Below are 72089 nucleotides of genomic sequence, written 5' to 3'. Positions count from 1 at the left end.
GCATACATTTTTTTCCAGAACCGTAAGTGGGTTCTATAATAAACACCAGGGTACCTAAAGTAGTTTCCTCATTCAGCCCATCCATCTCCCATTGTTCTACCACAAACCCCATGAAAATAAACCAGAAAAAAATGCTTCACACCCTGGTTGTCCAAAGGGCACTAGCATTTTACATTGAGAAGACAAAGTCCCAACGTTATTTCTTTCCATCATAAAATCATCTAAGGGGGACACCATATCCAAACAAAGGCTGTCCAAATGGCTCTCCAGCTGCATTGACCTATGTTATCACCATCAACAGCTACAGCCCCCACCAGGGACTTGCACATACTCCACAAGAGCACTCTGCCTCGATAGCCTTCCTCAGCAACATGCCCATGATGTACATCTGCAAAGCAGCCACCTGAGCATCAACCCCTATGTTCACACAGCATTACGCCATAGAGCAGCACTTGTAATCAGATGCTCTGTTTGGACTTATGGTTTTATCATCCCCCACAACTAGAACTCTGAAGCCCCTCCCTTCCACGGAGGGGCACTGCTGTACATTCACCTAAACTGGAGCGCCACAGGGACAACTCAAAGAAAAAGAAAAGGTTACTCACCCTATGCAGTAACTGGGGTGCTTCAAAATGATTGTCCCTCTGGGTGCTCCACTACCCTCTACTTCAGATTTTTTGCACCAGACCCTCTGTGGTAGAGAGGGAGCTGATGGGGGGTTTGTTCACACAGCGCTATGTAACTGCCAGACGTGGCATGAGACAGGGACAGTGAATCTGTGACCCAACCAGGCACTGCAACTGGAATTCTCTGATTACAATCCCAGGGGCACAGATTCACCTGAAGCAGAACACCTGCAGGGACAACCATCTCAAAGAACCTCAATTACTACAAGGGTGAGTAAGCTTCTCTTCATGCATAATTATTTTGCAGTGCAATATGCGGTGATGTGTAGGTTTATTATTAAGCATATGCACTAAAGTCCAAATCTAATGCCCAGCTCACTGCTTGAGTAGGGCTGGAGGCAAGTCATTTTCAATTATGAGTCCTTGACTGTGGGGACTATGCCCTAATTTGTGGACCTTCAGATCAAAGCTTGTAAAACCTATTTGTTCTTCCAGGCCTTTTCTGGGGATGCGTAAATAAATATATAGAATGGTGAAAGAAATTTAGCTGAAGAAAAACAGCATGTGTGAAGCTTTGTCAGAAGAGACTCTGGGAAGCTTTTAATTTTGGACATATGGTCTAATTAGCATTTGCAGTTACAAAGTTTCTGTGTGCATCCAGAGTACTGTTGGGTGCATTTAATCAACCAGAATAAATAAGGACCCTGACTCCATTGACTTCACCCCAGGATTTCTGCCCAGATTATTCTCCCTTCACATTGAGTAGTCCCTTAGTCCACAAGTAGGCCCACACTGTTACCAGCGAGTAAGAGTGACAGAATTGGGCAGTAAATACATATAGGTGACTCATCTTGTTCAAATATATGTCATATTCGTTTTCTGCAGTTTCTGTAGCCATGTTGGTCCCAGGATATTACAGAGACAAAGTGTGTGAGGTAATGTCTTTTATTGGACCAGCTTGTGTTGTTACGAAGAGCTCAAGAGCTGGTTTGTGTGTACTTGTATTTTTATGTAACCCATCATGTTCACTAAACAAATTATAATACTTGAAGGGAGTGGACGCCGTATAATTTCACACGTGTGATGTATGTTTTTGAGCTAATCAGTAAACAATTTAGGATAAACCCAAAATATAAGGAGAAAATCTGTATTGCTGAGAATTTGCTAACTGTGTTAGTAGACTGCCAACTTTTGGATTTTGGAGTACGAGTAATGGATCACATATGTCCTGTCAAATATATTATAGTAAATTTGCTATAGCTAACAATAACATCCCTAGCATTCTTGGTGAATGAAAGCAACACCGGTCACTATAAGAGCCTCAGTCAAGCTCATGTAAAGGTAGTGGAAGGATTCCCATTGACTTGAATAGCCTAGTGGACCCTTACCCTCCCCAGAGACATTCTACCATCACAATACTTGCAGTCTCTAAAGAATAAGAGATGCATGCAATTAAAGAGGATGTCCTGATATCCTCTTGAGAGATTTGAAAAAGACTATTCCTAGATCTAACTTAATAGATGGATTCTCCTTTTTTGTACGTACTATAGGAAAGAGACTATTTGATGCTCATACTAAAAAATGCCAGGCAAAATGCAGCAAGCACTGTTTTATCTCAGCGCAGTAGATGTGTGTACACAAACACAAAATGTAAATAACAGATTATTTTATGAAATATGCTGCACGGCTTGACAAATATGTAAACCCTTATTATGAATGATCTGTCCAATGCAAATATTTTGTATTAACAGCATAATGATTTTCCATCCCAACAAACTTGGTTTAATAAACTGCACAGCTCCCACCTCATTTACTCATCCACTCAACTGAAGTGAAGAAGAAAAATAATTGAAAGGCCAGGAGACTTTGAAAACACGCTTTATTGAATTTATTACAATTTTAAATAGAATGAAATTAAAAGAGTGCTATGTGCCTTGGTTTGGTTTTTGTTCACAACTACATCACATATATTCTCTTATGAAGATAACTCATATATAAGTGTACATTCGTTTTCCATTGTTGTTGTTTTTTTCCTGTCATAACTGTTGTCCTGAGAAGACAACAAGGTTGTCTCTTTTTCCTTGCCTCATGACAATTTGTCTCCAGAATCAGGTATCAAGACTTAAATACTCGTTGTGTCCTGAAAAGAATACGTGGCAAATTTTATTGCTCTGACCTTTTCAGTATTTGGTGTTTTGACTGACTGTCCATTCCAGTCACAGGTTGCTGAGGTTGTAAACACGAGAGGATAGGAATGGCAAGCGAATCAAATTACAGAATGCTAAAAAGGTCAGAGTAGTACCATTTATATTACCTTTCACAGAACAGATGAAGCAGAAAAAGTTATACCTCAGTCTCATGACAAAAATTGTAATGAATGCAGTAAACAGCACCAATTACAAATTCACTTTTTGTCAAATAGTTGTGCTAAGAAGAGGTACCTGTCCATATCTAATGTCTAATATCTAATGTCTACATCTCAGGCTGTAGGCCTATGGGTCTTCCAAAATGATGACTTTTGAAACCTGTTATTTTATCTGAATACCATTTAATTCCAAAATACATTTTAGTGAATTCTTTCAAAAAATATTCACAAACATTTGTTCAAATAAAAACAGTGAATTGGCATATCATTCCTCGCAACCATTTATATTTGCTTTCTATGAACATTCACATTAATGTTTTTTGTTTGTTTGTTTGTTTGCAATTCATAGTCAGCTGGCATAAATTATTGAAGCCCCAAGACTGCTCTAATTTATGCTGGGACAGGCATACATCAACCCACATTACTGGGGTTTTGTAACCAGCTTATGGTCCCCTATCATACCTAAGCTCTTCTACATTGAGTGGATTTTGATGCAGAAGAGAATCTGCCCCAAAAATATTTATATTAGCACATATTATATTTATATTCTTAATATATATAAAACTGTCTGCAGGTCTGCCCATGTGTAATGGGTTCTGTGCTTGCTACATAACATACTCACCTATCAACCACTGCCTACAGTTGTGAAATATATAGGATCACAGGAGTGAAACCTAATTCTCAAATCTTCTTTTTGACTTTAGCAAAGCTCTTTCTCCTTGTTAAAAGGGCAAATGAATAATCTGGGTATAGCACATACCAGTTTTAAATCTTTTGTATCGAGCACCAAAGCTGACCAGACAGCGTTAGAATTCTATTATGAACAGGCAGCAACGCAGCTCTCAGCAACACAGTTCCAGCAGTCATGCCTGCAACCGATTTTTCACTGATACAGATGACTGTGATACAGGACAACCATTTAGTACCTGGCACCCTTACTTCCTCAGGTATATGTAAAAGAACCACTGGGTCATCTGATTTCATCCCCTTTAGGAAAACAGCCAGATGCAGATTTGTGATCTATTAGCTTATTTTTCAAGGCCAAAGTGTTTGCTGGGGTTCAACTGAATTTGAAGAAAAGATTTGTAACAGGAAGGGAAGGATTTTATTTTATCCAAATCAGTTCTCTTCTCTTCCCTGTTTATTCTATCTCCTATTTGTCAACCATTTCTCTCAGAAGTTACTGTTAAGATATGCATGAAGGAAAAAACAGGCATTTACTATGGCATATTTAATTTGATTTGCAATGATCTAAAATAAGAATACCATGCCCTGGCAATCTTATATATATCATTGCTCTTCTGGCAAGAGTTGTTATAAGCACCCTAATGGTGATCTTGAATGAGAAAAGCACATTTTAACATGTTCAAGAATATACATATTCATTTGGATTGCATCAGTACCATTCTGCATATATCAAAACAATCAGTGAGGTTAAGTGAAAAAAGAGTTTTCTTTATTAAACAGTGCATTGCTTGAAGCATTAAAAATACACAGGTCAACAGAAAATATACCCTTATTATTACTATTTATTTAACATTTATGCTACAGCGATGTTTTCAACTGATGGGTCATGACCCCTGCGGTTGAGTGCTGACAAAAGAATCAGGGAGATCATCAGGAATTGACAATTTTATTACAACCAAAGCAAAGAAAATCTCCCTCCTACATGCCCTGCACATCTTTACCCTTTAAGGTCAAATAGTCTCTTGAAACACACTCACAAATAAATTATATAGGCTTAGCATTGTTATCACTGATCCGTATTTTACTCTTGCATTTCTAGTATAGGTAAAGGGATCATGAACGTTATTTACTTTGAATAAGGAGTCACCAATCTGCAAAGGCTGAGAAATGCTGCAATACAGTATCACCCAGAAGCGCTGAGATTAAACAAAGGATAAGGCGGTCTCTTCCTCAAAGAGTTTACAATGATGAAAGCACATCCATTCTGAACCTATTGCCCTCTCTTTCTGTCAGCCACATGGGCCCATGTTTTCTGCTTGCCTAGCTAGATCAACAGTGTTTCTATTTTCCCTTTTCCCACTGTCAGTGGTCCTCCCATGGTATCTTCTGGTCTCTTCAACCCACAATAATGGCATAATAACAAAGAAAAAATACATTGCCCAAGTGGGATAACACATGCCCTGCTTCCCCCAGCAATCATGGGCACAAGTATTTCAAGTGTAATTCATAGCTGTAGGGTTTTTTTAATCCATTTTTTTTTCTTTCTTCAGGGAAAAATGATACTAAAACCTTCTTTTTTCCTATTCTTTGCTTCATAGCATTTTTAATAAATAAAATACAGTAATATGTCATACAACCTTGCTAGGTTTTCTCATCTGTTTTCCATTCACAAAGAGAAAAACATGTACATTTCAGTCTAGATTACTTTTTATTTTAGATTAAAGAATACAAACAACAAAACAAAATAAAATCTCCAACCCTAACCCTAAGTAGCTTACTCTGTAAGATCTTCAATTTTGGACTGTCTCACAGACTGGCAGGCAGACAGTCCTTTAGCAGATGGGTGGGCAGATTTATTACAGCAAAATGAATCATAGCTACATGCACCAAATTTTCTATGACGCTTGGTCCATATTTTCAAAGCGAACATATGCAATTGTGTACATTCATTATATGCTCCTAAACTATGCATGCAAATACCAAATGTGCCTAACTGGCTACTTGCATGTGCTGATAACTGATTTACAGGTGGAGACTTGGGTATTAGCTTTCATAAATTAGGTAAGTGCAAGTTGATTTGCATGTGCCTAATTTTGGAAATCTGCCCACATAGTTATACAATTGACATATGAATGCGCTTTCTGCTTTAGTTGATGGTAGTGGCAAATTTGCTCCCCTGTTCATACTTTGATGCCTGGCTTAAAGGGGATCAGCAAAATGATTGTTTACAAAAGAAATAAAAGCACTTCAGGTAATCTTAACACAGGGTAAAATTCTCTCTCGATGCAGTACCATGAAATACCTTGCCCTTATAAACAGATAAATATCCTGAGGATTAACCTATGGGGTGTCATCCCACTATTTTAGTGTATAGTGGGGTGTTATACCACTGGGAACCTTCTGAAATGGGGGCTGGATATAAATTACACAGGTGCTGAAATGGCCCCATTTCACGTGGGATCTTCATCATCTATTACTAAAGTGTTTTTCATACATACTTTGTTTTTCACTTTGAACCCTGAAGCTGTTTCTACTCTATGTTGCTAGTCTGATCAGTTGTTAATTTTTCAGCTTGCACATGGGTCATAGCTATAACTAGAGTTGGCAGTATGTAAACATTTCTTCTCACTTTGGAAAGTGTAAGGAACTGGTGCTGCTGATGATTTCCAGAGTTCTCAGTGTATTAGCAAGTCTTAAAATCTTACAGTAACACTAAGTTTTACAGTGTTGCAAAGATGCCAGTGAGAACTTGTACCGCATGGGTCTGTAGTATGCACTATGATTGAAATTCACCTCTGAGCAGAGGGGTCCAACAAGAACTATATACAATTTAATCCCACTGAAATCCTTAAAGGAGAAATTGACCCTCTAATGCCCAGTAATTTGGCTGGGCAGTGTGAGATTGCATAGGGGAAAGGATAGAGCAATACTTCCTCTAGGCTAGTGGTTCCCAAACTTTAACAACCCACAAACCCCTTTCACTAAAATGTCAAATCTTGTGAACCCCCTCCTAAAAATGAATATGTCCAGGGATTTTCTCCCTTACCTCAGCATAAATTATAAAAGCATTGATCTTGGAAATATAACATTTGTTTTTATGACATGCTTATTACACACTATTAATAAGGGTGTTAAGATCTCACTTTTGTAGCTTGTATCACTTTTGATTAAACCTGTTATAAAACAAGGCTCCTATCAGAGGTGCCAGTAGAAAAAAGGGGTGCGGGGGCAAAGCCAGAAAAGTGGGGGGACCCACAGGGGCCACTGGAAAAAAAGGGCAGGGACCCATGGGGCGGCACGCTGATGTGGGGGCACCACATGACCTTTGTCGCCCCCCCCTTCCCCCCATACTGGCGCCTCTGGCTCCTATGTTTCATCAAGGAGTATCTGATATGAAACAGCATGAGGTATTTAAGAAGCCAACTGAAAGAGTTCCTCCTACACAAGCATTCAGGTCTTGAGCAGTCCAGGCAAACAACGCACGTTACAACAAAGCTTAAACTTGTTCTTCATAATAATTTAAAAACAACAGTAGCAGCCTATTTAATTTTAAAAACAGCAAAAAATATCCACCTCCCTTTCTATTTCGTAAAAGGAGTCTTGAAGTTTAAATCTCCTCAGTGTGATAGATATGCTTGCTTTGGTCTGCTTAGATCTTGGAAGTCCCCAAGGCTCCAGGCTGCTGGCCTGTGCTGCTCGGGGACCCTATGGACAGTTCTGTCTGCCATTAGGGAATTTTTTTCCGAGAACCCCCTGTAACATTTTGTGAACCCGACCCCCTGTTTGGGAACCACTGCTCTAGGCTGTGAAATTGCAGCAGAGATGTTGTGAAGTGGCTATTCCAGCCTAATTTCTGGACCAGCCACTGCAATCTTACAGACCCTGTCTTCTGGGAAGGACTAGATGTATGCGGGGTGGGGGGAGGGAGAGGGGGATGAAAACGAATCACTCAGGTTCTAAACACCTCCAGAGAGGCAACACTCCCCTGGGGATGCTCATGTATACTCATTCTAACTGGGTTTTCCTGAAACCAGCAGACAAAAAATGGGCTTTTGATATGAGAAGTCTGGGTTTAAACTGACTCAGGGCCTTCTCTATGATCCAGCAACTGGACAGGACTCCGTCAAAGGGAGTGGAGGGGCAACGATTACAGAAGGGTTGGAAAGACTTTAGCCTACTAGGGCCCCATAAGACTGATGGATGACTCCTGGTAGATTTAGTGTGTGTTTAAATCTGTTTATTGTCCTTATGATGTTTTCTCCATAATGCTTTTATCTTAAGAATGAATGTACTTGGTTAGGAAGAGTTGTGTGGTAACTTGCAACTGTTAGCTATACCCAGCTCATAGCCTGTGGCGAGAAAGCAAAGAACAGGCATCAGCTGCTGGCAGACTGAATTTACTAGGGATATCACCATGGAAGGAAGGGCCCTGTGCAGCCTTTAAACCCCCCAGTCAGAAGGGAGGGGGCCAAGAATCCCAACCCAGAAAGAGGTGATGGCTCTAGACCTGAGACCAGACTAGGCATTCATGGAGGAGGGTATGCAGGCAAAGTTCCCCTGAAACTGTGAAACATAGATTCATAGATTTTTAAGGCCCGAAGGGGCCATTATGATTATAATTTCACCCAGAAATTCCTGCAGAAAGCCGAGATCTTGTGTTTGCGCTAGAACCTATTTGTTTGCCTGTCAGTGCAAGTAAGTGTGTGCGTGTCCTTGCTTATTCCAAATATAGAATCCCCACTGCATATGGCCACAGTATAAAAGAAGCATCTCTACCTTCAATGAGCCTTGACTGATTACACAGTAGTTGGTGGGCAGAAAGGGGAGCTGGCTCTTTTAGTCCCAGAGTCCTTGTTGGATAGAGAATTGGAAGGAAATTCCATCCCTGACTTCCTGCTGCAGGCCCACTTCCCACTGGTGGAGAGGAGTGCTACTCAAGAGTGGGAGCTCATCCCAAAATGGGCACAGGGGATTGGTTGTGGAGGGTGCTGGACCTCTTGACTTGGGCAGTGGAGGTGCTGGGGAAAGGCTACACATCTTAGGCAGAAGGGCTCATGTTGCTGTTGCTACTGCTTGAAGGATTAGCTTCTAAAATAGCCTGAATCCAGGGCTGGGAGGTTGGAGCAGAAGGCAAGCCAGCTGCACAATTTCAGCCAGGCTGGAAGAATGGTCCATACCCATGAGCAGAAGCCCTAACCGGTGCAGTGATCATGGGAACAGACACCCGATAATGCACCAGAGTCACAGGAAGACAGCAGACCCCAGAGGTTGTGGAGATAAAACAAAGAACCAGAGACTGCAAGATAAATTAAAATGTTTGAATACAGGGGACCATTTCATTTAGAAACAACCAGAGAAATGTCTTTTCACATCAATCTTTTTTTTATCCTTGGCTTGAATATCAGTTGAGACATTATGCAAAATGAAGTATGTCAATGCCTTCAAGAGGCAGAGTATATCTTACACAACAAGCGGCTATGAGTCTCAGAGCGCAGGTCCACAGACTCAGGCTTTTGGGTCTTGTGCTATGGCACTTAAAACAGCTGCGTAGACGTTGCAGTTTGGGCTGGAGCTTGCGCTCTAAAGTCCAGCCTCCTTCCTAGGCTTCAGAGATTGGCATGGTAATTCCTGTTCCGAAAGGCAAATCCAAAAGATACTAATTATTCAGATGTCTGCAAAGCAATTTATAATATATAATTGAAGGATTAAATTAAGGGTACTTCTTTAAAACTAATGTACTCTGGGGAGGTGAAGGGGATCAAGATAGTTTGACAGCTATGCCAGGCTTGGGTGATCTGTGTGTGTTTAAATGACCCTTGTTAAGATCTGCTAAAGTTAGAAATGAGAGAAATCAGAGAAAATGGCAACATACTACTTTGCTGATTTCAGAGGCTGTTTGAAGTTTTGCTGTTCAGTTTATATATATAAACCTCACACACAAACTCTTTTTCAAAAAAATAAAAAAACGCAATAAATGGGGTGGTGGGGGGGAAGAGACAATGTAATTTTTCAAGGCTGTCAGTTCAGCACCTACGAGGAGCATAAATTCACAAAAATTTATCTCTTTAAAAGGAAAACATAACAAGTTGTTCTCCCATCTGAGGTTTCTGCATTTTCAGTTTCAGTTGCACATCTGTAAATAAGGATTAGCGTTCCTGATTTTTTTTTCTTGCAATTTTAATTGCCCTTTTTTATATTCTGTATTTAATTTATTTTCCCACTTTCTATTCTTTATTTGTTTCGGTAAGGCTAGATTGTGGCTTTGTCGCTAGCACTGAGTAAGGGGTGGTGCATGGTCATGCTGCCCCAGGAGCAGGCCGGGGACTCTAAATCCCACTTCAGCCCCTGCTTCCCCACTTACTGTCCCCTTTATCTGCAACAGATTACTTTCCCCTCCACCCTGGCTCAGCCAGGTTTATGAGCTCGAGAGGTGCTGGGTTGGGGGGTAGGGATCAAAACTCCCTGCATACCCGCTCCCTGCTACTTGTGCAGAACTCTCCCTTCTGTGCACTGCAGGTGACCCACACAGGGAGTAAGAAAGCATGTAGGAAGGTCTTGCCCATTGCTACTACTTTCAATTATTTTTTTCTGTTTCTGTCTTTGCTTTTCTTTGTCCCGTTCCCATCATTGTTTTTCTTTTTCTCCCCTTCTTTTCTTCTTTGTGCATTCTCATTTCCTCTTTTATTTTTTCTCTCATTTTCTTCCCTTACTCTCTCCTCATATTTTAACTCTTCTTTGCCTATTTCTTTCTAGTGCCTTTCCCCACTTCTTTTGTTCTCCATAGCACTCCAGCTCCTCTCACTGTTTTTTTTCCCCACGCCCTTTTCTTTCATTCTTCCTTTCTCTCTCAGCTTGTTTGTAACTACATTTTTTCCTCCCTGTTGGGTGGCTTTTTTGCACAGCATCACAATAAGAAGCTGTTTTCAAAGTATTAAATGATCCTGTGAAAAGGCATTGTAGAGTTCATGTTTATTGTCTCTTTTATTCCATTTTGTATGTGCTCATCTTACAGCTGGAAAGATATTTTTTTTTCTGACTACCAGCCCTGCAAACTCAATCTGGGATCGGAAACTCAAACTGGGTTTTAACCTGCTCCCATTTAAACAGCTAAAAGAGTGCCTAGATTTTCAAAACTGCTCAGCACCTATTATACTATTATATTCAGTAAGAGTGGTTGGGTGCTGAGCATATTTGAAAGTCTGACTTCTTCATTGAGGTGCCTAAATGGAAGCTGAGCTCCTTTGAAAATCTGGCTTCTCATGTTCAACTCCTAGGTCATAGTCCCTTGCTTATGATGGGCCACATGACTGTATAAAGTGACCTTCTGCATGCAATACTTTATAGGTGCTTTAGTGTTGTGCATTCTTTAAGAGATTACCTCAAAGTATCCTCTTAAAATTTGTATTCAAAACTGCTTTGGAAGATAGTTCAGATCCATGGGAAATTCATAACTAGACCACTGTTATTTTTCATCCCATTTCCATGTACTATAGATAGCTTTTACAAAGTAAACCATCACACACACAAAGGGAGATAGGGCTGCAGTAATGATTAAAAAAATGACTAGAGCATGGCTGGCGCAGAAACTTTCCATCCTTCTTGAATATCAACGGTGTGCCAAAGTCACGTTCTGAGCCTCAATATTTTAGTAATTTACAAAATGTATTACCTTTACCAAAAAATGTAAAATGTCATAGCACATGAGAGATCAGAAAAAGATGCAGGCTGTCTATATACAGGCAGAGGTGGTTGTGGAGAGAAGTTTGAGCAAATTTGTAAGTGGTAGCTAAAGGGAAAATTATAAAAATCGAGTTCCTCTCCTGAGCCTGTGTGTGGGAGAGAGAGAGGAAAAATACTTCTAGAAAAGCCAGTTTCTATACAGGTAAACTCTGATTTTATGAATGTCAATTTCATAAAATTCTCTATAATACAAAATGCCTTTGTCTCCCCCATGATGACAGCAGGCTATCGTGCTGGATGTCCCCCCTATTATATGTAAACTTCCCTTTAATCTTCCTGCACAAAATCCATTTTACAGAGAGGATGTGGAGCCAAATATGGCTCTTGGTTATACCCATACAATCAGGGCCAGTGCTTCCATTAGGTGACCCTAGGTGATCGCCTATGGCAGCAGGATTCGGGGGGCGGCATTTTGCGTGCTCCCCACAGGGCGCGCGGGAGCTTTGGGTTCCGCTCCCGTCGTGCCACTGAAGAAGGACCCTCCGCCAACGTGCCGCGGAAAACAGCGGCAGACAATTGAGCTACCGCTGACGTTTCGGCAATGACTGTCGCTGTCGCCTGCGGCATTTCGGCGGAGGGTCCTTCTTCGGCGGCGCAACGGGAGCAGAACCGGAAGCTCCCATGCGCCCCACGGGGAGTGCGCAAAATGCCCTCCCCCCGAATTCTGCCTAGGGCGCCAGAAACCCTGGCGCCGCTCCTGCACACAATGCCAATCAACAGTGCAACAGGCAAAAACTGCACAGGGCCGCCCAGAGGATTCAAGGGGCCTGGGATCTTCAGCGGTGGGGGACCCCCACTTTGGCGGTAATTTGGTGGCAGGGGGTCCTTCCGCTCCAGGGCAGAAGAACCCCTCACCCCCAAATTGCCACCGAAGACCCGGAGCGGAAGAAGCTCTGGGGGCCCAGGCCCCGCAAGAGTTTTCCGGGGTCCCCGGAGCAAGTGAAGGACCCTGCTCCAGGGGCCCCGAAAAACTCTCGTGGGGGCCCCTGCGGGGCCTGGGGCAAATTGCCCCCCTACCCTCCCTGTGGGCGGCCCTGAATCTGCACCCTAAATTCTGAGGCCCTCAGCCTGTGTAGTGCTAACTACCCATATCTCTCACTGAAATCAGTGGTGGGTGTTCAACAAATCTTAGGATTAAGCTGCGGTTAAGTAAATGTATGTGCCACAGGACACACAATGCCTATAAGGGTCTAATGGTAAAAGCTTAGGCATGAGGGCCAATTAGACCTGGTGTAACTCCAGTGACTACAGTCATCTTGCACAGAGGCTGAATTTGGCCCCTAACATTAATAGGAACTACATGCACATATCAGAGGGAGACACCTTCCCCCCTCTCCCTTAAGTATACTGCTGAGGCAGGACTGTGTTCAACTATAATGGCATTATAAAGCTAAGCAATAAAAGCAGTTGCCCTACTGACTAACATGAAATATTAGGTTGGTGGAATAAATTACATCTTATGCTCAATTCACTGGTAAATTGCATTAGAGGTATAGAGTGTGGGGGGCAGAGAACGCATACTGAGTAAAAAGCCATGTTGTATCATTTCATTTCCTAGAATACTGAAAACAGTTCTTTGAACGTTGCTGGCGTGTGAAATCCTCATACCTACATAACACTTTGGCTTGTTTCAAAAAGAATGCCTCATTATCATATCACAAAGTATCCTCGAGCATAAAAAAACAGTCACCCTCTTGTCTCTCACACAGCCTCTCATTTGTTTAGACAGATTTAATGCCAATAGTTCTGAGTCAATGTCTGGAAATGTTTCTAAATGAATGACCACCAATTTTGCACGAAGAGTTCTGTGGGGGCAGGCAGAGTGGGAAAAAGTAAAGTGTTCTGAACAATGTTCAGAGATCTATCAAGCCTACGTGCTGAGTTCAGCCAAGGTCAGTTTGTTCTGTCTTACTTTTTCCCCCCTGTTCTCTTTTATCGGCTCTCGCTGATAAGGTCTATCAGGCAAGGGTTCAGAAACCAAAAGTGAGGGCCCCACCATGTCTGTTGTTGGAATGAAATAGCCATCTATTCCAGGTCTTAAATGGCTTTCAATTCCACTGATGCTGAAAGTGCCTGTTATCTATAACTTTTTGTCATTTAATGGGTCTCTTATCTAGACTTGTTCTAAGAATAGCAAACAAGTGAATCATGTCCAGGGCATAATGGGCCCTCAAACATAAATTATAAACCCCAGAGCTTAAGAATGTAAGTAAGCAGACAAGAGAGATAACTTTTTGACTCTGAAGATCACCAGAATGCACATCAAAAAGTGAATAGTGCCATTTAAATAGATACCAGGGCCCCATTTGGATGAAATACCCTTTGTCTCTTATTTTTATTTTCTTTCTTTGCTGTTCTGTTGCCCAAATGCTTTGTTTCACTGTTTGCTGCAGTAAATACACAGAGCAGAATCAACAGCAATTTGATGCTTTAACTTCTGCTCTGTAAATTTCATGCTCTCTACAGGACAATGACTAAAGTTGACAAATATTTTCTAAGTTGTCACATACAATCACACAGCTTCTTATGCTGATTTTATTTTTGTCCGAGAACTGTGGCAACAGATGTTAATGTGGTATAAATGAACACATCAATTTTCTCGCACCTGTGCTGACAAGTGTTAGAGAAGTTTGCTTGAGTTCGACATGCTAGCTGACCTCTCCCTGTCTCTCTCCGTTACATCAAGTTACTGTACTTCCCTATCAAGGTTTCTGTATCTTATTCTGCTGTAAAATATGGTCTGTTTCTTAGAGATGAAAAATCTTTTATGCTTGGCTCACTAGTGAAACAATGGTCCAAGTTCTGTACCTCTGAGGATTAACAAACAAACACACCCATTCCTTCTTTCCAAGGGCAAAAAAGAGACCATGGGCATCCATTAAAGGTATGGAAGTTCTTGTCTCTTTTGATTTGTCAGAAGGGATTCTTGTTTCTTTCTTTTTTTTCGCCATCACAGTTACCTTAATTATTACTTACATGGAAGCTATCTGTAAGCAAAGGCCCAGTTAATGCTATTGAAGCATCAGCTTCACAATTAGTATGTTAACTAAACCACCAGACAATGTTTAAAATTATGTTTGCAGATTTTGTCTGGTGTATGAGCACTGCTGAATATGGCTAGCAAGAAAACAAGAACTCCATTTTGCCAAATATGTTGAGGTTTTGACATTTGTTTTTATTCCACATAGGAATACAAACAAGATCTTGCAAAACTTTTAGTGAAAAACAAAAATACACCTATATGAAAGACCAAGCACATGCTCTCTCCACCCCAGAATAATCCGTTAGGGGACTCACCTGGGACATAGGAGACCTAGGTTCAAATCCCTGTTCTGACTCAGCCCAGATGAGTTGCCCTTAGCACTGGACTTTTGGCTACTCTGGGGCAGATCTCTCTTACTATTCCATTGGGGCCTAAGAAAGCTTCCTCATGAAAATGGAATCAAAATTGTCATTTCCACAAAAGGTTTTGAGGAATTTGCTTTTTTCTGGCCAAAAATCAACAATATTTTGTTGAAAAATTCCCAGCCAGCTCTACTCCTGAATACACCATGACACTTTTAGCATAATGAACTCCTTTAAAAAAAATCCTAGTTTTGTGCAAGGTCATATTAACTTAAATCCCACTAGCTGAACAGTGAAGTGCGGAAAAAACAGATTTCATTGCTTTGTCCCACAGTCTGAAGCTGAACATTTTGTTTGTTTCAATGTGCAATTGTAATTCTTTTAAACACAGGAAACAGAAATTGCTTATGATAACAGCATGGGATTCAAATGGATTCTCAGACCCTGTGGAAGTGTGGGGAAGTACCATAACACTCTCATTGACTTTAATAGCTGACCCAACTTCAGTCTGGGACTCACTTCATTCGGCCTGTTCTGTGGTTACCATGTCCCAAACCGGTTGCTGCGTTCCTTGAAACCCCAACTCCAGAAATCAGTGCTTTTCAGGAACTATGTCACAGACTTTGCAGTAGAACTCATCAGACCATTTTCATTGAAATTTTAAATGTTACAAAAACTCAGTAAGCTGACTGAAAAACAAACAAAAATAATATTGTGAATTATTTTTAAAAGAGCAAAAAGTTTGTAGAAATTTTGAAAAATTTAAAATTGTCATTTAGCTTTATTTATTAGAAGATCATTGAAACTGCAATCTCACTTCCAGAGTTAGTGTTTTGAAAGGCATCACAAATATGCATTACTCACAGCAGGTTAGCATTAGCAGTAGCACTAACAATGGGATATTCATCTGTTCCCTAGGCTTATTAACAGGGTGTTTAGCAGTACAGTATTTTTTTCCTCATGCTGTTTGACAAATCTATATTTTTAGCAATAAGAACAAATTTTCTTTTAAATAAATGCTGTATATATTGTATTCCTAAGAATAGACCATCATTTATTTGATTTAGTACTGACATTTTGGGAAGATTCAAGAGGCAATTACAATAACAAAGTAAGCAACAGAAACATGGTATGTGCTGAGTTACATGTACAACAGTAGTACAATGTAATCTGTGAGCGATACTGGTATGGCCCCTGCGATAGAGGGCTGGGCAACAGAAGCTGAACCAGCCCTCTCATCACTGCAATGCCAGTTAGTAATAGATGAGATCATCATCAGGCTGGAGAGAGCTAGAAAGCTAATTAACCCATTAGCCCAGAAAGTAGAAAAGGCCCAGGAAGGAAGTGCCAGAGGAAGAAAGGGTGGGAGCCCTGGGACCCCATAGTTAGCTCCAAGATAGATCACCTACCTTTCCTATCCTTGACCTAGGGGACTGAGGCAGTTGTAAATATGGTGCTGGACAATGCTGCAAAGGTGGTGGTGGGGGAATGCTGTAAACAAGCTTCACATGGTATTTATAAGTAGAGTCTCCTAGTGGTCTGTGTGTGCAGAAGAATACAGGAGTGTGCCCTGTTACAGCCCCAATTACCATAATATCTGAGAACCTCACAATCTTCAATGTATTTATTCTCACAGCACCCCTGAGGTAGAAAAAATATTATTTCCATAGGGATCGGGGGCACAGAGAGACTTAGTCATACAAGAAAGAGCAAGGAATTGAACTTGTGTCTTTGAGGTGCTAGGTTTGCACCCATGCCACTGGAACATCCTTCCTCCTCAGTGTTTAAGGCTTAAGGGAGCCGTAATTTTAAGGATCTTTGCAGTCTAGTATATGCGTAGTTTTTGATACTTTGAGTGTCCCCTTAGGTAAGGAGAATCTATTTCTACTCAACCTCTAGGGTCTTGTTCTCCATTGCCCTCCACATTCAATAGTCATTTATACCAGTGCAAAATGCATGGAAAATAGATGTAAATTGCTACCATTCTGCCTTGGCAATGTTTTGCATCAATTTTTCACTAACATTGCACTGATGTAAATGATTACACAACAAGCCATTTAATGAAGAATCAGGCCCTGCATTTAAGATACTTACATGTCTGTGCAATTAGCATACATACAGCAGCTACTTTCTTTCATCACTGAAGTGTTACACTTAGGAGGCTGTATGTATCTGCTGAGTCAATAAGCTTATTCTAGGATGTCCTTTATATTAGAGGTCTGAACTGTCATAGATTCTTAACACTACAAATTGTTAAAGTAACTGGGGCATTGCCTATTATACTGGGGAAACAAGCACTTAGAGCGTAAGAATGGCTAATATAATGACCCTGAGAAAATGCTCCCACTGAAGTCCGTGGGAGGAGGGAGTTTGCCAGTAACTTCACTGATAGCTGAATAGGAACCCAAATAAGTAACTGTACTCAATGAGGTCAGAACTGCAAACATTTTCTCTTACAGTGCATAAGGCTTTCAATTATAATTGGAAAAATGTAAAGGTAATATATTTTACCTCCTTTGTGCTGACGTGGCTCTCAGCTCAGATGCCAGCAGTGACCTTGTTTGCCTTTGGAAAGCTATGACTTCTAAATATTGTGACATTAGCTAGTTCTATTATTTTTAGAGTGAGCCAAAACAATGGAAACACCCACCAAAAATCGTGGAGTTTTGTTTCCTTTTTATGTCAAAGCACATTCGCCAAGTCAATGGGGTTTCACCAGGGTATCTTAGAGAAGAAATTGGCCCACTCTCTATATTTTTCCCCAAGGGAGACATAGGCAGTTAGACAGATGGAAATGTGAGCTGTATTAGCCAGAAATATACTGTTATGCACAGTCCTGTAGGCAGGATGAAGACCAAATATGAATGAATGCTGATTTCAGTGAAGTCAATGGAGCTATGCCAATTTATACCATTTGAGGGTCTTGTCCATATTGTTCCTATCCACAAAACATTAATTTGCATGATATTCCTTTTCCACATGGTCACAGACACGGTTTATGTGATTAAAAGTTTATATAGATGTAATCAATAGTAATAATAGCCTCTTAACCTATGCAAAGGTGAAAAACGTCAGACCTAGTTCATTCGTTCATACAAGAAATACAAAAAAAAATGTTTCTGCATGTACGTCTTTTAAAAAGTTTCCATATATGTATTGCCTTTGCATAACTGGTGCATTTCAGATTTATTCACTGAACAGGCTAATTCAATAGACAAGTTGTCATTAAATTTCACTAGGTGGAGGTATGCTAGATTTGTATGCTTTTAATGGGTACGATTCTTCATCAGCCTTCATTGTAAAGGATTTCATGGCACACACCAATGCAAGAAATATAGGTCAACAAATGGACTGCCTACTCTACACTACATAAGCCCACATTTGATCTGAGTGATGTGAATAGTCCCTGACTATAGTATTAAAATATGGAACTTAGATTTTTAATTTAGAAAATTTTCAATGTGTCTATAGTTCAAATTACTGATCTCATTCATACAAATGTAAATCAGGTGTAATTCCGCTGAAATGTCTACATTTACATTGTTGTAGAAACAGTGTGAGAACAGAATCAGATCCATTCTCTTTAGTGTATTAATCTTTTCTTAGCGAGTACTATATAAAAAGGGCCACATTTATATCTGCCTGTAGTGGGTGCAATTCTACTGAAACCAAAAGTGGTAGGGTCACCTGATGAAAAAAACAGCTTGTGTCAAAATCACGCTTTTCCTGAATTGAGATTTTTTTTCTGTATTGTGAAGTGGAGTAAATTGCTTGTTAACCAGACACTCCATCATATTTCATCTAATTTCATTTTGTTCAAAGGCTCAATGGTTCATTCACCAAGTTGGTTCAGAGCCCACTGAGGAATTATACGTGCATTCTCTGCCACCGTGCTGCTGGTCTAGTATAAGGGGAAAACCTGGTACTGTTGAGAAATTCAAATGGCAGCTGGACACGATGCATAACTTTAAAAAAATAAATATAAGTTTTATGGTTGAGCTCAACATGCAGCTTGTGTGATTTCATTTTGCCATGTGGATGCCATACATTGCTTGGTCTTTTGTGATCAGATTTAAAAGCTGAGGAGAGATTCATCTGTATTCACCTGAACTTGCAAAGGGGGATATTGCTTGCTTTGCCATTTATGCCTTCCTTTCATGTTTTCCATGAACATACCTTTGCTTATGACTGAAGAAGGTGAGAGTGCGCATGCAAGATGTGTGTAAAAATGATTATGAAACATTATCTGTTTCAATGGAGGCAAATAGTGATCACTATACTGCACATTACACCCTTTATGTTGGAACTTTCCCATTTCAATAGACACAGATGGCTGTTCACATCCCTCTTCATTTCTCAAAACCTATTCTTAAGCGACTCAACACTGAAAAATTGGAGTGGGCATTCTACTTTGACACAGACTTTGTGGCAAAGTCTGGAGGAATTCTAAACACCGAAAGAAATCAATTTTAAGATCTCAACTTTATTGCAATAAGAGTTACCAGAACTAGGTCCATAATTTTACTCATGCTGACTATTCTGTCCCTTTGCCTACGAGATTGTATATGCTACCCTCCGTGTTCTGATGGTCTTGCTCAGTTAGGTGTAGACATTTTCTGTTCGCTTACACACACCATTTGTGAGAAGGGTGCTTGTCAATCACGAGCCGGCAAGCTGTATCGTTTTAGCCTAATGATTGCATGACTCAGTGGTTATAAAGCTTCACGCATTTAAGAATAAATTTCAGCCAGCTCCTTGGTGATCTTCCTGGGAAACATTCTGATCTTGTTCTGTCATTCTTCATCAATCTTACACAAATGAGCAGACCTGTCATGCTATGAACCTCTTGTGAAAGTGCCTTCCCTTTGCCTGGTATGAGAGCTGGCTGGAATAGGGCTGTTACCACCCTCCACTGACTCTCCCATAGAGTTATAAGAATGTACCAGAAGTGAACTTGCAGAGAGGATTGCCCAGTTGCTTGAGACATTATCCATGTGCTGCTTCTATACAGAGTTTATATGCTATGGAGTGCATCTAAATCCCAGTGGCGGGATATACATCATCCAACTGGATCTCCATTTTGAACAATGCTCTTTCAAGGCCCTATGGAGGACCTAGCTGTAATCTGATTGGTCACTGAAATATGCTTCCTCCTACTATAAGGATATTCCCTGATTTCCCCAAGTGCCATGGGCAACTCCACTTGAGCAAAGGCATGATCTTGAACTGCATGCTCACACTCATCCTGCTTTTTGGCCAACATGGATCTATTGACACTAGAGGAGAGACACAAATTTGAGACCTTTACAGAAATACAGTGAAAGGACAGGGCAATGCTAATTCGGTAAATATAGTTATAATCTCATTTGTGGCTTTAGTGGCTACGGTTTTGGTAGCAGGCTAAATATATTAGTGTACATCTCTGACACACTCTACATCAACAAATCATTTAAAAAAAATGTCAGAGGCCAGACTGTGCCTATCCCAACAGTGCAAAGGAGGGAGAGCTCACAAGGAGACTCTGTGCATTGTGCTTGACAAGGATGACCTCCTGTAATTTCCTTTGAGAGAAGTGCATCTCCTCACTGTCCCTCATGCAAACTAGCTAAGTGCCACAGTGATGCCTCAGATGTTTATCACTTATCCAGTGTTCTTCTGACTACTTTAAAATTGCGATGTTCTGTTGGATAACACTTCAAAAGTCTGTTCTGTTCAGGTTCTTATATGGTGCATATCACTATGTTATCTGAGTATTAGAAGTTCATTCAGTGTTGAGACTGGTATACTTACCCCTTGCCTCTTCAGTGAGCTTTTGCTAAATGTTAGGCAGGTAGTTTCCTTTTCCTCTCTTGGGGTTGTGGCTGGTCTCATCTGTCTTCTGCCTGGACTCTTCTGCCTCTTGCTTAGCTTGGTCTCTTAAGTTTCACTTCCAATTTATTTCTGTGTCGCTCTAACTCCCCAGTGCTGTCTGAGAACATGAAAAGGTGATACAGTACCATTAGTGCATTAACATACAATAATACTGAACCTATAGTATCAAAGTAATCCTCATGGATTGATTGATGTCTTTGTAGTTAGGAGGGAGGGAATAGCAGGATAAAGCAGTACAGCGCTCCTCCAGCAGGAAGCAGAGTAGGACCCTTTACCACCCACACAGGAACTAGCTCAACTGCTGCACTTCCTAGGTCTGGGATCTTTGAGGTCCTGACACAGACAACTCCTCACTGTCTCTTCCTATCCATCTCAGTAGGAAGCAGAGTGGGGGCCTCTCTTCAACTGCCATTCAAATTCCAAAATATGCCTTAGGTAATTCCACCTCACCAAAAGCCACGTAATAGGACACTTAATGATTCACTGACAGCTCACTAACACTAGCCATTAATATTTTTAATTGAAGTATCCACACCTTTCTGATTGCTCCATGAATCTCCATGGCTCTTTGATGATGTGACAGAAGCAGCACAAAGGAACAAAAATCAAGTGTTACTGGTAGCAGAAAGCATGGGCAAATTCAAGAAGACATAAGGAATCCTTGAAAGCCTACACCAAGGCTGTTGTAGAAACCAGGAAATCCTTTTGCCTCCACTGTAGCAGCTGCTAGATTATGCCCCAGCTGAACTGTTCAGCACCATGAATTGTGCTGACAATCCAGTATGACTCCTTTCAACTTCAAAGACCAGAACTATTACCCTACTTCTCAGAGAATATCACTTGCATTGGAGATGACTTCTCAGGTCATTGGGATCAGACAATGAACACAGACATGACTATATTATTCCTATCTAGTGATATATCTACTTACCTTGGTATTTATATGGTTTTCATCAAGGTAGCATGCTGCATATCACTGACTAAGGCTTTTTCAAGACAGGAGAGAGGTAGTAGCACAAATTAGCCAGGAGAAATTACAGAAATGATATCCTCTTCCTTGATTTGAAGAAAAGCATCAGCCATTTCTGACTCAGACTTACATTTTGGGATTTGTATTATATCCCTGTTTAATGCTCGAAGCACAGGTGGAAGCCATTGGCAAGCTTGCTGTTGTCCATAGGTATCTTTCAGATGTACATCTCACTATAGGGCACGTGTTGTACAAAATTCCCTTAATTCCCCATAACACAGAAAACTATGTTTTCTCATCAGGACATGGATAAGTTGATAAATATTTTGTGGGGTTTGGATGTATAATTTGTCAGCTTCATATGAGCATCACTCATACCCACTAAAACAGTAAACATTATGGCTATCCATTCCAGCAGTCCTAATGCAGATAATCCTCGCATTGCTCCCAGTGGAAGTTTTGACTTCATAAGGAGAACATTGATGGGATAACAAACAGGGGTTGTCAGAATTAAACTTAGATAACGTGAATCAAGTTCCAAAATGAGGAGTGATAGTAAGAGACACAAATTTATAGCCAAAGTTTGCAGATAAGTAGATGGTGTTGCATGGCATGTGATGCAATGAAGCATTCAAAGCCATTAGGCAGTGAATCACAGCAAAAACACATATTATGTGTATGCTGCTTCATAACAATGAACTTTAGAGGAAAACGTTCAGCCATTCATTTCCATTTGTACTGTCTCATTGTTTTCTTGTACTCTGCCATTTGGCTGCATCCATCTATTGTCTTTTTGGAGCATGGACCATCTTTTTGTTGTACAGCACCTAGCACAATGATGACCTGGGGCTCCTAGGCACTACAAATTATAATAACAACATTGAGCCAAGTACATGACACAACATCCAGTGAGTGGATCAATACCTTTTTATGAAATCTTCCCTGCACTATAATAACATTTGATGTCCATAGAGATTACACCAAAACCAACATGTCATTTTATACGGGCATGCAAACATTACAGCATGCAGAATTGGAAATGTTAGTTCTACCTCAGGCCAATCATAGACTGGCATGACCCACTGTAGCACAAACAAGTAATATACGCCTCTGGAATTGGTTTATGAGAGTTCATTTCAGAACTGTATACGAGAGCTAAAGTGAATTTGGCTGCAATTGTCCAAGCAAAAAATAGGTTACAGATATTGCAACGTCTATACTCTTACATTTTTTTTAAAAAAGGAAAAACTATTACGTTTCTTCCCAGTATGTACTATTTTTAGCATTTACACAAATCCTAATAAAAGCTCTATTTTCCTATATGCGGATGACTTTACAGATGATCATTAGTGCTTAGTGACGATTTATGGGATGGGACGTGTCAATCCAATCAGCGAGTGACTTTTTTGGTGTGCTTTCGGGGCTGTCCATGAAGTGCTGCCTGTGTCACTGGATTTAAAAAGCAGAGCAGCTTCAGGAGTTTTTATCTCTACATGACTGCTGGCTAGGGATTTGAACAGAAAAGAAAACTACAAGAGGAAATTGGTTTGGACAAGAAGAGCTTCTGTACATAATTCTTATTAATTTGAAGATGAAATGCAGTCTCGTAGAAACAAAAAGATAGTGTGTGATGGCTTATTCAATATGGTTATTGCTACAGGATTCAGCCTCATTTCTTGAGGATTAGAACTGACTGGCCTGCACTGCCTATTTATTGGCAATGGAATTACTAGAATTTAGTCATGCCACTACCTCTCTTTTCTTGGAAATGAAGTGAGCAAAGGAAATAGAGGAAAGCAATGATGGACTTGCACAGAAAGCTCTATCTGGTTTCCAGTCTACAAATCAGCTATAAGACAACCATCGGGGAAAACCGATTTATGCTTACTAAATCCTTACTTTGCTTTTGAACAGTCTTGCAGTGAGGAAAACTTAATCTGATGCTAGAGGAAGCACTTGTCACAGAGGTTGATATTTGCATTTAGACTGGGAGGTTTGTTCCAAAATTTAGACAGGAACTTGAGTACATGCTAAATCAGCCAAAGTAGAAATTTGAGCAATGAGTTGAGGGAGGTGTTCATGAGGGGATTTCTTCTCTACCCCTTCTCAGCTAAGTAATTTCTCAGTGTGGATCTGACTCCCTATACTGGTGAAGGCAGGTTTAAGAACCCATGCAGGAAGAGGGGATAAAGGCTCATGACAAAGTTTTAAGGCAGAGGAGAGCAGTATATTACCATGTCATAGGGTTGTCTTTGCCCTACATGCTGGCTCTTGATTTTATTGGCTCAGCTACTCAATATCTCCTTCAGTCGCCAGTGTGTCACGCTTTACAGAAACCTTGACATAACACTGGTTCTGAAAATCAATAAGACCAATGCTATTCAGAAAACATCCTGAAAGGAGGGACATTCCTGGTGTTCAAGGGGACATGGTTTTACTCAAATGAAGAACTCCTTTCTCACACACCGTACATTATTTTGAGTGCCCAAGGCACAGAATACTTTCAACATGTCATCGTTTTGGCTGAGCACATATTGTTTAAGGAACAAACAAATTGTCTTCCTACTTGGTATTCAGTTCATATTGTTACAGCTATGAAGATGCTCCAAAATGCATTTCTACAGCCAGTCCTGAAAAACTCAGATTCATGCAGGCTATTCATATCTGGATTCAAAAATGAAGCACAACCTTAATGGCTTATCCTCTATGAACTGTACTTAGCCACATGGTTCATTGTTAGCTGACTCTGAGTGCAAGTAATTACACACCAAATGCAAAGAAGATCACAGCAGTGAAAATCATAGCATAGCAGTGAGAACCAATGCATCATAGCATTGAGAAACCTCTTATTCAATCTGGCAAACATCTGGCTTTAAATGTGGATGCTCACTTAGACTTTTAATAAGAAAAGCAGCAGAGTAGTACTAATCCAGAGTAGTACATCGATTTATTGTCATAGTCTTTTTCTTACAAAGTGTATAACAAAATACCTTCAGAGTAGTAATAGAGATATAAAGTTAACATTTAAAAAATGAAAGCAGGAGAAAGAAATAAGAGTACTAAAAGATCTGTTTTGAGATTACATGTAATAAGACACAGAGGAGATTCAGGAAGGCTACACCAGGTGGCTGAAGATGCAGAGAAGGGGACTGTGCTTTTGTGTGTTTTTGGCTTCATCGGCTTGTGAGTAGCTTGTTGGTTAGTTTTTGTCTGGTAGCTTGTTGCTTGTTTGGCTTGTAGCTTGTTGCTTCTTTTTTAAAAATTATTTATTTTGATCGGCTCCTGGCACGCAGGGGTAAGGGGGTGGGCAAGCAGGGGCAAGGGGCGGGGAGAGTCAGGGGTGCACAGCAGGCCCACCACAGTCCCAGACTGCACGCCTGGGGGATCTAGTCACATAGAGTTTTGGGGGTCTTACAGATTGGCTTGTTTTGGCCTTGTTTTGAAATGGTATTAGCTTGATTTTTGGCTTAGTGTGAAAGTCGGGGTGGTTATTTACCGTGTGAAAGTTGGCAGCTGTGGGACTGTGTGTGAACCCAAAACCAGTGGCATACATGCGTATGACCGTCCATGGCTGGCCATCCAACATAAATTGTATTTGGTCTATAAATTGTAGTGAGTTTACTGTTATGTTATGAAAGATGAAATATCAGCCACTTTAGTGATAAGAGGGATGTTTACTTATGCATTCCCAGGAGGGAGGTAAAAGCTTTCACAAGGTACAAGGTGTAAAAAGGAACTATTACAGTAAAATATTATGGTTTCTAATAACTGAATTTTAAGTGACAGGTGGGTGTGTATAGTTTAAAAGTGTATTTAAAAAAATAGCTCTGGAAACAATATTTAAGAGGTAAATTGCACATTGGGAAGGAATTACACATGAATGTAATTAAATATGTAGTAATTTAGTAACTGCCTTTAACAGAGACTCATTGGCCCTGGATGCAATTTATTGAAGTTAGGTCCATCAATGGCTATTAGACAAGGTGGTCAAGGATGGAAATGGGGTGACCCTAAATCTCTGATTGGCAGAAGCCAGGAGCGGAAGACATGAATGGATCACTCCAATTGTCCTATTCTGTACATTTCTCCTGAAGCTCTGGTCCTGGCCACCATCGGAGACAGGATACTGAACTAGATGGACCATTGGTTTGACCCAGCATGGCAGTTTCTGTGGTTTATTATGAGGATTTGGGATTGTCCCAACTGAAGTTAATATGGACTGTTATGCATTAACATCACTAACCTTGTAGAGAATAATGGTGCCACAAACTGTAATTTAAAGGGATTACAAAGAAAAAACCTTGCCAGACAAAATTGATTGTTTTATTTGATAGATGACCAAAATTAGTAGATGAGAGAGGTAAAGCTAGGGGAGGGAGAGGGACATGTCTGATGGATTATATACCTGATGGAAAAATACACGAGTTTGGAATATTTTTTCATTTTGAAATGAAAACAAAAATTTCAACATTTCCCATGAAACAAAATTCGGGTAAAAAAATTGGGGTTGGTTGAATGGTTTCATTTTGATGAAATCAAAGTGTTTCATTCCATTTTTGATATTCTTTCATTTTTTTTAATATAAGTTAAAAGAAATTTCAAAATGAAGTTATTTTGAAATGAAAAATAAAAATACCCCCGTTGTGAAAATGGTGAGTAGAAACACTTCAACATTATTGCAGTGCTTCCTGTCAAGGTGTGGGAGAGTGTTTCAAAAATAATTTTTGCCAAAATTTATATTTTTTGGCAAAATAATTTGCTTTTGACTAACTAGCCTTTTCTGACAGAAAAACATTCAATTGAAAGCTTTCCAAACATCTCTACAGAGAAACACAGTAAATGTAATATATCAGATAAGGTAATTGAGACTGCCACAAAACCCTTACTTTAAACATTAATTCAAGTCAATTTGACTATAGACAAAGCGCAAAGTATTGAGCTGTACTACAGCAATCAAGTGTTATTTGTCATTAGTTATCTAGAAAAAAACAGTAAACATCAAATAAATTACATTTGTGGATGATCCTGAGGCTGTGATTGTGTGAACGTTATGTCTGTTTTTTACTGTTCTCCCTGGAGATATTTATCAGTGATATCTCACAACCTAGTTTCTCTTTATCTCATACCGTGAAAGAACACTGTGGCTAAAATACCTCTGACCATCTGTGAATTTTCACCATATTGACCTAATTTGACTTATAGCGTCAATAATTTTCTCTTTAGAATTCTGTATCTTCTATTATTTGGTTATCTCACAACTGATACGATTCACGACACAAAAGCTGTATTCACTGTAATCTGAGCCCCTAGTTACCAGTTACTCCCTAAATTTGAACTGAGATTTGATAATATGGTACATAACTAAGATTTATTAATACTACGTGCACTGGGTATACAGTGTACATAGCTCGGACTACCCTCCAAAAGTCCTGTCCCCACATATGCTGCACGCAGTTTAGATTTGGAGAAATAACTTCTCAGAGAGGGAAGAAGTTTTTGGTTTCTTTGATTCAGAAATCTGGGGGGGATTATTCACGGGACACTATACTTTCTTTTTATTATCTATTTTATTGTCATTAAACTCCATGTACTTTATTGGTGACAAGAAAAAGCGGACGATAAGGTTGGTTTGTCTTTTTATCTATTTTAATTATTTATCTTGTGAGTGAACAGCTCATTCAGATGGAGGGAAACATTTGAAAGTTGGGAGGAAAGGTGGGAATCAGGATGGGGGAATGGTGAGAGAGTCTGGATTGTGGAGGTCAGGGGAAGAAAGAGAATTTGAGGTTTTTAACTTAAACAAAATGAAACAAAGAGGTAACTAATAAAATATTATCTTTTCATTACCCTGATCACTTTACTTCTATGATATAGACCTTTCCCTCACCCCATTATTTATTTATGTTAGGTACTTATACGGACCCTATTACCATGGTACCTGAGCACCTCACAATCTCTAATATATTTATACTAACAACGCTCTTGTGAAGTAGGGAATATCTTTGTCTTTTTGATCATTTACTTGACTTTGGTTGATTTAGCACCTCACCACATTTTGATTAAAAACCTAGAATGAGAGCTATAACATGGCACACATTAAATGAATTAAAAGCTAGCTAGCTGATAGGTCTCAAAATTTAATTGTAAAAGGGGAATCTTCATTGAACAGTCATTATTTATCACTCCCCCAATAGAAATATAAAGAGGACAAGTCACTGATAGAAAGCAATCTGGATTGCTTACTAAACTGAGCACAAGCAAACAATATATATATATATATATTAATGCAGCTAAATGTAAATGTATACATTTAGGAATGAAGACTGTATGCCATACTTACCAGATGGGTGACTATATCTTGGAAAGCAGTGACTATGAAAAATATTTGGGGATCATGGTGAATAGCCAGCTGAACGTGAGCTCCCAATGTAACACTGAGGCCAAAAGGGCTAATGCAATCCTTGGATGCATAAACAGGGCAATCTCAAATAGGAGAAGAAAAATTATTTTACCTCTGCATTTGGCAACTGCTGATGGAATACTGTGTCCAGTTCTGGTGTTCACAGTTTAAGAAGGATGTTGGAAAAATTGGAGAGGGTTCAGAGAAGAGCCACAAGAATGATTAAAGGATTGGAAAACATGCCTTTATAATGATAGATCCAAGGAGCTCCATCTTTTTTATCTTAACCAAAACAAGGTGATGGTGGATTCTCCATCACTGACAACTTTTAAAACAAATTTTGATAGTTTTCTAAAATATCTGTTTGAGGGATTATTTTGAGGAAGTTCTATGGCCTGTGTTATACAGGAGGTCAGATTAGATTATCACAATGGCCCCTTCTGTCTTTATAATCTCTGAATCTATGTTAATAGGAGGGAAACTGTGATTATTTCCTGTATATGAAAAGGCCCTAGCATATTTTTTACACTCCCATATTGTAAAGTAATAATAATTAATAATAAAGCTACAGTAGTCTACAGTTATAGAAGACACCAGATACCTTTGAAATTGTTAGAATTACATCTTTTTAACTATTAGTCTTTCTAATGTTGCCAGATGTAAAAGTCCAGTTTCCTAGAAGAAGATATCTAGTATAAATGAAGATTTTCAAACTTGAAGTATTTGTGTCCTAGTAACCACAGATCTTTAAAGATTTATTTTTGGGTAGCCACTGAGATGTGATTCATGAGTTAATGTTTCCACTGTGAAAACATGACATGCAGTCACCCTGAGTTTAGTTTTGGCATACTGCCCCTGATTTCTTCAGGACATGGGCTCCTTGCTGATTTCTTTTTAGAAGTTAAGGCAGTCTACATAACAGGAGCATAGAGGAAAGAGAGCTCATGGTGGCTCTGTCCCTCCTTACGAAAAATAGATTTGCATCTCCCTCTTTCCTCCCCCCACACTTTCTGTCCCAGCAACACCAGGCCTGGGAAAGAGGAGAATTCCTGGAGATGCCCATCCCAGGCCTGGGAAGGGAGAGGAGGATACTACTGTAGCTGCGCTCCCTCAGGCCTGGGAGAGGGGGCTGAAAACCGGTTGTATTAAAAAGGCTTTGTGTCAGGCCCAACAAGGTATACAATGCTAATAAAACCATCGTTGACTTTTACAACACTGAATGGTTAAGCTTGAAGCTGGATTTCATGTCAGGTTACACTGGCTTACTCCCATTGACACAACCACCATTAAAAATGTTTTATTAAAGGTACAAAAACAAAACAAAAACAGCTCAAGCATTTGAAATGGAAAGTATTAAGAAAAGTGTTTCTTTTAACAATATCCCTTATTCTCTTTCTTTTTAGATGTAGAAAGCTTTTATAGGGAAAGGTGACGTGATGCTAATCAGAAATAAGTAAAGAACATGTAAGAGTTCTTTTGATTAACTTGAATGAATTCAAGTCAACAAGGTCTGATGCTATTCACCCCTGGGTGAAGAAGGAATTAGATGAAGAAATCTCAGCACCATTGGCAATAATATTCGCAAACTCGTGGATGATGACGGAGAGGTCGTGGAATACTGGAGAAGGGTTAACATAGTGCCCATCTTTAAAAAGGTGGGAAAGGAACAGCCAGGGAACTACAGGCCAGTCAGCCTGACCTCAATATCTGTGAAGCTATTAGCGCAATGTATAAAACATTCAGGTGGAAAATACCTGGAGGATGAAGGGGTCATCACTAGCAGCCAGCAAGGATTTACTAAGAACAAATCATACCAAACCAGCTTGATTTCCTTCTTTGACAAGGTAACTGGTTTGGTGGATATGGGGAATGTGGTGGACATAATATACCTGGACTCAAAGCTTTTGATGCAGTCCCACGTGACATTCTCATAAGTAAGCTGGAGAAATATGGGCCTGGTGGAAATACCATTAAGTGGATACATAACTGATTAAACAACGGCAAACAAAGAGTAACTATTCATGGAATGATGTCAGATTGGAAGATGGTCTCAAGTGGGGTCCACTGGGATCTGTTCTGGGTCTGCTTTTATTTAACATCTTTATTAATGACCTTGATGAAGGAATAGAGAGCATACTGATCACATTTGCAGGTGACACAATGCTAGGGAGGGTTGCAAACACTTTGGAGGACAGAACTAAAATTCAAAGGGACCTTGATAAATTGGAGAACTGGGCTATAGACAAAACAATGAAATTCAACAAAGACAAACATAAGGTACTACACTTAGGCAAGAAAAACAAATGCACAAATACAGAATAGGGGATAATTGGCTTGGCAGTAGCAGTGCTGAGAAGGATTTGAGAGATGTGGTGGATCACAACCTCAACATGAGTCAGCAATGTGATGCTGTTGCAGAAAAAGCAAATGCAATTTTAGGTTGCATTAATAGAGGCACAGCATGTAAGTCATGGGAAGTGATAGTACCACTCTACTCAGTGCTGGTTAGGCCTCAGTTGGAGTACTGTGCCTGATTTTCTTCACCAATGTATAGAAAGGATGTAGAGAAACTGCGGGGGGGAAGATGTGTATGGGAATGCAAAATGCTCAACCAGCAGGCCAGCACCTGTGTAATAGCTACCATGGTGCCTGGAAATAGAACAGCAACTAAGGTGGGCCCCACAAGCCCTATGGAAATAATGAGAAAGGGAGGCGCTCACTGGGAATCAATGGAGGGGCATGTAAATTGGTGTAAATCCAGAGAAGATGTTTGGATGTGTCCCTCTCCTATGACTGTGGAGGAGCAGGATCCATGGCCTATGGATGGGGTGGACAGTTGGGTGTATGTGTATGAGGTGTTTTGAGGAAATGTACATATTACTGAGGGCACAATTACCCTAGCCCATAACCAAACTAAACACATCTATATGCTGCTATCTGGACTTTGGTGCACAAATGGATCTGTAAATCTTATTGCTCTGAATAATCAAACCGGGGCATACTGCCTGATTCCATACCATGTGATTAAGTTGGTTTGGACAATAACCCATTTCTCTGTGGACATTCAGTGCACTTATAATATGGACAAAAGCATGCAAAACCTGCAGGGGCAACTTGTTGCAACTGCCAGCAACTGGACACATTAAGATCTTGACCCTGTTGAAGGAGGAGAGGCAGTGTTTTGGTCGTGGCTCGGATGTTGGACCATACTGCAGTGGTCAGGACTCAGTGTTGCTGTGGATTATCATAGCAGCTGGCATTTTATTAACTGTATTTGTGTTACGCTGCATATGGAAATGATCAAGGGGGGCACAACCTCCTAGAAAACAGCCACTAATTATAACCTATAAGTAATGTAGTAAGCCCCCCCCCCCCCCCGCCGCAGTGTACTAGACAACCCGGACCCAACCTTCTCGGGCCCACTATAATTGGAATTCTGGAACACTAATTGGAATAGGTGTAGTATGCCCGTATGAGAGAAGGTGCAGGGCACTGTACAACACAAGGGGCAGTGGGACAAATGGAATATCGACACCTTCCACCTTGATGCACGGCCCTATCAGGAAATATGTTGCCATATGTCCTTTGCTTTTCTAGGGATACTTGGGCAGGAGGATCCCAAAAGAAAAAGAAAAAAAAAGGGGGTGGAGAGTTAGGATATCTATATTCAGGCCTGTCTGCAAAGGCCTATACTTTAAGAATGTAGGTGTATTCTTATCACTAAGATAGTTATAGAGGTGTAAAAGAAAGAATCAAAATCATTGTCTGTCTGTGTAAGGGCCTTCTCTTACTGTGACAGTCTAAGGCCCTGTTCTTAGGCTAAGGCCTTCTGCTAAGTAGCAGAGGCAGCCATAAGCGGGGAAGTGTATGGTCACATCCTCACATTCCAAACTAGTCACATTGAAATAAAGTGCTATTGGGCTGTTAGGAATACAATCCTGTCCTGATATTCCTGTCACCTCCAGAGAAAGGGAAGAGCCTAGAAGATGTCAAAGGAAATTGAGTTTGATAGCATCCTGTCTGGCAAGAACTCACTTATCAATAGCTGGGATGTGAAATCCTCATTTCTGTATTGTTTGTCTGTATGATCTCTGTCTGGTACTGTGATTGTTTCTGTCTGCTGTATAAGTACTTATGTTGGGTGTAAACCAATTAAGGTGGTGGGATATAACTGGTTAAATAATCATGTTACAATGTGTTAGGATTGGTTAGTTAAATTTCAGTAAAATGATTGGTTAAGGTATAGCTAAGCAGAACTCAAGTTTTACTATATAGTCTGCAGTCAATCACAGGGATACAGGCAAGGCTCTGTGGTGTCAGAGCTGGGAAGGGGGACACTGAGGAAGGAAACTGGAATCATGGAAACTGGAAGTTCACCCCAATAAACATCAAATTGTTTGCACCTTTCGACTTTGAGTATTGTTGCTCTCTGTTCATGTGAGAAGGACTAGGGAAGTGAGTGGGTGAAGGAATAAGCCCCCTAACAGCTGGATTGCCATCTGTCTTAGATGGTTTAGACTCAACAAATCCTGCATCTGGGCAGGGGGTTAGACTAGATGACCCTTGCAGCCCCTTCTAATCTTATGGTTCTATGAACCCCTTGTTTGGTAGTCTATTAGGCAATATTAAAGATGGTAATAAATGTTCTTTTAGGGAGAAACAGAAGTTAGTTGGCGTGGTCTGGAGCTTTTGTTGTTAAAGTCCAATTCTGTTTCTCTGAAGACAAAACAAGACAAACACACACAAAGGGGAGAGAAAAAAATTGCAAAAACAGAAAATGCAGCTTGTGTCTCTGGTGCTGGCTCTGAGTTGCAGCTTTGCTGCTGGAGAAACATAGGTACAACACACAGTTCAGTGTAGCAATACTCTAACTTGTAGGTGCCTTGCCACCCAGTGGAATCCACAGCCCAGATTTAGGCACCAGGGCCGCCCCGAGGGGAGGGCAAGTGGGGCAAGTTGCCCCAGGCCCCACGAGCCCTGGACCTGCAACGGTTCAGGTCTTCGGCGGCATTTCGACAGTGGGGAGCCCTTCAGTACTGCCAAAGATGCGGAGCGACTGAAGGGCCCCCTGCCACCGAAATGCCACTGAAGACCCAGACCGTTGCCGGGTGAGTACAAGCGCTGCAGCTCCCCTGCTTTGCCCCAGGCTCCCTGAATCCTCTGGGCGGCCCTGTTTGGCATCTAGGGTCCCTCTACAATGCATGGGAAGGGGTAGTCACCTAAGAATGGGATCCACAAAGCCAGGATTTGCAGTATATATTTGCTTGCATATATATACCTTCCCCTGGAAATTTCCACTACATGCATCCAATGAAGTGGGTATTCACCCACAAAAGCTCATGCTCCAAAACGTCTGTTAGTCTATAAGGTGCCACAGGACTCTTTGCTGCTTTTATAGATCCGGACTAACACAGCTACCCCTCTGATACTTGAGGATTTGCAGTGGAGAGCTGCTTGAACTAGCCACTAGGAAATGCTGAAGAGGGACCTAGGCCCCAACTCTCTCAAGGACTTATATCTGCTTGGGATCCACAGCTGCAAACTGGAGTCAGACACCTAAGCCAGTTTTTACCAGAATCACTGTGGAAGAGGACTGTCTTACAGCCTTGTGCCCAGTGGTTAGAAAATTCACCTGGGATGTAATAGACTGAGATTCTCTCCCCTTCCTCTTGATGTGCACTTGCATTTTTCACTGGGTAGCTACAGGACTATAGAGTCATTTTCACAGTCTCTCTCTAGCCCAAAATATATTTAATTAGGTACACAAATTGGAACAGCTTCAATGGGAGAGACTGAGAGAGGCTTTACCAGACTAGCCCAAAGCCCAGTGAAAGGGCACATAGTCGTGAAGTGAAAGATCCAGTTCACAACCCTTCTCCACATCAAGCAGAGGGATAATTAAACCTGGGTTACCTACCTCTCTGGTGAGTGCCCTAACCACTGGACAAAAGGTTAGAAGAGAGTCCTCTTCCTCTTCCATTTTGTGTGGGTTCTGCAGACAAAATAGATAGGAAACCAACTAGCTTGATGGTCCTGCTGGGACTTAGGCATGAGCTGGGCACTTAGACTGAAGCGGCTGGCCACATGCTCACTAGCAGAAATTTAGGTGCCATGGGATATTAGATAGTAACTGAGCAGAGTTTTGGGGGATTTCAGTGATGCATTTGTCTCCAGCTTTTGCTGTTTTTTATAAACAATTTCATGTAACAGACTTATTTGGATTTTTGTAAACTTAGGTAACTTAAAGTGTGGGCCTTCTTACCACAGAACCTCCACCTGCAGCTGTAGAGGTGAACCTGGGGGCACAGAATTGATGTGGGGGCTGGAGGTGAATAATTAATTAATAGGCTGGGGGATGGGCAGGTGAGGGACTGGAGCAGAATTAATGGATGGATGAGGGGACAGACAGATATGTAGCTAGGGTTATAGAGTTGACAAGGGAGCTGGCAACAAGCAGATGTGGGGACTGAGGAGTGCATAATTAATTGATGGGTTAAGGAACAGGCAGCTGTGGGGAGAACACAGATTTAATTAAATAGAATTTGGGGCTGGGGAAGAAGCTGGAAACTCTTCACCCTCAGGTAGCTGTGAGAGCACTAGCCGCTGGGAGCAGACTCGCTTGCCTGTATACATTTGGGAGAGCTAGCAAAACTAATTATCAAGCACACCCTGGGTGGGCAGGGGGAGTCCAAAAATTAAAACTCACACCAGAAAAAACAAACTATAATTATTTTTAAAAGCCTAATTTTGGGACCAATCATGTTTTGTTGTGGTCTGAATCATGATTTTTGAGATTGACAATACAGCTGTTTGGAGGGCACAGTAAGAGCTGGAAGTCTAAATGGTGTCATTTTCACCTTCTTACTGGGTGTGCACTTGCCTTTTAAGGAAGACTAGAAGTCAAGTACCGCCAACCTCAATTTAATCTCTAAATAAAGATAATACATCTACAGGGACTGATGGGAGTGTGTCTCATGTAACAGCAGGATTACAAAAGAGCTGCCTGAACCTCAAACATATTAGAGATCAGAAAACAGTTAAGGTTCTCTACAAGAGAAATGGGGAAACAACCTTAAAAAGGTTGTCAATAATGGCTTCTGAAGAAGCCTAGGTATAGAAAACAGGGGAAGCAACTGAAGGAAAAAGCTTGGAGCAATTAAAGTAATGCTGTGGGCTTTAGGCCTAATGGTTGCACCTGTCCTTAATTAAGGGCCTAAGTCCAGTGTTTCCAGAGAGGGAGGCAGAAAATCTTCTGCATCAAGAATTAGAAAGGCTTGACTATGGGAAGGCTGTGTAATATTGAACTGTTTACTAAAAGAGCTGTTTAACTTTAGGTAAGCTAAATGACTATTGAAGTCTTTCATCAATGAGGTTCAAGACTGTAAGCCTGGAGAATGTGAAGAAATGGTTTAGGCTGTGGATGGTAAGTGAGTGCACCAGCCCTGTAGCCCAGGGAGAGTCAAGGAAGCAACTGTTTAGCCTTGGGAGGGTAAATCATGATTACTGTTGAACAAATCTGCTTCAAGGGGGCTGAAGGACTATTGAGCCTGAGGAGATCTAAAGAATTACTTTGTAGCTTGGATGTTTTTTTATTTGCCCAGTAGAGGGGAAAATTTATGCTTTGGTTGGATGATCTAACCATATGGTACAAAAAGAGAAACTGAGGCAAACTGCAACAAGGAAATCGCCTTGAGTTTAAAAAACTGAGGAGGAACTTGTGGGAAACTAAAGAGTAATGCTAGAAAGGTAAGACACTTCTTTACACCCCTGGCATAATTGTGGCACAATTATTTGTACTCACAAAACAGACCCTACAAAATTGGAGGCTTTCTTGGACAATCTGGCCCATTACATCTTTGTTTAAAGGCTCAGGGATGCCTACAGAAAAAACATTGCTGAGTAAGTTACCAAGTAGTTATGCTTCCAGTTGTTAGTCCCTAGAGGTGCTATGCTATGGTTTCTAGATTATTTCTCAATCTCATGCAACAATAGAGTAACCTAGACTAGATGTGAAGGAGACCTGCATTATGTTCTTCAGAGGTAATCAGAAGAAATAGAAGTTTAAATACAGGTGTGCTGGAAAATAGTGTTCTAGTTAATATTTGTGTCCAAAGCATGGACTCTATAAAATAATGTTGCTATCATACATTATTCTTAAATTTATTGCCAGTACAACTGATGTAATTACAGAACAAACTTTCTGGGAAGTTTTTAAAAACATCATTTTTGTTGTTTTTTTGTTCCACTCTGAGGTGAGAGGTCATCCATTTAATGCGGAAAAAATGGGCCTAACTTTCAATGGAAAAAATACTGTTTATCCATCAGCCTGTTATTTACCAAGGAAATATTTGCCATTATAGAAGATCACAGGGCAGAACTGTACATATACTGTTGCTTTCACTGTCTGTGAAAGATCAAAGTATTGTGTGTTGTTTTTTTTTTAATTTATTTCTCAGTTTGGACTGACACCATTGTGGTATAGTATTGGGAAACATATTTCTCTTGTTTTCTGTAACATACAACTTGACTAGACTTCTCCTTGTATTATTTGGTGAACCACCTTTTATTCAATATTTTCTTGTAGTTCCTTGGTTTCCTTGGTCCAATTTTTCCACTAGGATTGAGAAGTGTGACAAGTGTGCTGTACAATTTTCCAGTATCTGATTTGTGCTAAAGTAACACTGGCAATATATTCTGTTTAGGGGTTGAGTTTAGTTTCTTTTTAGGTAAGCTTATTTTGAAGCACTTTAAATATAACTTGGATATATAATAGCCTCTGAAAATGCAAATAAATCAGAAGCATCACTGTTCTAATCCTCTTGCTCCTAGAAATTGTAGCTCCCCTGTTTTCATTTAGAGACTGAAAACAGCCCCTTATTGCCACCATGAAAATATAAAAAGATGTGTTCCAAAGTACTGAAACTGTTATCCCTTCTTTCATTCCTCGCTGCTAGGGCATTGTAGTGCATAGCTCAAGCATTACTAGCTTATGCATTTATTTTTCCTGGAAACTATTGCTATCCTTGATAGCAATAGCTTATCTTTCCAAATCAAAGACCGTAGGTTGTATTTAAAAACCTAGACACTTATGAAAGATAGCTGGCACCACCTAGCTGCAATGCTCTTAAGATAAAAGTATTCTGATCTCATAGCCCAAAGTGTATTCTGGGACACAGTACAGGAACGCAGTTTAAATATAACAATGTTGGCACATGAGCAATCCTCTGAAAGTACTAATGGGCTATATTGCATTAATTTCAGTTCTGTGTTGGTGGCTTTTTAAATTTGTTAGACTTAAGATAGAAACATGGAAAAACTACCAGCTGGATGTTTTGCCTCAAGGCAAAGCAATACCTCATTTCAGTATAAATATCATTTCCTTCATAAGCCATTGTTCATGCCTGCATGCCACAAATACTCCATAATCCCAATTTTTCTTGATTACACTCATGGTTCCTGCTTATACCAACATATTTTGAGGGAAATCTCCTAAATCTTCTGAAAAGCTAGGGTAGCATAGTGTTCTTGAATTTCAGATAAATATTTAGACGCTTTACAGTTTTGTGTCTAAATATGACTCTGAAATGTAAACTTCATAGTAATGCTTTTGAACTGCTTAATCAGTTGCCATTGATTTGTGTTGCAATAAATTTTAAATATTTTGTTTGAATAATCAATATTAATATACCAATGTATTATGTGTAAAAACCTTTCCCCATCATACCTATGAGATGGGGTGCAATAAAAGCTTTTATCTGATTATTTTGACTATTAAATACAGACTGTTTTTCTTTGGTCAACTAAATTGAGTCATGTTCCTAGTTCCTTTCTGACTCCATACACAAGATAGGCATGCACTGGTGATAACAGCATTAGTGAAAGAATGCAAGGTTATAATGCTTGTTTTATTAGGATGAAAAATTTGTATTAGGGTGAATAGAAGGTCAGGCGCAGAAACCTTGCAATATCACATGAGTAAAAATGAATCAGCGCAACTTGGCCAAAACCTTACACATTCTCTGGGGCTGCTGTGGAGTCAGAAACTTGATGATGCTTTGTGAAATTAAAAGTAGAAATGGAAGTATACTTATTAATGTTTGGCACATGTGAATATGCCTTCGAGAGCACCTAACCCATGCACACAAATACCCAATGGGCATATACAAATAGTTGATTTAGTAGGGCCTAAACTTTGAAAGTTAGGCCACACACTAACTTTAAGTACCAGGGGCCTGATATTTAAATTACCAACATCTCTCACTGAAAATCAAGTGGTGAAGTTGAGTGTGTGGGTGGGGCAGGGAGAAGCATACATAAAGATCAAAATCCTCAATATTTTTACAGCAGGTGAAATTGATATTAGGCTGGATGGTCTATTATCGTATGTATTATGTGACTGCACCCTTTGTTCCCTGTTCTTCTGGAATGATAGACAAAGGGGGGCCATATTTTCAGTTGGTGTAAATCCATGTAGCACCACTGAAGTCAGTGTAGCTAAATCAGATGATGATCTGGCCCATGTGTAAACAGCTTTCAGTGGAAAACTCCCATGCTGCTTCCTCCATCTAGCTCAGCTTAAACAGATTTCCATTTTGCCTTGTCTGATCTTTGCTTTTCTTTCATTTTTTGTCCTGACCTGAGTGTCTTACAAGAAAGTGTATCCTCGGTCCTTCAATAATCTGTCTTTTGCATGGTTGGCTTCATGTTTTCTTGGCTCAGATTTGTTTGTACTTCCTCTTTCTGACAACTTTAGGTCCTTCCTATCTCTTCTTGTAAATCAAGTCATGCTGTTTTTCAGCTGAACTAATACTGCACCAAGGTTTGCCATTGATATGAGTGTACAGCTCCTATTGCGTTTAAGGGCAAATGCTGTAATGCTTTTGAGGGCATAATGTGCTATTCAAGGATGCTCTCCTTTCCTGCCTTGGCTTCTGGCTCACATAAGACTACACAGAGTAAGAAAGTTATCATGCCCATACTCTTGTGTTGGGTCCTCTTTTATGGCAGACCTCCAAGAAATATGATTTGAAGGATATTTTCCTTGTCTTGTCTTTTGGCCTTTGCTCTGTATGATATGCATATTTCTACAGAGTCATATTATAGATATCTTTTTCTTCTGCATTGTCCCTCAAAAGTCAATTATAGCCATCCTCTTCAATTGGCTTAACTTGCTCTGAATTAAAACATTGTTTATAACCGATACCCCTTGCATAGGTTATATAGCTAATCATCATTTGCAGTTAGTTCATTTGTCACAAAGCTAGCCTCCCTTTCTCCTCCTCAGTCATGGTTGAAAACTTGATTGTTATCTCACAGATCATCACTTTGCATTTTATATACCATTAATGGAAAAGCTCCTATTAACTTCTATATACAGATGGATAAATACTGAGAGATAATTTTGAATCTCAAACACTCACAGTTGGCAGCTCATAAATGAGCTACAGACCAAGAATATCATTCTGAAAAAATGTCCCCACGCGGCTCCCTCCCCAGCCACCGCCTGGCAGAGGCTCCACGGCACAGGCCCGCTGCAGCACAGCCGCTCTGAGGGACTGTCCAGTTTGGCCTATGTACATGGCAGAGGGGCGTTGCTGGCACATGATGGCTTGCGTAGCACTGGTGGACGTGCAGCTCAGGATTAAACAAAAACTGTGAATGGCTAGCCAACTACAAAAGCAGTTTCTCCTCCTTTGGTGTTCACACCTCAACTGCTAGTACTATCCTCCCTGATTAAACTAACTTCGTTATCTCCAGACTGATTCTGGCCTGCATATTTATACCTGTCTCTGGAAATTTCTATTACATGCGTCTGACGAAGTGGGTATTCACCCACGAAAGCTCATGCTCCAATATATCTGTTAGTCTATAAGGTGCCACAGGACTCTTTGTTGCTTCATTCTGGGAAAAAAAAATCAGTAATGAATACATCTGAGGTTTTTTTTTGTCCCCCCCCCCTCAGAGAAATGGCTAACATGAAGAAGCAAATTTTACTGAGCTGTCCAAGCTTATTTAAATGAGCAGGAGTAGGCTCCTGTCTAGAAATACCATGAAAAAAAGAAAATGATCATAGTATTTCTAGTCCTTCCTGATGTAAATGAGATCTACAATAGTTTAATTTACTGATTTTTTTTTTTTTAAATCATTGCTACTGATATTTTGGTATTGACACTTTTGGTCAAAACCACAGATAAAGAAACAATCACTTTTTAAAGTTTACGACACTCTCCCTAACCTTAGAAAAGATTTGATTTGTGTGTTTGAGATTCATATTGGTTCCATTCTAGTTGGAAAACTTCATCTGTCATTGGAGTCTAATTACAAAGGCCTTTATGGAACAAAAATAAATATAGACTGAAAATAGAAATTTTCAACAGCAATTTTTCATTCAAAAGGGCTTTCATTAACACAGTTGGAGCTTATATGAGAAATAGTCCTCAGAACTGGGAAATGTAGGATAAATTGTAGTATATTTATAAACTTCAAACTACACATTTAAGCACTAATTACCAGCAGCTAACAATTGGTTGACTCCTTAATGACCCAAAGAAAAGAACTGATTTTTTTCTTGTGTTGATAAATCTGTCATTTACTAGTGGTTAGCAACTAATTTTCGGACATTCTGAATGCAGGACATATTCCATTAAGTTCATAAATTCATTAAGATTCCTGTGCACCAGATGGCATGGTACTGGAATGTTTGAAGCACTCAGTAATTAAAGCTGTTAAACAAGTAATAGCCTAACTGTACATTTGACAGTTTTGTTATATATTAAAGTTTAGAGTGCTGCAAAATGCTGGTAAAATAGCACATCCAAGTCTGAACATCTTGGATTTAGAGACATTCAGATGGATTTGATCATGACTGTGACAAATGTATATAGTGCATGAATGCAATGGTTTTTTTCCCCTTATTTTGAAGGGCAGAGGCCGTAACTCCATTTCCGATATCTATTAAAGCACCAGCAGGAAGATTTATTAAGTATGCTAGAATTGATATTTTGTACTCAGTTGGTAACATCACAGAAATGTTCCTTTATAGGCAAAGTATTGAAAACTTGCTCTCGTTTCCTTCTGAAGTTCAGTCTCTGGTAGAATTAGAGGTGCAAATACTTTCAGCTTCACAGCAGTAAGAAGCCGCAAACCATCATCCCCAGGACTCGAGCCTATCATCAAAAGGAGAACATCTACTAGGCTAAGGGAGCAGTTGTGCAGTTAGAGCCCAAACTTGCACCAAAAGGAAATACTGTCATTGACTTCAGCGTGTTGGATTGGGCCTTTAGGTCACAATCCTGTTACTATGGAAATGAAGGGAAATGATGTCGTTCAAATCAGTGGAAGCAGTCCTCAGTAGGAACTATAGCTGGAATTGTATAGGTACATCTTTCCCCAAAGTTTCTGGAGAGTATAGCACTCCCTTCTTAGCCATGCCAGCTCAGCTGGATAGTACATGTGGATCAGAAGCAATTGTGGCCATAGTCCCATCCCCTTCCCACCTTTCTTTGCTGTTTTTCAGTCAGCCAGCAGGGGCAGTAGTGTTAGCCCAGGAGTAAAAGGATGATTGTGCCTAGCCTCTTCTAGTTGTGATGCAAAGGAGCTTCCTCATATTCTCTCACTACAGTGAGTGATTGAGTACAATCTGACCTTAGCCTTACAGCTGGCCCATTAGCTGACTTTTTATTTATTTATTTTTTGTCTTAACACTTGCTAATGTGAAACCCTTCAGTACATTATCCCTGATTTTAGCAGCTAATTTAAACATGTTTCTGTTTTGCTTTATGGAGAAGGACACTTGCTGAATTAAGGCCATGGTTACTGCAAAGTAATCTTAAATCCCTAGTACCAAAGCCAGGTTGACTTTGACATAATAAGGTATAGAACTCATTTTGTTTAGTAAAGGGAAGCTTATAGTTCTTGATTTCTCTCCCACACACAAACACAATGAACTGCAAGATTAGTATTTTTTTTCTAATAGTGTTCAAAATGAGCTAGGTGCTACACAAATAGGATAGTACAGTATGTATCCCAGAGATCTTGTACTCTAAAAATGAAGTGCACCCATTTACATCAAGTTTGAGTTTTGTCCTTTTAGCTTTGTTTTTTTTTGTTTCTGTCTGGAAGTTTTCTTAAACAGTCCCTCACACCTAATGATGACTGGAGACAATAAACAAATTCACAAAACCACCTCCCTTGCCTCAATAACTTTTTTTTCTGAATTTAGCTATTAAATTACAACTTTAGATTCTCTCACTGCTTAATGGATGAAAATAACAAAGACCTGGACTTACTATGCCACAATGCCAATCATAAATAACATCAGCAATATTAGCCCTTTAGACTACAGTTTGGCAAGTCAGTTAATTGACTGCCTATTGTTTGTCCACAGTCAAATATTTTCTAATATTCCTGCACAAATATTCTGATGTAGCCAGCAGCCTAATTTTTTTGACTGAATCATGGTGCCATTCCCTCTTTTTTTATTTTTTTTTAGAACTTTATTTCATTGTCACATTTTTCTTAGTTAAAATAACTGGTGTAGTTTTTTGTTTTTTATTTTGTAATTTGACATAAGTATCTAAGGCTAAGCCTATTGGAGACCATTAAAAAAAAGACTTTTTGTTACTGTTACTATTCTATTAAAAAAATTATTGGTCAGACCTACCTTAGACCCTTTGTCCTGACAGATGTGGGCTCAAGAAATTCAGTCACTTAATTTTCCCAGATCACTGGGGGTTTTTAATCATTGAAATTAATTTAAGCCAAGGAAAACTGATCTGTCTAATGCTGAAGCATAAAACTCACATGTATTAATATATATTTGTATGACTGAACTTCTTAGCCATAGTAAAAATAAAAAGGCATAATACAGGAAACGTATGTAATGAAAATGTATTGGGTTCAGGGGCTTAGTTTAGCATTTGGACAGCAGCCAGAACATTTAATATAGGAACAAAGTTCAGATAAAATTCCTTTTGGATAATTGCATTCAGGGAATGGGGAAGGGGAAACCCCACAACTTAAGTTTTGTCTCTTCATTTTTCATTTAGAATGTATTTCAATGGAAACTTTCCACCGAACTCTACTTCTGAATAATATTTTGTATTGACAATGGATAATAGCTCAAAATGTATTTTATTATAATACACAATTTAAATTTGTTTTTTAATTAATTAATGCCTTACTGTTTGCATGAATTTAGTCATTCCAAATACATGCAGAACTCTTGGGGAATGTGTTCTGAAAACACATGTAACATAGTTCTAATAATATTTACGCGACAAGTTACTGTTTGCTCTCTTCTATTTTAATCTAGAGTTAATATGGAAATCATACTTGTCTTTTAAACTGTGTTCAGGTGTGTGTGTTTATATGTATTTTCTTTTTATGCGCGACAGTAACTCCAAGGAGATGCAGCAAACAAAAAATAGGAAATTATCGTTATCAGAAGGTATTCTGATACTATTCACAGTGGTATTTCTCCTACCGTGTGACAGATTAGGTACTTTCATCTCTGTGTGTTCTTAGTAGGAAACAGGAAAAAGGGGCTAGAGAATAAGACTGAGAATATATTATTGCCCTTATATAAATCCATGGTACGCCCACATCTCGAATACTGTGTACAGATGTGGTCTCCTCACCTCAAAAAAGATATACTGGCACTAGAAAAGGTTCAGAAAAGGGCAACTAAAATGATTAGGGGTTTGGAGAGGGTCCCATATGAGGAAAGATTAAAGAGGCTAGGTCTCTTCAGCTTGGAAAAGAGGATGCTAAGGGGGGATATGATAGAGGTATATAAAATCATGAGTGATGTGGAGAAAGTGGATAAGGAAAAGTTATTTACTTATTCCCATAATACAAGAACTAGGGGTCACCAAATGAAATTAATAGGCAGCAGGTTTAAAACAAATAAAAGGAAGTTCTTCTTCACGCAGCGCACAGTCAACTTGTGGAACTCCTTACCTGAGGAGGTTGTGAAGGCTAGGACTATAACAGCGTTTAAAAGAGAACTGGATAAATTCATGGTGGTTAAGTCCATAAATGGCTATTAGCCAGGATGGGTAAGGAATGATGTCCCTAGCCTCTGTTTGTCAGAGGATGGAGCTGGATGGCAGGAGAGAGATCACTTGATCATTGCCTGTTAGGTTCACTCTCTCTGGGGCACCTGGCATTGGCCACTGTCAGTAGAGAGATATTGGGCTAGATGGATCTTTGGTCTGACCCGGTACGGCCGTTCTTATGAAATTATGGGAAAACATACTTTGGCCCAAATTGTCTCCCAACTTTAGATCTCCTGACCTGATAGGATCCTCCACAGTCCACACATGGAACAGAAGCTGGGTCACGTTTGTTGCATCACCTCCCACATCTAACCTTGGACTACTGCAGATCCTGGGATATACCAGGCTTGGTGACAGATCCCACAGGTTTTTTCACAGTGGAGGGGGAACAGTCAACATAGATGATAGGCCACAGACAAGGTTCAGAGGCTCCATATGGATAGACTTAAAGTTCAGATTTGCTTTATGTATGAAACAATCCCATGCTTGCTATTTTCCATTCTCTTCATGTTGAGTCCTTCCTCTTCTCAGCCTAACCAGATCTTTCTCCTTGCACATATTCTCGTCATCCTCTGGTCACCACCACTTTCTTTCTGGTTCACGAGGGGCTTGGGTTCTGTCCCATCTTTTTCATCAATCCTAAACAGCTTAAATTTTCTATTTCCCCACATAAGTCCGTTTTTCTTTTAGGATATTCATCAGGGTACCATGTGGCACTATTGTTGCTGTACTTTGATTCTCCACTGTCTTCAATTCTTCTAGCGCTACCTAGGATAGCAATTATTACACCCCAGAATGTGCTAAGCCTCTGTAATGGGGCTTAACTCCCATCACCTGCCAGGCTAGTGAACCCATTAGTCATGCTTTGAACCTGGAAAGGTGAATAGCTAATTAGGTCCTGGCAAGAGGGTGTGGAGCTAAACCATGATAAGTACACTGAAGGAACTCGAGGAAGAGACTGTGGAAGAGACAGGTCTCTCTGGCTGGGAGATGCCCAGGGTTATGGTACACAGACACAGATCTTGGGAGACAGTCCTTGTTTACAGACAGCAACCTGAAGCAAATACTCCCCAGCAACCATAGAACAAAAACACTAACCCAGGAACCTATCCTTGCAACAAAGCCCAATGCCAACTCTGTCCACATATCTATTCAAGTGACACCATCATAGGACCTAATCACATCAGCCACGCCATCAGGGGCTTATTCACCTGCACATCTACCAATGTGATATGCCATGATATGTGCCAGCAATGCCCCTCTGCCATGTACATTGGCCAAACCGGAAAGTCTCTATGCAAAAGAATAAATGGACACAAATCTGACATCAGGAATCCTAACATTCAAAAACCAGTAGGAGAACACTTCAACCTCTCTGGTCACTCAGTAACAGACTTAAAGGTGGCAATTTTAGTCTCTAAGGTGCCACAAGTACTCCTGTTCTTTTTACTGATAATGAATCAGGCAGCATAGATTCATTCATGAGATAGGGTTTGTAAGTAGAGAAGACTTTGGTATCCCAGGAGGGCAGAAGAAACATTGTTTCATTTGAATTTCTTTCAGACCCTGATAGGGGGTCTGAATTTACGTGACTTGGCCAAAGAGCTGAGCTATAGAAGACCTGGAGCCAGAGGCAGGTGGCCTGCAGAGGGTGTTGGAGCCAAAGATACTAGCAATGTCCCACATTGATGCCAGGGGGTGCCCCAAGGATGAGTGAGCCCTGCCATAGCACTTTATGGAAAGGATTGTACTTTTACCTGTCTGAACAATAGAAAGCCTAAATTCAACATAACATGATACAAATAGGTAGAAGTATGTGATGTATTGATTTGCACTAACTTTTTGTATATGAGCATCTAAATGGCAGAAGTGAATGTTTAGGGGGTTTGCATTTTGATAAAATATAACACTGTTTCTGAAAAGGAAAATCACGTTTCAATAATCTACTAGAATTCTTTGAATGTGTCAGCAAAGTAGTAGATAAAGAAAACTCCAACAGGCCTTTCACAGCCCTGAAGCTATTATAGAAAATAGATAGTGATAGGCAAAATACTGGCATGGATCAAAAGCTGGTTAAGAGACTGAAAAGCAAAGACAAGGAATAAAAGGTCAACTTTTTTATTGTAGCAGCTGATTAACAGTAAGGTGCCTCCAGGGTCCATATTAAGTCCTGTGTTTAATCTTAAATGAGAGATTGAGATCGTTTTAAGTTTTCCTCTGAAAAGAAAAACAAAAGGGGTCTATATAAAACAAGGAATGTTCTAAGGTAAGGAGAATGGAAGCTTCTGTTCCCTCTTGAAACACAAGAACAAAGGGACACTCAATGAAATTGAAAGATGTTAGATTCAAAATTGGCAGCAGGAAATACTTTCTCCCTCCACATGAATTATACAGTATAATTCACTGCCACAGGATGTTAAAGCCAAGAATTTAACCAGATTAAAAAGTTTGGAACTGAATATGGATAACAGGAATGTCCACAGTTTGAGTAGTTAATACTAAAGAAGTCTAGAAACAATATAAAATCTCATTCTTCATGGTTTAAAACAATCTCTACTAGGGATTAGGATGAAAACTTCCGGGGGAGGGGTGGGGAGCAGATTATCCCACGTCTGTCTACTGTAAGGTTTCTTGCACCATCTTCTCATCAATGAGACTTGTAAACAATGGTCAGTTTGGCATAGATTACAATATTTATTAAGACTATATAAATGGTTCTTATAGGAGGCCAGTTGGGTTTTAAAGTGCCAGAGGTGGTTATACTTCTGTGAATCAATCCAAGATTTAAAAAGAGAGAGATTTGAGATTTGAATTCTGTATCTGTTTTTTTGTGTTTGTTTGTTTTTGTTTTAGTCCAATCTTCATATTTTTTTAAAAAAAAAGGTACATTTATATTCAGTTTATGAGTCATAAAGTTCACCTGCAAGGCCGCTAGTTTGACTGAACTCCCCTAACACACTTGGTAACTTAATGACTACAACTCTCAGGTTTTCATTAAGAGCAGGAGGGCATGAAGCATAATCAACAGAGTAGCACATCAAACAAGAATCTTGTACTGTCAGAAAGAAGAAGGTGAAACCTAGAGAATTTTCATGGTACAAAAAGTGGGTGTGTGTGACATTAAGCCAGAAAAGGTTTAGCAATTAGCAGGCTAAATTACCTAAATTGAACATTTTAAAGACGTATTTTAAAAGTATGTAAATGGCAATTAGGGCCCCGTCCCTATAAATAGCTAACAAAGCCAGGTTAGATAGATTACAGCTTTGAAATGTAAACTTGTATTGTTAGAGAATTAGAAGATGATTGTATTTGTCTGAGTTTTGTTAACATCTAACAAGATATAGGTAATGTAACCAGATTAGCTTGTAATGTAGATGCTAAACTTTGGTTCCTGTCTGTTACTGTATTCTATTGATTCAGAGATCAAAAGGGATGACCTATGGTGTAATGAGAACAAGGAGTACTTGTGGCACCTTAGAGGCTAACAAATTTATTTGGGCATAAGCTTTCATGGACTAAAACCCACTTCATCGGATGCACGCAGTGGAAAATACAGTTGGGTGGGCCAGTATAAAATAGTCTTACAGTAGGTGACAGACTCAGAATGTTAACCCTAGTCCTTAAATTCAAAAGGTCACTTTTCTCCCCTGTGCCCTCGCAAATGGAAGCACAGTATCTGAGAGATGGCATTTTCAAGTGATAAAATAGCAAGCGATGTCAGTCTCTCATTGTCCATTACCTTATCTCTGCCTGGATAACCAATGAGAGGAGTTGAGTTTGTCTTCAAGGAAACTCATAAAGTGATGGTATCTTCAAATCCGTTGTCTCTGTAGGCCACAATGAAATCAAGGCAGCTTCTCAACATAGTAGTAGTGTGCAGTGTCCATTGACTGAGTTTGTAATGCCTTGCTTACAATGCTTACTTGGAACAGGATACCACGCCAAACCACAACTGAGACCAGAAATTTGAAGTCAGTGATCTGGTTTTCCAGACTTTGCACCTCATGTTAGATTCTGGACACTGCTTTACTCGACTGCACCAGTTCCATCATGGGGTCATAAATCTCAATCAGTTGGTACCTCACTAGTCTTATGCTGTAAATGCAGCTCTCCTCATGAGTATCACTTAGCAGCTTCACAGTCAGATTTGTAACATTTTGTGTGAGGATATTCCACCTGATGATGCTGAAAGGAGGACATATATCCTTTGCAGTACTCCGAGGAGAGATTCTGAATCTAAAGAAGATGATGCTCCATTTGACACAACCAGGCAGAGGGAATGGCAGTGACAAGGCATGAAAAAAGCTCTTGGATTCATTGCCTTGTCCCTTGCCTGGACTCCACTATTTCTTCCCTTTCTGTTAGCGCCATTGTCATAGCCTTGGCCACAGCAGTCTTGAAGTGGTGGTTATTCTCATTCAAAACTTTCATAAATAGTTCGGTTGGGTGTTTTCTAGTAGTCATCCACAGACCAGAAATGAAGTGTTCCTTTACTTGGACACAGTCATCCTCCTCACCAAAACTTATTGTAAATGGCGACATCTTTTCACTGTGACTAATGTTGGGAGAGAAGTCCATTATTACGGCGTAGTACTTTGCTTTGCTGAGCCACAACAATATGTTGTTAAGCACCTTCCTTGTCATTAGGTCAATCAATTCATTTTGAATTGTTTTGCTGAAGTAATGGTCCATAGCTTCTTTTGAACTATTTGACATAGGTGCTCACACATGACAAAGTAATATTTCCCAAGGAACTCTAGCAAACCGAGAAATTACTATTATGTTCAGTGAACAACTTAACTGACGAACCCCAGAAAGCCAAATTATTCTTTGTAAGAAAGAGAGTGATTTGAGATCAGATGCTCAAGCACGTTCCTGCTAAACCCAGGGTTGTGAGTTCAATCCTTGAGGAGGCCACTTACGGATCTGGGGCAAAAATTGGTCCTGCTAGTGAAGGCAGGGGGCTGGACTTGATGACCTTTCAAGGTCCCTTCCAGTTCTAGGAGATTGGTATATCTCCAATTATTACCTTTATTACCTTTTATTACGTTTCTACAATAAGTATGTGCTGATTTTCTGCATCTAAGCATTTATTCAGCTTGAGTCTGGACTCAACTTCTATCCATTTGGAGTAGGCTGTAAAATGGCCCGGTGACTTTTCATGTGGCTTCAGAGCATCAGCTAAGTTATGCCAGTAACTGTACCTGGAAAGTACAAGCAACAATTTGGCATTCTTGTCAAAAAATTTGCAAGACTTTGTCAGTTGATTTCAAGTAAATTAGCCAATGTCCATTCAGTTTCTCACCATTCTTGAGCACTCTTTGCTGTGTGATTTTTTTTTTTGAGATGTCACTTTTGCTCATTTTCTGGAAACATCATATCCTCGATTTTTGCCCAGCCCATTCAAAATTGTACAATCAATAATGGCAGAGTTTAGGATTGCCAACCGTAAAGCAGGATCTGATGCATCGATTTGTGGTGTGCAGTTTTTTCTCACTGATGTTTCTGTCATCATGCAAGGCTGATTATGCTTTATCGTTTCTCTCAATTTCCTGTCAACCAGATTTTTTTTCCCGTTACTTTCCTTTTCACATGAGCCACATTCTTCATTATCATCACTCTCCCTTATGCCGCCAAGAAAATTGGATGATTCTCCATCACTTTCCTCACACTTCTATTCCTTATCTTCCAGTAAACTTGCTAATTCATTAATAGGACTTCTATCATTTTATGCTTCACTCCTCAATTTCTTCTGCACTGGGATGATCATTACTGCCTAAAGCCCCTTGCTGCAAACTAGTTTGCAATTGACCTTTTTGCTTCCTATACTGATCTCCTGAAGGCTTCTTTGATAGCATCTTTTATTTTCTACGGGGGTGGTAGTGAGGGAAACAGACAGTATTAGTGAGAGCAAAAGTCTATATTCTGCAGTCTTAGAAAGTTATCAAACATTACGTGTTAAACATGGCAAAAGTAGTAACAGTATTTCTTTAATATGGTGTAGATATCTCTCCTTTATTAGTCACTACTTACACTCTTCAAGTCTTAACACAAGTACACTTTCTCAATTGTACAATAAAACAAGATTCACAATATCACAGCTGGGCTCTCACTTCACTTTGTTCTTATGACTGACTGACTGACATCCTGCACTTTATATACCCGCACAGGCATGGTTGACAACATTCTAGGAGTCCAAGGAAAATGTAATTCTCAAAGTCTGGCAAGGTCCATGAGATTCTACAAAGGTCCAGAACATCAAGTTAGGGAAAAATGAATCCATGTACGGAATACATGAAACATTTTACATCAAACATTCTATTTTCCCTTTTGTCACAAACAACAAAAACACCATCCCAAACCTAGCATCTCAGGTGGTCGTTTACCCCTAAATCCAGCCCTTAGGACAGTGGTGGGCAACCTGAGGCCCGCGGGTCGCATGTGGCCCATCAAGGTAATCTGATTGCGGACTGCGAGACATTTTGCTTATGTTGATCATCCTCAGGCACGGCCCCCCTCAGGTCCCAGTGGCCACAGTTCGCCGTTCCCAGCCAATGGGAGCTGCGGAAGGCAGCAGCCAGAACATCCCTGCATCCTGCCACTTCCTGCAACTCCCATTGGCTGGGAATGGCAAACTGCGGCCACTGGGAGCTGCGGAGGGCCATGCTTGCAGATGCTCAACGTAAGCAAATTGTCTTGCAGCCTGCAATCAGATTAACCTGATGGGCCGCAGGTTGCCACCACTGCCTTAGGATGCCAGAACCATCTTGTCCTTTCCAATTTGCTAAAAGAGAAGAGGGTCCCAGCTGGATCCCATCAGGATGAGATGGGAGATTTTGGGGGAGAGGGATGCCCATGTTGACCGAAACAAGAGCTAAAATTTAACAATGGCCGGGAGTCTCGGTCTCAGGTTCACCTCCCTTCCTGTATCTGTGTGTGCGTTTGTGTGTTTTCCCAGATATGACTCAGACAGGAGAAAGATATAACAAGATTTATTAATGGAGTGGCAAGGTCTCCCCAGGTAACAAGGTGAGATAGATAATAGAACAAGGCAGGCTGTATCAATAGGGATCTATAAATGAGGATTAAAATGACAATGACACTACCATCTCTGGCAGCTTGATTTGATGGTGTCTTCTCTTCAGGATGGATGCAGCATGACAGGATGGCCGGATTCCTCAGATGGAGACAGGACCTCCAGGCAGAACCAGATTAATGTCTTATCAGATAAGATGGAAGTATTCAGGTAATTAAATCCCTCCCTCTACCTTTACCTGCATCATCGTGAGTGGGCCAAGTGATCACTATAGGAGATGGATCAGGTGAGTGTAGGTAAGTATATTCCCTGCTTAAGATGACCCTTGTGGGGTGAATAGCCTACCCTATTAACCCTCAGCCACTTGCTCTGTCTCAAACAGACAGCAACAAGACTCTGCCACTGAGGCAGGCAGCTCTGATCTAATCTGAGCACTACCTTATATAGACATAGGTTTGCTAGGCAAATTAGCTGATAGTTGCTGTCAATCTTTTCCTGCCTAAACATAAAAAGGCACCAAACTCAGAGTGAGGATGGGACAAGAAGGGCTTACAAAAATGGATGCCTAGTTGTCCTTTAGAGGATTCAAGATGTCCTCAAGATTTTTTACCTCTACGCCCAGTACAAAAAAGATTTGAAAACCACAGACCTAGAAGATATTACTTTAGCACTAAAACTAGAAGAAAAAATATAGTGTCTGTTCCAGTGTGTTGTGTCGTGTCTCTTGCAGCTGGGTATGGTCACCCTTGAATTGTACATTGGTAGGAAGGTGGGGGAATTGGAAACATACGTATAGGTATATCTGACTGCTTAGTTGGACATACAAATTGTCACTTACAGTACATATACTATGCCATAAAAGACCTGTACATGGCAGTGGTCGGCCCAGGTCAGCTGACTTGGGTTCACAGGGCTTGGGCTGGAGCCCAGGCTCTGGCACCTTTCCCTCTCAGGTGGTCCCAGAGCTTGGGCTCCAGCCTGGTTTCCAACATCTACATAAGTTTTACAGCCCTGCATCTTGATCTCAGTGAGCCTGGGTTAGCTGACCTGGGCCAGGTGCAGCCATGTCACAGACCTTTTATTGCAGTGTAGACATACCATTGACTACATGTGTGCTAAAAGTGGTAGTGTAGCTGTGTTTGGTCCCAGAATATTAGAGACAAGGTGGGTGAGGTAATATCTTTCATTGGAGCACCTTCTGTTTGGTGAAAGAGAGAAGCTCAGAAGATGGTCCTATAAAAGGTATTACCTCACCACCTCGTTTTTAAGTTTATTTAAGCCTTTGTCACATAAGCATAACTTTCTTTTCAGTATTAACAAAAAGTGAAATCCTTAAAAAGGATAGGGAGTTCTCCTAGTAAGACTCACATTTTTAAAGAAAGCACAAATAAAAATGTAGGCTAATGGATTTCTATCAACATATTTTATTAGTAAGGGATGGATGTGTGACAACCACCAGTAAAAAAACAGCTATCATAACTCTAGTAAGAAAATCCAGATCTGAGAGACGTTTTGAGGGTTTTTTTCTATCTAATCTAAGGATGAGAGCTTTTGAATTCTAACAGTGATAGCCACGGCTGTCTTCTGGCCCAAATTAACAATTGTGTTTCCCTTTCATCTGATAATTCATTAAACTGGGTTGAGAAAATGACTTGTCTGGTGGTAGATTTTCCCTTTTCTGTTCCACATGCATAAAGATGAGCCTAATTCTGACCTAAATTACACTAGTGTAAAGCAAGAATGACTCCATTCTATTTGAGAACATGCTCTGATCTAACTGATTTTATTTCTTTGTTCTGCAAGGCTATCATGTGTTCTATGACAAAAAGTTTTGTAGTGAGCTCAAATATTTGAATTATTTTATATAGAGATCCTTTGTGGTCCGTTCCTGTGTTTTCAACTTATTCTACAGAAGATAATTTTAATATCACATGTGTAAACATTGTGTAAAATTAAGTATCTTCTTTAAAATACAAAATTACGAAACAATCCCCTCTTTCTTTGATTGAAATAAGCCAGCCCTTCATGCAAAAAGATGGCAACTTTTTTTTCTCCCCATAACTACTGGGCAATAGTTATCAGTCTGAGATTGTGGCAGTTACTCTGGAGAATAAGTAGCTGAAGATAACATTGAATGCACCAGCACTTGTCAGTTCCACTCTGCAGGAATGGAGACTCCTGACCATAGCAGCCATACTGTGGTCCAATGGGATTCTGTTACGGGGGAGTCGTCTTTTTTCCAAAAAGGGTCTGCATCCCCTGTGCACCAGTGACCGCAACTCTGGGGCTTCCTGAGAACAAGAGTTTGTCTGCGGGAGATGAAACAATGGAGGTGCAAGTCAGTGGTTCCATTTAACTTATTGTGGGGAGTTCTGAATAAATATCAAAGCCATTGTTAACAAAGTGTGTGTCTATGGAGAAAAAAGAATCCATCGGCTATTATATTAAACATGAATATCACTCTAAACTGGATTGCAGGCTTTAAAGCCCAACCCTGCATATAGGACAATGCAAAACTGCACCATCCCTGAGTTTAACCAGAGATTATACTTTCTGTGTAATCTCATCAAGTGCTGCCTCTTGCATATGTGGTCTGCTCCATCTGATTGCAGGGAAGAATCTGCTCCATTCTGTGTGCTGGCCCTGTTGTGAAAACGAGTGGGAAAAGGGATGCATAGCCTTGGTTCCTCAGTAGAGAATAACATGGGATCCAAACATGCTCAAAACAAATCCATTTGGAACTGAAATAGCTGTTTGTGATTGCCATATCCTGTTCTAGAGTCTAGACCCCAGAACCTCTTCTACACCTGGAGAGCACAAAGTGAAGCTAAAAATGGGGTGAAAAGGTGGCCTTTGCAGTCCTCTTTTGTGGGGTGGCTGTGTTCCAGTCCTGACATACATTAGAGCAACTTGAAGGCTGCTCTAAATTACACTATTTTATATAGTACTAGTTTTTAGCAGCCTAACGGGACAAATGATAGGAAGGCATGAACATAGGACTTCTGAGGGGATATAGCTGGAGCAGTCAGAAGTAAAGAGAAGGGAAAACTGATGAGGACTTCTGCCACTGGAGGCACAATCCTCTGCTGTCTGGCTATGATGGTTTTACAGCTACTCTCACTTCCTTACGTTTTGAATTGATTGTTTTTTCAGGCTTGTGCACAGCTCAAACAGAATAACTTTTTCTCATGGAACAGATTCTCACTTAAGAGAATAATCCCATTAGGTTAAATGACGAACAACTTGAAATGTTGATGTTTGGAATTGTTGTGGTTCTCTCTTTCCTCCCTGACTTATCATAGCCTAAGTTTTCATTTCTTTTCTATTCTTCTTTTCATCACTTATGCTCTTCAGAACAAAGTCAAGTTTGTGATGTGCCTCGTTATCTGTGTTACCATGGTGCCATTATTTTTTGTCTATTCCAGTGACCTCACTCTTTCCAGTTTGGTCTTGAATGGGAAAGGCTTTGGAAGTGCTGCAGTGTGATGACTAATGACTATTTAAATAGCTCAGCCTTAATTTTGTCTGACAATATTTCCTAAGGGGACTACATGAAGAATAACAGTGATTTTGAAGCTTTTTCTCCTCCTACCTTCATGGTACTGGAAGAATTTAAATAAAGCCTCTCTAGCTTTTTCCTATATGAGCCATAGTGGAGATCAAAGATGAGCAGACTTTTTTACAGCTGCAAACAGTTTCCTAGAAGCTTGCTAAGCTTGTAGTCTGTTGTCTGCAAACTCCCACAGCTCTCCTGTTTGTTTGGTTTTTTTACCTTTTATTATTTTTGGTAAATTTAATAACTACAGAGAAAATCAAATTAATTGGAATTATTTCCCACAAAATTAGCTAAGTTTACAGAATGCAATTAAGTATAATATACACATCAGCCCTTCTACTGCTGTAGAATGCTAATTTTAGGTAGAAGTATTGCCATCACTAATTATGTGGACTTTAACTGTTAGAAATTACAAATAAAAATAAAATGCATAAACAAAGTTATATTAAAAAATGCAATTGACGCCACAAAACAGAGTTAATTAGCTTTAGAAAAAATTGTTTAAACTTTAAAGCAGTTACAGTGGAATCTTGCCACAAGCTGGTTTGAGTTTGATGCAAAAATGATTTTACTAATCAGAAATCCTAGCTTATTACAGTTCTCATTTTCTGCAGGACATATAGTGAATTGTAGGAACCTGACGTTTAAAAGATTCACCCTGCAGAGTAAGTGGAATTTTAAGACTCCAGTATTAAGTTTATGTATCTTTAAAATATCATTAGTTTGTCATGGTTTCCCCCCCCCCCGCCCCCCGCTTCCCCCAAACAGGGCATTGGATTGGGAGCCAGGAAACCTTGGTTCTATTCCCTGCTCTGCCACTCACCTGCTGTGACACCTTGAACTAGTCACTTTGCCTCTCTCCTAGAGTTGGTTGGTAAAATTACAAGAAAACAGGCTTACATTTTTGACAAAATCTAATCATTTTATGGAGACATTTCAACTTCAACAAAGTTCCAGAGGAAACCAGGCAGGGTTCCAATGCCTACCAGGCAAATTTCAAACCTGGCTGGTTACCTGTCAGCTCACTGGTTCGGATCCGCGCCAGGCAGACTGCATCACAGTTGGAGATTTTAGGGTCCTACCTAGAGTGAAACCAAGATTAAGATATTTCTCTGCATAGCTCTTCCTCTGTAGCTCCTACTCTGTTTTATCTAGTTAGCTTGTGAATCCTTTAGCATAAGGATTCTACTACCATGGGGCTCCAATATCTGCATGGGGCTACCATAGTATTACTTATGCTAATAGTAATAATAATAAGAAGAATCTTATGGTCAAATCCTGCAAGCCTTTATTTATTCAAGCTGTTAGTCATGCAAGTAGTCATACTGAAGTCAATGCAACTACTGTACTGTAAGAAGTAGGGGTATTCAGAATCAGGTCATATTTTGTCAAGCTTTCTAGATGCAAATCTATAAAATCAAACTCTTTTTTTGGTCAAAAAGCTTGAGTCTCTTGATTTGACACTGTCTGAACAATGTGCAATGTCAAATCTAAGAGTGACTCTGTACTGACAAGCGTTTTAATGAAAAACATACTAATGCCCCCTACAATCCTACAGTTTTGTCTTTTGAGCTTCTGCTTACTGCAGACTTTCTACTGTGTGATAAATATTTGAGATGTGTTTATACTTAGTTTGATTTCAAGACCTTGAACAGCTTATTAATGAATGGTGGGACTGTGATCCCAGAGGTGACTGGAACCAGAAGCTTATATGCATCATATGACTTTAGCTTATATGCATTATAGGCAGAGATGCCAGCTCTGCCTTGTAGTTAATGTTGTTTAACACTTTTTTTATTTTAAAACCCTCTTTTCTGTTACTTACAACTTTGCCAAACTCTAACTGTTCAATCTGAAATGTTCCATCTTGGGCATCTGCTTCATGTTGAACTATTTTGGAAAGGCTCTGTAAAAATAGTTCCACCATTTCTGCAAAGGATGTGAGGTAAAAACTTTGAACATTAAAAAATATTACCGCCATTAAGAGCTGCATGTAAGGAGCTATCCACAAATTTTGCGCTGCAGATGGCTTCAAGCTTTATGGGTCATAAAAATTCCACAAACTGTGTTCTATATTCTCAAATGCCATTTACTGGCACTTTATTTACATATACATAAGACTTCCAAACTAATCTGTAAGGCTTCCATATTTTGAAGCAAGGACTTGAAATTTGGCCAGGCAGAGAGAAGGAAGAGTCCCCACGGGAACTAGAGAGGATCCTTTTGCTGTCCCCATAAAAATCCACCCATATTTGGCAGAATTATATGCCTCTGCACATTGCTATGTGCACATGCTTACTAGAGGTTTGTTAGTATGACAGCAAAACTTTAAAGATTCCATCAGCATTAGCCATACTCCAAACCAGGGCTGCAGGGGCCAAGCAGAACTTCCCTGCAACCATTCCACCTGGCTTCTAGAGGCTGTAATAGTGCCAGAGCTGAGAGCAGAAAGACTGTCTGTCCTGTGCTCTCAACGCTGATGCTCAGAGGGCTAAGGAGCCAGGAGGGGGGGGGGCGGAGATTGGGGAAGCTAGGAATGATAGGAGCAGATGGGGAACAAGTACAAGAGCAGGGGGAGGGGTGTGAAGGGACAGGGCAGAAGAATTTATAACCAGTAGAATACACTTCACTCCAGAACCTGGAACTGAGCCCACAATTCTTGAGCAAATACCTATGAAACTCAGTGGCAAAGGGTGTCTCTTCCTCCTCTAGTGGTTGGTATACACAAACAACCTTCTACTATCACAAGTTACTCTGTGACCTAAAAAGTTCTTTGGATCAAAAGGTTCAATTCCTGCTTGGGGGGTCAATCCCACACAACAGCATTTCTGCTTTTTAGTTTTTTGTATAATTTCCTATTTTGGTTTTCTTTTTAAATAAGATTTCAAAGTCAAGCACACAAAAGTTAGGAAGTGCCAGAATTAAGACTGCCTGTTCAACCTTAATTTGGTCCCTTAGTTATATGCATTATGATGATCTTTAATTACATGATCATATGCTTCGCCCTCTACCCTGTTTGGGATCTCTGTCTTAATAAGTTCAGAGAATGGATAGCATTCAGGGAAGGAAGCAGAACTATGTAGTAAATAAGGCTGTTGTCTTAGGATCCTGTTTGATTTATTGCAAAACTTGGAAGGTAAATAGTGAATGAGGCAGGGAATTTCAGGAAGAGAAAAGATGGTCTCATGTTTAAGAAAGCTGAATGCCAACAGAGAACCATGTTCTATCCCTGTCTCTCCCGCAGAGTTCCTGTGTGATTCTAGGTAAGTCATGGAAACCAAACTTTTCACAGGTGACCATTAACTTTTACTCATTTTTTAATTGCCCAATTTAAGACATCTGGGGATAGATTTGCAAAAGTGCCATGCTTTCACAACTGCAACTGAAAGTATTTGAACTTGTGCTTTGGACATCTGGAATGCTTTTACTTAAAAGTAACACTCTGAAATTAGACCCTAAGTCACATGGTAAGCACCCAAATGTAATGGATACTTGATTGACTATTTTGGCTTTAATTGCTCTACCTCTGTTCCACATCTGTACAATGGGATAATACTGCCTCACCTCACTGGGGTGTTGTGAAGATAAATTCATTAATGTTTGTAAAGAACTTAAACATCATAATGATAAGCACCATAGAAAAATCCTAGGGGGTGTGTGGAAATTCTGTATTCAGAGCAAGGTTTCAATAATGTACAGGAAATAAGGCCTGGGGCCACACACTGAATGAGGATAAAAAGAAATATTGAACAGCTACACATTCAGTGTGCTCCGTACGTCCTGTTAACGAAATGAGCCCAGAGTACTGTGGGAAAACAGTATATGATTGTGTAGCTAGGGTATATCAAATTAGGGATCCTAGAACTTCATTGTAATGGGGAAAAATGAAATTTTTGCATTATTACAGAGCATCTTAAGTTTTTACAGATTGTGGAAAAAATAAAAACTATACATAACTAAATTTTACTGAAAGTACCAGTGTTGCTTATTTAAAGCATACACCTCTCCCTCTTCCAGTTGATTTTTTTAATAATGTGCTTTAAATTTACATAGCTAAACATACTCCAATAAACTGCTTCCAGCATACAGAGGTTTGTATTTTAATGCATCTCAAATTTCACGTCAGCCTCCAGATGAGAGTTATTTAGTTATGAAAAAATTCCGAAAACGTTAAAAATCACCCCTAAAACTGTGTCATTGAGTTTGGCGAGGACAAATTTCATGTTGATTGTAATGTGCTCTTCTGTACTGTATTAGAGAGAGGCTGTAGATTATGTTCAAAGGCAGACAATTGAACACCTAGAAGGTGCTAAACATAAATTGAATGAAAGGAAATGAAAACGAGGCTGAAACAGCAGAGCCATCAACAACAGTAAAGAAACAATGCACTGCTACTGGATCAATCTATTCACTTTACTTTACTATAATGACTGATGGCACTGGTAGGCTTCATACTTAAAATTTTTAAATATATCAATAAAACATTGTGTTCAACTGATATATTGTGGCTACGGAAACTAAAGTTCAGCATTTAAATTTAATTGTGGGAAAAAAGATTTTTTTTGTTTGTTTGTTATCAGAAGTTTTTTATCACAGAAATGAATTAAAGTTTAATAAGGGATCTTAATCTTGGCATTTTGTAACTTTGAGTGTTTGATTTTGCGGGAAGTTAACATTTTTGTATGAATTAGAATTGTATTGGGAAAACCATGTTAATTTAGGATGGTTCATTGATATTGGCCTATAGTGCATCTGTGATATCATGATTTAGCGTATAGGCAGTTCAAGGATTTCTTCTGTTTTTTTTCTTTTGTTGTCAACAGCTTGACTTTTGTGCTAAGTTCTCTTATTTCCTCTCTTTAATCTCCCCTCTTGCTATTAGTTTAACCTCCTCCTGAATACTCTAGCCAACCTGTCTCCAAGAAAATTGGACCCCTTTCTACTGCAATGGAGGCCATCCAAACTATGCAGCTCCCTCTGGCCTCTCATTACAGAAGGTGGATCAATGTTCCACAAAAGCCCTCCACCCTACACCACTTACCTACAAAGTGATTCATTTCCAGGATCTTCTGCCTTCCATCTTCCTTTGCTCGTGGAACAGGAAGGATCTCAGAGAAGATTGCTTGGATCTTATTTTTCAGCATGCTTCCATGTCACCTAAAGTAATCTATCATCTGTGAGAGATCTTGAGATGCAGTGTTGTTAGTGCTGATATGAATCAGCAACAATACATCCTTACCAGTAGGCTTTAGAAGCCTATTCAGTCTTCGCCTATCCTATCTACCGCCCTTGAAATGTTCTCCCCCCCACCAATATGCCAAAGACTGGTTCCTGGAGTCGCAATGAATGTTGTACCTCCCTCCTCCTACATTTAAACAGGGCTTTCTAGAGGGATTATTTGTGCATGAGTAGATAAGAGCAGGCATTATCACTGAGTCACTAGAGGGAGTTGTAGCAGGGGATACTATTAGCCACCTTTTGAAAATGCAGCCTTCCAGTTGCATTCTGGGGTGTTGGCAGGAGGGGCTATGGCCTAGTGAAGAGTTTAAGGAAATCTCACTGAAAACTATCTTTACCGGTAACAGGCAGGTTGCAGTGCCTATGGATAACTATGGATTCTTACAGCCCAAGACTCAGTTAATCATCTTCAGGAAAATTAACAACCTGAGTAATTTTGAATAAGGGATTAAAGTATGAAGTGGACTCAGTTAAGGTTGTTTCATTTAAGGAGATTGCTGATCAGTCTAGAAATGAAGTATTAGAAATTCATGTGAATCTAAAGTTGTTTGGGACAAGGAAACTTAGATTATTTACAGTATAGTAGTGTGCCCTGGTGGATTCAACCAAGACTTGGGTATGACTAGGGTTCCAGGGGGGCCATTCTGGGCAAACTACAAATAATGGGGGAGACAATCCCCCTGTCAGAGGTTTGTTCCCCACTTTGAACTTTAGCATTTAAAAGGTGGGGACCTGCATGTACCCTTTTAAGCTTAAATCCTAGCTTAGATCTGATAGCGCTGCCACCAACCAAAAATATAGTGTTTTGGTACACTTTCCATTTCCCTCCCCCCCAAACCTTCCTTGGGGAACCCAAGACTCAACCCCCTTGGGTCTTAACACAAAGGGAAATAAACCATTCCCCCACCTTTCCCCCTCCCAGACTTTTCCTCCCTTGGTCGTCTGGAGAGACTCCACTGATTCAAACTCCTTGAATCTAAAACAAAAGGGATTCACCTTCCTCCTCCTCTGCCCCCCCCCCCACCTATCCCTGGTGAGTCAGACTAATCCCCTGGGGTCTCAAACAAGGGGAAAAAATCACTCAGGTTCTTAAAAAGAAAAGCTTTTAATTAAAGAAAGAAAAAGTAAAAACTATCTCTGTAAAATCAGGATGGAAATGCTTACAGGGTGTACAGCTTATAAAAACTAAAGGGACTCCCTCCCCCCTAGCATAAGTACAAGTTACAGCAACCAGAGGTAAAATATCCTTCCAGCAAAATACACATTTGCAAATACAGAAAACAAACAAAAGACTAATCCACCTTTTTAATTAATACTCACTATATTGAACAGAAAAGACTATTTCAGGAAGCTTGGAGAGCCTGGATGTATGTCTGGCCCCTCTTAGATCCAAGAGAGAACAACCCCCAAAAACAAAAAACCCAAACAAAGACTTCCCTCCACTGAGATTTGAAAGTATCTTGTCCCTTCATTGGTCCTCTGGTCAGGTGTCAGCCATGTTTACTGAGCTTGTTAACCCTTTACAGGTAAAAGAGACATTAACCCTTAATTATCTGTTTATGACACCCCCAAACTGGTGGTTATTCTAATACTTAGATTCACCAAGCCAGCAACAAAACAGCTTCTCCAATACCTTACTGCTTACCCAGTAAAGCTATCCAGTCCTGGGCTCCCACCCAGATAGCCAAGTCCAATATGATGAGGATTACTGAAAATCTTGTTGTTCATATAAAAAGTTCTACCAATCCTAAAGGATTGGATACATTATCCAGCAATGATTGCTGAATTAGGACCAACTGCAAAGAATGGGGATTATCTGCCCCATTCTTTGCAGTTGGCCCTAATTTAGCAATCTCAGCTTGGCCCACATAGGGCACGTCTACACTGGAATTGGACATGTAATTTCCAAGTCATACATATACTCCCTCTAGCTTTGATCCACTTAGCTTGTTAAAAAAATAGCAGTGTAGCCCTGAGTACAATCCCATCTGAAAATCTTGATATGTACTTGGGGCAGCCAGCCTGTCACAGCCACCTCACTGTGCTGTGGCTACACTGCTGCTTTTAGCACACTAGCTCAATCAGAGATAGCACAGGCTGGAAATCATGCCTCCAGCTCTAGTGTGTGGACATACTATAGTATGAGACAGTCTCTGACCCAGAGAGCTCACAGTCTAAATGGACAAGATACACATGAAGGAAAAATGAGAATATTTCTCTTTCCCAAATGAGGATCTGGGATAAAGACAGTGTGTGACTTGCCTAGGATCTGAGTCAGAAACTGAACCCAAATTTGCTGGATCTCAGTCCAGTGCCTTAATCACAAAACCATCTTTCCTCTTTAAACCTGGGTGCTGTGTTAATGATAGGAGTTGTGGGGTACTTGAATTTTCCTATTTTGTAATACATGTTCACTTTTGTTAATTCTTACCTTGTTTGAATGACCATCTCAAAAATGAATTTACATTCAGCTTGGGATTGATTGTGAAAAAAGATAGCAAAGAGAGATACAGTAAAACAGTCCAGTTAGTTGTGGAAGTCCAGAGTTTGAGTGAGTGTTCTTCTATCCCTAATACAGAGCATAGACTTCCCTTTTTTTTTTTTAAGACAAACATTTTTAAAAATTGAATCACTTTTGAGATTTTTATATTGCATGAAAAGAAATATACTGTAAACTCTGGGCTTGCTGTAACACCCCTACTTGGATGGTGGTAAAAAACTAAAAGGTTGAGTTAATTTAGTCCTATTCAAACAGGACTATGCAATAGGTTTTACCTGCATAACAGTTAAGTAAAATTTCCTTTAACTTCAGTGGATTGACAGAATAAGAACTGCAAGTTTTAGCCTCAGATGGTACTGACTGAATATGTAATTGCACACCATATTAAGTGTTCGTTATGCAATTGCCTAATTCGTGAGCAAATCCAGTGCAGAGTTTGTGAAATCGATTATATTCATATTATATTGGCAATATTGAAGGAATTTATTAACTTGTCATGCTGAGTAGATTGTTTTTTCTTTTCCACCCTTTGGGCCAGATTCTGCTCTGCTATACTTACACATATCTAGAGTAATTCTGATGATGCCAACAGATTCACTCCAGAGTTGTGCTGTTGTAAATGAAATTAGAATCTCTCGTAATTTTTCAGATTGTGTTATAACTGTCCACAAAAGTTTGCTGCTGCATAACTTACCTTTTTATTTTTATTTTAAAAAATCCAAGGATTTCTGGCATAATGCAGTATTTTTATTATTCACTACATTAAAAAAAATTATTCATGTGTAGCGGCACCAATGAAAGACTTCTGTATAAATGTGGCAATAACCTATTCTCACCACAGATATTCTTAATTGCTTTTGCATTTATAAGAGACACAACAGATGATTAATGCCTGGTGCGCTGAGAAACAATCTTTGGGAATTAGTTAAGTAACTTTTGGATAATACCTTGGGCCATAATTACTAAAGGTTTATGTAACTTGCAAATGATGCATATCATGTTTTCTGCAAATATTTAAAAAAAATAGCAGCACAAACTATGCTTCAGAAGAGCAGTTTATAGTTCATGTATTTGGGACATTCCATAACTGAAGCTAATTATGATTGTTAGCTGTAGATAAACACATTATTAAAATACCCTTTAGTGCCTTCAAAAAAAGAAAAGGAAAAAAAGAGAGAAATAGGGAAGTTTCACAGTTATTAAATTGCTGATGAAAAAGATGTGTGTAGGAGGGAGGTGAGAGGGGAATAGTTCTTCAAAGACTTGAAACAGAAGAGATGCCCAGAGCACCTGCAAATTGCCATTTCAAAATTTCTGTTTAAAAGAGTCAACTGTTCGTTCATACAAAAAGAAGTGACCCTGTAACTGTATCTCTAGGAATCTACATTGGCACCCTGTGGTGTGGCTAGTTAGGTCAGTTTCCTTACCGATTTACACCTTGGGATGTATTAGTCTCACTAGCTACATCTCCTGATTAATCATTGCCCAATGGTTAGTGACTAGAACACCTGAATAAATGCTGTATTTTTATATTGTATCTAGAAATCCCAACTTGTGACTGTCACAGAGCTAATGGTGACAGTCAAAAGAACAACACGTGTAGGTTTACACCTATTAAGTATCAAGGCAAGTTTTGTCATATTTTAAAAAAAAATCCCTTTTTGAAATTTATTTCCTTTTTACAAAAAGGAAATAAAGTATGAAATCTCACTCTAAACATCGTAACTCTTTAGCTTTCATATGTCACTGTAATAGTTTTTTGTTTTGTTTTTTCTAAGAGACCAATTAACTTATCACTTACTCCTATTTGACATTGACTTCAATGGAATTGCTCTGCCGTGCACCAGTATAGGAGTGAAGAATTAGGTCCTATATGTTAGGCGCTTGCATGCTGGATCTAATTGTTCTCTCACTAGCATTGGTGGTTCTTCAAGTGATTGTCTACATCTGTTCCATTCTGGTGCACCCTGAACATCTGCGACTAGATTATTTATGTCCAGCAGTGTCCATTGGAACTGTCCTTGTACCCTAGAGGCCCTCATGATTCCTTCCTACCACCTGAAATCATACAATGTAAAGTGGGTCCAACTGCCCTTCAGTACTTTCTTACTGCCTGGAGCTGTGAGATGAACCCCTTCTGAGTCCACTTCTCACACCTGTGGCAACTTTATTGGTATGTGTGTGTCATGTCAGTGATATTAGTATAGTGTGTGTTTTCTTTTTTATGCCAATTGCCTATATTTAAAAAAATTATTAGGTTTAGTTTCAGCCATAATGGGTAAATCCTTATACAAGGGACTAATAAAACTAAGTCCCTGGAGCTCAAACCTTGCACCTCCTCTGATGCAGCTATTCCACTTAGTGACGGTATTTGAGGTGCCCCCCCTTTTTTTTTTAAACCCCTCAGAGGGGAATATTCCTGATAAATACTCAGTAAATTGCTTTTTAGTAAAGAGGACAAAGAAGGTGAAAGAGATCCCTCTTAAACTCTTTCTCCTGAACAGGAGCCTTCTCAGAAGTGGAGAGAGAAAGGCTTCCTCAGCCAGTGCCCCTGTAAGCTACAGCTCAACTCTGAGCTCCTGGGCTCACTTCTCAAGGACCCATCACAGCAGCTAAGTCCTCCTCTGCCCAATCATCTGAAAGAAATAGGAAGGAATATCATTCCCCCAGGGAGAACACACCTCTGTCACCCTCTCTGGAACCTAGTAAAGGATTCATAGAGCTCCTCAAGCTACTCAGCAAAGGGTAGTTCATGGCCTAAATTGGGTCCTTCTGACACCTCTGTATGACCCAATCACTGAACACAAAGTACCATTTCAGGCATCAGTCTGCACTTTGCCCAGCAGCCAAGCTCTCAGGAATGAGCCGGCTGCCACCCTTGCAGTGCAGCTACTCCTGGCACAGATTTGCTTGGCACTGAAGTGATTTTTAATACTGAGTAACCTTGCAGTGCACCTTACTAGGCACTCCACCAATAGTGCCTAGTACCTGGGTATTAATACCTAGTACAGTCATGGTACCAGTCATCTTCCCAGCACCATTAGTGGAGGAGTACTCATTTTCTGCCTCTCCTTCAGAGCTGTTTATATTGGGAAGTGGGGGCAGGGGCACCTAGTTATTGTAATAACTTATATGACTACTTTCTGGTCTGAGGGGGAATCTAGGAGCCATAGCGATCAAACTAGGCTATGGGATCTTGCTGAGCATTCATCTTGGTATCTACCCCCAGCAGCTAGCTCCTCTTTCTCGTCAGATGAGGCAGTAATACCCCTTGCTTCCCCTCAACCTGAAGATTTCAAAACCTTTCAGAAATTTCTGCATTGCCTATAGCAACTTGCTTCCTATACCATCTCTCTAGGAAAATGGCTTTTTTAGTAGCAATCATGTTAAAGAGCAGAGGAGACTTGGTTCTTCATTGCTGATCCAACTTATGTGTTCCAAGAAAAAAAGGTGACTCTTCCCAAGGATTGTTTCTGATTTTCATTTAAAACAGAGAATCTACCTGCCAGGTTTCTTTCCTGAATTCCCTTCCAACTGGAGGAAGCCAAACTACAAACCCTTGATGGGATTTAGGGCTCTTTAATATTAACCTTGGCCAAACAAGAGCCTTCAGGAGCTTCCCCCAAGCTTACCAAAGACTGTCTAAAGGGGTACTTAATTTGTACTTAATCATGCTGTGAATTACTAGATTAGATGTACCCATGGAGGTTACAGCCCACTCCACTAAGGCTCAGGCAGCCTCTGTGGCTTCTCTGAGAAGCATAGCCATTTCAGAAATTTGAAGATGAGCTACCTGGACAAAAGTGTTAATTGCTCCTCAACACTATTCCTTAGTTGAGATTGATGCCAAATTTGGTAAATCTCTATTTACAATCGCTATTTAAACAGGACTCTTAGCACACACTTCTTAACCTTCGAGTCACCAGAAGTGGAAACTATGTGGACAATCTCACCACAAAGAAAGAATGGTAACTGCAGCTCTTTGAGATATGAAGTCCTTTGTCTTCCATGACCCACTTGTCTTCCCCACAGCTGTGGAGTTTTGAATCAGCTGGATTCTGGATCGGTGAAACTGAACTGGTTGGGCCTGTTACGGCCTTGGGGTTGGGGAGGTAGGACATGAAGACATCCAGGTTGTAGGTACAGCCCCCGTGGACACTGCTGGATAGAATTCTATCTCATGCACTTGGGGTGCATGTGCTCCAGAGTCAAGTTAATGTTGACAACACATTTGGAATAACCAGTTACCATAACGTAATACCTGTTCTTTTTATACCAAAATACATTTATTTACTTTCTAAATAAGTTTCTCAGTTTCAACCAATATATGGTGGGCTAATATATAATCTCACACTATCAATATGTATTACTGATACCCCTATTAAGCACACAATATCAATATAGCATATTGTGAAGATATATTTCAAGCATTCGCCTTGCCTAAATTGGCTCATGGTTTTTTATAATCCTGTTCACTTGTGCTAAATATCCCGTAACACTTTGCAAAGCTAAAGTCAGCTTTGGCATTAGAAAATAAGAAACTTGTCAAAGGCAAAATACATTAATGTTCTGCCCCATGACAAGCTGCAGAGGTAATGGACTAATACCTGGAATACTACTATCCAAAACAAAGTTTATGAAAGGTACACAAGTTAAGGGACTGAAAAAAAACTGATGAGTTGGCTTTCAGTGATGTGTACACAATTTTTAACTTGTAAAATCATCCTGTAAATACTTTTGGATGAAATGTGCAACTTGGAGTACACATGAATTAAGAGGAAATTAACAATGTTGCATAAAACAGCTTCCTGGTATCAAACTGAACCTTTCTTCCTGTACTATACCATCATTGACTTTTAGCAATAAACCTAGCTGATATTGGTTATTTGGTCCCTTTAATATATTTCATAATGAACCTAAGTGTGGTCAAGCAATTGACTCTACAATATTACCAACATTGAGGGAACCAGATCTATTATGTCTGTTTATATTTACACTCTATGGACTAGAGATGTTCTGTGTACAATATAATAAAAATGCTGAGTTGCTGCTACAGTATTAAATTGTAGTATCACTGTATAAGCAATAAAAAAATCTCTGAAGTTAGCAGTATGGCCTTCAGCCATATATTGGAGCAAACATTAAAATCAATTTTTATATGGTAAAGCTGGTGTCATTCTCTATTCGTGCACTTCAGCAAATTAAATATACTTTCCAAGGGCTCTGCCAGATATCAAGAGCAAAGGACAATGCTCACAATACATTCTTTAACAATACAAGAATCAGCTTTGCATGTTATGAAATCACAACTTTGCTATAATACAGTTTCACTGTTCATGTGGCAACTGACCAGAGACTGCTTACAAAATCAATGCACTAATTGTCTATAAATTGCCTGCAAAGATATGAATTATAACTTCAAATTTCAAAAAGGATAAAATATTCTTTTTGAATTCCTGCGAGTGCATGGAGGACTAAGAACAAGTGAGTTTTCCTCAGAATGTTGTCAGCCCAGAGATTACCATCAAAAGCAAGAAGAGAAAGCATTTGGAGAGACAATCTGAGGAAGTGTCTGCAAATGAGGGAAGAAGAACTGAATGTATCCGTCATTCTATTCCTCTTCTGCTTTAAAGACCTTGGAAGGACCTGGAAGAATGTTCAGTGGAACTGTTATGACTTGCAGCTGTGCCAAAAGGCAGTTTAGGGAGTCTGTGCACAGACTGAAGAGTCAGGTTGTGTTCTTGAGATCTCCATTGGGGATAAAATGAAGGAAGCCTCCACTCCAGGGTGCAAAGTGCCAGTACACTATATAATGGCAACAATTACAAGGATTTCAACAGTCAGCACTGCTGCTGAATTCTAACCATAGGGGATAAATGGTTAGTAGACCAGCATGGCTGCTGATACATTGGCCCTGCCATTACTCCAATAATCCACCTCAAGCACAAACGTCTCTGCTGGTCAGAGAAAACCTTGTATCCCTCTAAATCTTTCCACCAGTTCTATAAACGAATGGAACCACTTTGGCTAGGTCAGAGCCTTATGTGGCTCTCACATCTTGGGCTTCAACCCAGATCATTAAGAGGTTATGTCCTGTAGCCCAGGGTTCCTCTCTGTTGTGCAGCTTTGGTTGAGAGCCCTGACACCCACAGCATACTCAAAACACAATAGCACCCCACTGGCTTTCTCCAGCCAGATTGCTCCTTGCAGGGTGGTACCAATACCTTTCTAGTCCTACGTTGTCCCCAAAAATCTTACTCTGTAGGGCTCAGGCCCTCTTACTTTAGTGCCCACAAAATGTTATCAAGTTCACTGCTCCTTATACAGCAGTTTATTAACTTAATTGGGGTTGACAAACCCTCCACTTCAGTCAAAGCACTGAGTTGGCTAATGGTAAAAGTCAAAAGCTTATTAACAAAAAGGACAGGTTTAAGTGTCACCAAGTGTAAGGAATAAGAATAGAAATGGTTACAAACAAAAGGTAAGTATGCTTCTAAGACTAAAACTCAGCTTAACAAACTAGAATATCTTTTGTTCAAAATTTTCCCTCACAGTCATTCTTCCAGCCAGGCTGCTGCTTTCTTCAGCCAGGACCCAACGCATGGAGCGCAAATCATTTGGTTTCTTTGACTCCTCAAGTGAAGGATGACAAAATGGATCTTTCTCTCTCTTTATCTCCTCAAATTCAGGAAGTCCTCTTGGGGGTTTAGCTCACTGTGTTCACCAGCGAGCTGATGCTACGTTAATTTTTTGCAGTCTCCTCCCCTATTCAAGTTAGCCTCAACTATGCCTCTGGTTAGTTTGATGGCTTTGTTTACCTTTTTATGTAAATATACTTGCATTATCACTCCTTGCTCAATTTACATGGGAGACACATTGAAGGAGGCAGGACCACATTCCTTTGTCTAGGGCAGGGAGACTTCAACTTATTTGCCAGACACATTTTTAAATGGAATCCATATTTCGAGCACATTTATAGTTTTCACATATCACCCATATACCACACACTAATATTAATGACCAGCATGCTACTGGTTTGCATATGATACCTTACATGGCACCTTTTATATACATATTCTAACAACAGTGAGTTGGGGTATACACAGCTGGTCACACCAGCCTAGATTCATTGCTAGATACTAGGGTGCCCTTGCCCTCTGGCCTTGGTATTCTATTAGGGTCACAATGGCCACGTGGTAGGGGCAAGATTTGTCCATTGAAAATAATACAACATTGTGACGTTGCACTCTATATGGTTTATGAAAATATGCTTGGAATGTGAATATAATATAACTGGAATATGCTTTATGCAAAAGGTCTCTTGTAGGGTATCATTACAAAGCTTATAATCTACTGAGTGTGTTCATCCTATTTGTATATATGTATGATTCTTGTATCTAAAACTAGAAATATGAAGTTAACGCTGAGGTCTTGTAGTAATTATGCAAAGTGTGGGCCATTAATGGTGGTTTAGAATCTTGATGGCTCCCATTGATTAGGACAATTGGCTGTAAATGGCTCTGTTTACTTACAAGTCTTCCTGTGCATGTGATGTGGGTAATGAAGAATGAGGTCTCACAGGACATGTGACCAGGTCACATGATACTGGAATCCGTCTTAAACCTGGTGCTTTTCCATTTAGAAGGAGGAGTGGGGACCCAGAGAGACAAAAGATTCCCGCCTTGTGTCAAAGCTATAAAAGGGGGTGGAACAGAATAAAGTGAGCAGCCAGTCATGAGAAATCCCCTAGCTACCACCTGAGCTGGAACTAACAAGAACTGTACCAGGGAAAGGATTGGGCCCAGACTAAGAGGGAGTCTAGTCTGTGAAAGAAGCTTTGATCATGTCTATCTTTTTTTTTTTTTTATCCCTCCACTGGCTTCCCTTCTCTATGCATCAAACATCTAAATTGCTTGTCTTCACTTTCAAGGCCCTTCAGAGCCTATCCTCACTCCACCTATAATCTCATTCAGCATCAAAATGTGAACTCCTGCTTCTGCTAGGCCTATAATGCCAATCTCCATCATCCACTTCATTAATTCTCCTTTGGCAAGATGCTTCTAAAAATACCTGAAAATGGTTAGGCCACTGGTGTGCTGATACCCCTGCCTATTATGCTGACTGTTTGAAAATATTGCCTCATTGTTTCCTTGTACTTTCCCATCAGTCTCTCTGCAGCTGTGTATTGTTTCTTGCCTTATGCTTACATTTTAAGCTCTTTGGGGCAGGAGACACTTCTTTGGTGTTTGTACAGTGTCTAGCACAATAGGGTTCTATCCCTGACTGGGTGTTCTAGGAGGCATGGTAATGATATTATTAATAAAAGATTGGATGGATTGGCGGGTAGTGATCAATCTATCGGGGATCGATTTATCACATCTAGTGTAGATGCGATAAATCAATCCCCGATCACTCTGCCGCCAACTCTGGAACACCACTACTGCCAATAGGCGGAAGTGGAGTCGACGGGGGAGCAGGAGTAGTCGACGCCGCACCGTGAGGACACGAGGTAAGTTGATCTAAGATACGTCGACTTCAGCTATGCTATTCTCGTAGCTGAAGTTGCGTATCTTGGATCGATTCCCCCCTCCCCAGTGTTGACCAAGGCTAAGAATATAGCCATCCTAGATTTTCAGCTTCAATCCTGAATTTCATTGTTTTTATGGCTTATCCCTGATTTTAAAGTAATATGTTTGGGGGCGGGGGAGTATTTGATTATACAAGGGGAACATGAGGACTGCTCTGTTCAATGTTCAGTTTATTCTAATTTCTTCAACTCCTCTCCATTGTGGTGCCAAGAAATCACTTGGACTGATAGTGTCATGCATACAGATTAAAAACAACCTAAACTTAAAGGCTAAAATATACAAAAACCTTAATTTAATTCTTCTAAAAATATCTAGAAAAAAGTGGGGAGGAGGAGAAGTGAAATTTCATACATTCTAGTTTATGCAAAGCCTTTGTTAGGACCAGCACTGTCAACTGCAAACGTCTTACACATGCAATATAATTCAATATGTACAAATGTAGGTTTACTAAAGTATTTAACCAAATTCTCATATATTTGCACTCTATCTGGTACAGTGGATTTTGTGTAGACTGAGTTTCATACACAAAAAAATTGAAAAGACATTTTTCTTTTAAAAAATGTCATTCAGTCGAGATATACAAATGTACAAGACATCAATTATTCTTGCATGGAATAGGTATACTTCTAGATTTCAACAAGGTACCTGTCATTAATCAAACTGACATTTGTCTACATCAATAGTATGAGCAAAGTAGCAGAGATCTTTTTAAACTAGTTTTCCATCCTTTCTCCTGCAGTAGTAGAACCTGCTCCTGCAAGGGGCTGAGCTCTTCGATAACCATAGCTTCAATGGGGTTTGATGACACTTAGCACCTCTAGCAATTTTCAAGGACTAGATCCATGGAAATTCAGAGATGGAAAAGAGGGACATGATGATGTATTCTGTGCTCCTATTGGCAAAGGATATTTCCCTGGAGCATATTTTCCTGTACTTTTTCCCAATCCATTTTAAATTACTCGAGCAGTTGATCATCTACTATTTCCCTTTGGAGACCATTCCACAATCTAATAGACCTCATTGTTATGAAATATTTCATGCAATTCAGCCTAAATCTATCTTTGTTAAATTTTCATCCCATTACTCCTAGTTATATCCACCTATACTAC

The 72089-nt window shown here is 39.9% G+C and overlaps 2 long non-coding RNA genes across 2 annotated transcripts; one reads left to right on the top strand and one right to left on the bottom strand.

The window, feature by feature from the left end:
- Positions 1 to 19906: 19906 nt before the first annotated feature.
- Positions 19907 to 34133, bottom strand: LOC123363038. The gene is made up of 3 exons (XR_006576685.1): positions 33922 to 34133; positions 20554 to 20731; positions 19907 to 20039 (listed from the first exon to the last, which is right to left on the bottom strand). It is a non-coding gene; the product is annotated as an uncharacterized LOC123363038 (long non-coding RNA).
- Positions 34134 to 35264: 1131 nt separating this feature from the next.
- LOC123365209 lies at positions 35265 to 55309 on the top strand. Its single transcript, XR_006577477.1, has 3 exons — positions 35265 to 35427; positions 51208 to 51308; positions 55269 to 55309. It is a non-coding gene; the product is annotated as an uncharacterized LOC123365209 (long non-coding RNA).
- Positions 55310 to 72089: the final 16780 nt, after the last annotated feature.

This window comes from Mauremys mutica, chromosome 2 (assembly GCF_020497125.1).
Source record: "Mauremys mutica isolate MM-2020 ecotype Southern chromosome 2, ASM2049712v1, whole genome shotgun sequence".
Lineage (NCBI taxonomy): Eukaryota > Metazoa > Chordata > Testudines > Geoemydidae > Mauremys > Mauremys mutica.
Note: the sequence above shows the minus strand (reverse complement) of the source record. Positions and strands in the feature narration are given on the sequence as shown.